This window comes from Alligator mississippiensis, chromosome 4 (genome assembly GCF_030867095.1).
Source record: "Alligator mississippiensis isolate rAllMis1 chromosome 4, rAllMis1, whole genome shotgun sequence".
NCBI lineage: Eukaryota > Metazoa > Chordata > Crocodylia > Alligatoridae > Alligator > Alligator mississippiensis.
The window spans coordinates 138,678,375-138,750,463 of NC_081827.1; the positions used below are offsets into that span (position 1 = coordinate 138,678,375).

The 72,089-nt window shown below is 43.9% G+C and overlaps 1 protein-coding gene across 1 annotated transcript; it reads left to right on the top strand.

Moving 5' to 3' along the window:
• Positions 1-460: 460 nt before the first annotated feature.
• KLHL42 (kelch like family member 42) lies at positions 461-36,486 on the top strand. The gene is made up of 3 exons (XM_006278077.3): positions 461-1,429; positions 10,410-10,603; positions 24,306-36,486. Exons 1-3 carry the CDS (start codon positions 582-584, stop codon positions 24,755-24,757), a joined length of 1,494 nt encoding a protein of 497 aa, XP_006278139.1. The 5' UTR covers positions 461-581; the 3' UTR covers positions 24,758-36,486.
• The last annotated feature ends 35,603 nt before the right edge of the window (positions 36,487-72,089 follow it).

The following is a 72,089-nucleotide window of genomic DNA, read 5'->3' on the forward strand; positions in this document are numbered from 1 at the left end:
AAGCAGCCCCAGAGTCCCTGGGGACCCTCCTGGCCAGAGCCTCCTTCATGGTCAGGTACACGGCCAGCTTGGCCAGGGCCAGGAGGAGGCTGACCGGAGGTCATGAGGGAGACAGGGTGAGATGAACCTAGGGGCTGAGCCAGTCGATGGGAAATCTTCTGTTCTTAGGCTGGCTTTGGACTCACAGGCAAACCACCTCTCTAGAAGAGGAGCTGTGCAGCTTGCACTTGCTGGACTTCACTAGATGTTTTGAACGTGCATGAGAGAGACAGAACGAGTGTGAGAACATGTGCAAGTGAGAGAGAAAGTGTATGTGTGTAAGAGAAATGTGTGATTGCAAGAACATATGAGCGTGAGACAGAAAATGTGCGTGGGAATTCGTGCGCGAGAGAGGCGGTGTGACTGTGAGGCGGGCGGGGTGCGCGCGGAGCCTAGTCCCAGAGCCCCGCCCGGGGCAGAGCGAGGGCGGGCCGCGCGGGGAAGCAGCATTGCCTTTTTCGGGCCTTTCCCGCCGCTCGGGGCGGAGGCCGCCTCCCCGCCCCGCCGCGCCCCGCCTGCAGTGTCGGGGCTCGGGCGCAGCAATGTCGGGCGCGGAGGCGACGGGGTGGCGGGAGGAGGCGGAGGCGGTCGGGGAGGAGACGGTGCGGATCCGGCTGGGCGAGCGGAGCTATGCGGTGTGCAAGAGGAAGCTGGTGGAGCAGAGCGACTACTTCCGCGCGCTGTACCGCTCGGGCATGCGGGAGGCGGCGCCGGGCCGGGCGGAGCAGCAGCTGTGCGGCGGGCTGAGCGCGCGGGGGCTGGAGCTGGTGCTGGACTTCATCAGCACGGCCTGCCTGGCGCGGCTGGAGCAGGAGCAGGAGCGGGAAGGAGAGGGCGGCGGGGGTGAGCCCGGCCCGGTGCTGCAGGAGCTGGTGGAGGCCGCCTGCTACCTGCAGGTGACCCCCCTGCTGCGCTTGCTGCGCTCCCAGGTGCGCCTCGGCAACTGCCTGCAGCTGCACGGCTTGGCCCAGCTCTATGGCCTGCGGGACCTGCAGGAGGCCTGCCTGGACTTCATGGCTGCCCACTACCACCCTGTGCTGTGGCAGGCCCGCCTGGTGCTGCCACCCGCCCTGCGCCAGCATCTGGCCCAGAGGCGTATGCGGGGCGCCGCCACCCTGGTGGCCGTGGGCGACTTGGCGGGGCGGCCCCGGCAAGAGGAAGGGCCGGGCTCCATGCTGCGGTACGATGAGGTGGCTCAGCAGTGGCTGCCCCTGGCCAACAATCTGCCTCCGGACCTGGTGAATGTGCGCGGTTATGGGGCGGCAACACTGGACAACTACCTGTTCATCGTTGGGGGCTACCGTGTCACCAGCCAGGATATCTCGGCCGCCCACTGTTACAATCCATGCTTGAATGAGTGGAGTCAGAGGGCGTCCATGAACCAGAAGAGGTAACCTCCCTCCCCATCCCGCCTCATCCCCTGCAAACATGTACAAGCGGTGCGTTAGCGGCGGTATTGCCAACTCTCATGACTTTGGGCATTGTTCTTCAAGTCTAGGCTTCGGGAATGTGAAAAATCTAGCACTTTCTTTTATATATATTTTAAAGAACTAGGCTTTTTGCATTCTTTAATTGTGGGTGAACTATCCAATGCTTGGTGAATTCTGCTTCACAGTGATAGGAAGCATAGACTTTAAGAACAACGCCAAAAATCACAAGAATTGGCAACGCTAGAGGTAAAAATGCCCTGGAGTCATGGACCCAGTAATAGAGGGACCAGTTTGCCATTACTTTGAGCCTAGTCATTCACATCTCACCTCCTTTTGTGCTGGGGTGAGTGGTGCTCCATGGGGTGCTGAACAATGAGGAATTTACCTGATAGTAGCAGTGCTCAACCTTTTGATCCATGGGCCAGATGAGAATATGGAGCCCATCCATGGTTCAAATGGGACCCTGCCCACCAGGAATGGGGCCTGAGCTGCCTCTACCCAGTCCCATACAAGAGGATTGAGTTCCAGGGGCCCCCACATGATGGAGTTGGGACCAGTGCTGCTCTGCATGCTTACTAGCATTCACAGCCACAGCACGCAGGTCTTCCCACAGATTCTTGGGGAGCCCTATAGGCCAGATGACACGGCATCGGGGGTAGAGCATCCCTGGCCGATAGAATCCAGTAGGCTGTGTGGGACCGAGCTTTTAAACATGATTTTTTTTCTTAAATAGAACTTTGAGGTAGAATAGTGAAGGCAACCCCGGTAACCCTCTGTTCCTGTACTCAGGTTTCCATCTGCACATGGAGAAATCCAGCTGGTGTCAATGAGAGACCATTTGGAGCACAGCAGGCTAGAATTTTGGACAGAACGGTTTTCCACTGGAAATTGCAGTTTCCTTAACTTTGAAATTGGTTTCCCCAACTAGCTTGGTTTTAATGATGGTTTTCCCTGGACAAGCTGGTGCAGTGTTTCCTCATCTTATTCTGATGACTAAAAATTTTGGGGACAAAATGCTTTGGTTTCAGTTTTCACTTTTATTCATTTGTTTTTTGGCTAACACATTTCATATGTTGTCATGTCTCATTATCACAATGAAATATTGGCGTTATCTCATTGAAACAAAGCATTTTGATGTTTCATAGCCAACATTTTCAGACTTTCCAGTCTGTAGAAAATTTCGATATTGCACTCTGATTTGGACCAAAAACTAAAGTGAAACGTGAGAATTTCCCATGGAACTGAAATATCATTTTCTAACCAGTTCTAGTCAAAGTTAAGTCTCGTCTAGTCCAATTATTATGCTCATTGTACATGTAATTGCAGGCTCCAGTCAGATATTGTGCTAGGTTCTGTACACGCATGCATTTCAGTTTCTGATCTAGGGAGTTTGCAGTCAGATTTCTCTGAGAAGGTTGTCTATCCTGAACTTGGTTCCTTCCAACCTTACCGCTTGTTCCTGTTAAGTTATAAAAATGTACTGAAGTAGGGCAGACCATAATTTCATTCTAGTTGTCACTAGAATTAGTCAATAGAATTCAGTATTTTTCAGTTAAGGGAAAGTTCTTTCTTTTTCTTTTAATTCACCTGGTTGAAATTAATATATTTAGTTAAAACATAAATTCCTCTCAATAAGACTATGATCATGTACCAAAGGGTGGAAGAACCAGTGCCTGACATCACTCTGGCAGATAAATCTCTCAGTGTCTTTGACAGCTTTTGTTACTTGGATTCTTCAATCATCAGGAATCTTGACTTTCAGACTAAAGAAACACAATCGGAAAAGCAGCTAAGAATTTCAGGCTATTACAGAAACATGCATAGAATAACAGCAGACTATCAGATAAGGTGAAGATGCAAATCTATTAAATTTGCCTGCTGTCATCCCTGCTTTATGGTTTGGAAACATGGACTACATATTCTAGGTACATCAGGAGCCTGAGCAATTGTGCAAGATCCTGAAAATCATGTGGGAAGACAAAATGGCAAACAGAGGTGATGGACCATGCAGGACTGACACACTTAGAAAACACTGTCCAGAAAAGAAGGTTGTGATGGCTCTGCTGTGTCAGGAGAATGGGAGGAGACCATATTCCCAAGAACATTTTGTACAGTGAGATTTGAGATGGCTCTAGGAAGCAGGGTTGTTCTGTATGGCTGTACATAACGTGTGCAAAAATTATACAAAGTCATTCAACATCAATGTAGAAAGCTGGGAAGAGTGCACAGAATCCCATCCAGTCTGGAGGGAACATCTGGCACTGAGTGCAGCTCAGCATGAAGCAGCTTTGATCCAGAGGATGAAAATAATGCAAGAAAGAAGGAAGCTGTAAATTTGGACTCCCAAGTCGAACAACACGTGGATCTGTAAAACTTGTAACAATCTGCGTCACTCTCAAATTAGGCCTGTCAGCCACAAATGAACTAATCAGGCACCTGACTAGAGTTATACCTACACCATGAATCAGGAGATCGACGGTTACCAATATATACACTTTGAAGAGTTTTAAACCAGGTTTCAGGGGGGAAACCCCCCATCTGGACTCCAGTCTTAATAGTCCAGCATGTAAACAGTCCTCAGTGAGAAATGCTTGAGAACTTGGATTATTTTAGTAGACACACAACTTGCTTTTGTTAGTCATAGGATTTTTTAAAATTCTTAGTTCAATAAGGAATAGATCTAATTAAACATGAATTCTAAACATTTTTTTCATCACTTTTCAGGAAATAATTCCCCAGTGAATTCTGATCTTTGCCATGTAAATAGGATTGAGTAGGCCTTAATCTTGCATTTCCATCCATGGGAGCAGACTCCTGCATATATAGGCAAATTACTGACTTCACTGGAATCTGTGCATGCTCCATCAACACGTGAAGAGATTCAGCACTGAGCAGAACTGCAGGTTTGATGCCTTCAGTTGTAAGATATGCACAGCAGGAAAGATGCCCTTCCACAGGTTGCTTCTGCTGTGCAGTGAGCATGGCTTTTTCATCTGGGCTTCCCCATCCCTGGCCAGCCATCTTTTCTTTTCTTTTCTTTTCTTTTCTTTTCTTTTCTTTTCTTTTCTTTTCTTTTTGATGTATGATCAGTGTATTAGAAAAGTATTAAAATATTTATTATCCATTATTTTTAAATATATATATACACACCTGTGGTACTGTAGAAATTCATTGTAAGCAACTTGATAGTTGGGTTCTCCCCTGAGAAATACCCTTTTGGTAGCAGTGGAGAATTTCACAACTGACGAGAGTAATTCCTACAGTAGTCTCTTATCTTTATTTCTTTTAAGCTAGAAACAGCTACATTGAAGAGTGACTGGCTCTAGAGTGGAGGATGGCAGTAAATGAATGTGTACTACTGAGACCAACAGGGAAAGGGAGTTTTTGCCAAGGGAACTCTGCCAAACCCCTGTTCTATAGAAACATGCCATGGGCTTTTTAATTCTAGCATTGTGTAGATAGCTTTTTTTTTTTTATTAAAGTTCCTTGTAAGATACAGTGCAGCATCCACCATTGCCTTATCGCTTTTTCACATTTTGGGATCAGAATGTGATAAGCTCTGTGTGGTGTTTTCAAATGGAATCTCAGATAGGTAGAAACTGCCTTATGTAAGCAACGCTTCAACCTTGTCCTGAGGTGTTGCAATTTGAACGGTAGCCTCCTGTATTTACTTTGTGAAGCTCTAGTCAGATAAAGAGGATAAGTTGTCCCAACACGTTGCCTGGAATGCGCAGTCGTGTGTTTCTCTGATATACAGAATGAATCCGTAGCAATTGATCTGCCTTGCATATCCTGAAGGAAAGGCAGTAGTCCTCAATGAAGTTGAGGGTTGATTCCAGTTGACTTTCAATGGGATCTGGAGTTTGCTCCGTGTGAAACCATATACATTGTGACGAAAAGAGAAAGTTGAAGAAATAAGATAATTGATTGTGCTGAGTAAGAAAAACATTTCCCTGCACTTAAAATATCTTCTGGAACTTATGATAAATCCTACAGATAATAATTGATACTTCTTGCATTACCACTCCACCTAGAAGTCCCTGTCCAGGTACCAGAACTCCATTGTGCTTGCTAATATGCAAACATAGAAGAAAAAGGCAGCCCTTTCCCCAAACATGTTATGGTTTAAGTTTAAACAAGAAACAGCAGAGAGGTATTGAATATTTGCTAGGGTTTTTTTTTTAGATGGGGGATTGAAAAACAGGGCAGAGTAAAACACCTCCTCAAGGACATATAGGAAACCTGTGGAATTTAACCCCTATTTCTTGACTGCCAGCCCAGTGCTCATTATAAAGGTAGCAAGTATGGTCTAATCCAGAGGTGCTCAACCTCTGGCCTGGGGGCCCAGCCTGGCCCCGGCACCTATGCATCTGGTTTGCTGGACGCCCCACAGGTTCATAGGGAGTCCTGCAGGCTGTGGTCCTTCCATTAGATTAGGTTTACAGGGCAGGCTTGAATACAATCCTGGCATGCAGGGCTGAGGGATGACTCCTAGGGCCCAATTCCAACATGTGGGACTGGGCAGAGGTGGTGTGGGACCCCTGGGGCACAATCCTGGTATGCATGACCTGGTGGAGGTGGCACAGGGTGTGATTTGGCCTGAGGATCAGCCCCACGGCCCTCATTCGGCCCATGGGGCCACAAGGCTGAGCATCACTAGTCTAATCTCATCGTTCAGGAGGAACTCTTTGTACATGAATATCATTTTCACAAAACTAACCTGAATGCTTTAAAGAAATCATTTGGTGTGAAAAGACATTAATTTGATCTTGAGATGGTAAAATAAAGTCCATTCTGTTAAAGGGAGGAAGGCAAAAAGGATGTTTGGAGATTGTGCAGAGCTAAGCAGGGGGTATGGGCACAGGCCACCTTTACACTAGCATAACCAAAGAGTGGCCCTAATGTATGGCTGTATACTGGTTTAATTTACTAGACTCTAATGTAAATTCCCTATGGAAAAAAAAATTGGGAGTAAATGTTCAGGTGTAGGTCTGCTTCTGCTTGGGGTAGCCATTTGTTCAATGCAAAGAGGCTATTGTTAGCTCTGCTGCCACCTCATAGCAAGCTGCTGTGATGGTGCCTACTGCAGCTGCTACCTGGGGAGAGCTGGTCATACCAAGCTGGTATTGAGGTATAACTGTATTAACACATTGTGTGCAGGCCCAGGATCCCTTTTGCTGTTTATTTTAGTTAACCTTGTACTGTCAAATGAAATCTGCTATTTTAAAATCTTTTGCCTCACGAGCCAGGACCCAGGACGTTCCACTTTTATTTTGTTTCCAAGCGTTTGGTGTTCTGGGTCTTTCTTCTAGGAAATAAACATCTCCGCCCTGGCAGGCCCTTGTAAATACCAGCCAGGGAATATGCACATGCACAAAACTAGTCTTATGTAAGCAATCTAGGCATGAGTGGCTGCTACCTGCAGGGCTTCTTCACGAAGACAAGAGGAGCTGTTCCTAGGAAAAGAGCAGTGAATCTAGAGCAACTTCGGACAGAGCTTTTCCACTTTTATTCCTGCTCTCAAGATCCTATGTATCAAGGGGGAAACCGATAATGGCTGCTTCCATTTGGAAAGCTTTTCGACCAGGCTTTCTCTCTCTCTCCCCTGGCCCAAATGAGGAATGCAATTAGACATGACACTGTTGAAGGGCATAGACAAAACCCTCATGTGAGAAACTTAAAATGCTGTTGGCTTTATGCCTGTGATTTAATCAACTGAAGCAAATTTGTTTAACTGTAAAGGTAAGAGGGCAGGTATTAAACTTTGGCATTGAATTGAATCATGGGCTGGGATGGAATTTCAGAGGTCTAGATATCCTTGAGGCATCCACCTGCCCTCTCTGAGGTGATCTCAAGTTTACATAGGCTGCCATAGACCAGGCGTTGTCAACTGGGGGTACTCGTACTCCAGAGGGTACTTGGGAAGGCCCTAGAGAGTATGCACGGACAGACAGGGATGGAGTGCTGCCACCCGCCACCCCATGCCACCGTCTCCCAGGAGCAGGACAAGGGCAGGGCGAGGGCAGTGGTGCCCCTCTGCAGACCGCACAAGCTGATCAGATGTGGGGTGGGGGGAGCTTGCACATGGCCACTGCTGCTGCCATCTACCACCCTGTGCCACCGCTCTGCATCTGGCTGCCTGCCCCTCCCTCCCCCATGCTCTGTGTCTGTCACCTACTCCCTCCTCCCCCCCACTCCGCGTTGGGCCATGTGTCACCCCCAACTCTGTGTCTGGGTGCCAGGGCTACACTTATTAGAAAAGATTGAAAATCCCTGCAATAGACGGTTGGTTGTATAACCTGTTCTTAAAAATCTCCAGATGAGGATTACTCAGTGCCCTTTGGTCCCCTTTTCAGTGCTTAACAATCCTTATGTGCATTTTATAACCCACAGTTCTCATGTCGAATATTTGCCCACTTACTTACTGTCCTGTTCACAGTGGATGTAGAGAAAAATTGATCACCATTTTCTTTAGGGCAGCCTTTTATATCCTTGAAAACTGTAGCCATGTTTCTTCCCTGTCTTGTTTATAAGCTAAACCCATTTTTCAACTTTTTATTGTACTTTTTTCCCTTCTTCTCAACTCCTGACATGCATTAAAACAGAATAAAAAGATATTAAACATTTCCTAAAATTAGTTTTTCATATTAATAATTGATGTAATTAGCATATAATGGCTTGTAATTAGCATAAAGTAGCAAGTGGCAGAAAGAAGTTGTTTAAGTTAATGTATTAAATTTTGAGTCAACCTTTCAGAAAAGTTGTTTGGTGCCTGCCAATTTTGGCTACCTCCGATTAAAACAAATGTTTAGTTAACACCGCTGTTCAATTCTGTATATATGAGGTGTGTCTTCTGAGCAACATGCTAACCAGTGCCAAAAGCTATACTGTTCAAACAGTTTACATGAATCCTAGATTAATTTTTTTTAGAGTAGTAGTAGTAGTTGAAACTTGGATCATGTATCATTCATAGGTTAATTGTCCATGTATGTGCAACAAGGTTTTCAGTGACCCATCAGGTATTTGTGACCTCCATACAGGAAAAGGTGCAGGAGGCTATATTCTTTGATGATCAGTATGGTTAGGGTTAGGTTAGGAGATGTGGCGTTTATTCTCATTCTAACACTCTGTCATCTTGAACAATTATTATTTTTCTCTGTCTTAGCATTTTCCATCTATAAAATGAGGCTTGAAACCCACCTTTCCAAAATACTTCTTGGCCTTTACTTCTTGGCCTTTTCATGAAAGTACAAGTGAGTTCATTTTAAAGGATGAAAGCTCTGCTCTGGCTCCTTGGTAACATACAGACTTACTAACATTTTATCAATTTTAAGGGATGAACTTAAATTTTTAACGTGTAATTTACATTCAAGACCACTGTCTCTTAGACATAGTAATTTCATTAGTTCATATGCATGCATTTTTTCTCTCTCATAACTTTTAAAACAGGTATGTTTCTTTGAAAATCTCAATGTTTTTGCAAGTAATTTCTTTCATTTCATATTCACTGTTGATTGGATCTTTAGTCCAGATTCTTCAAGCTGGAAAACATAATTACTATAAAGTGAAGATGCACAGAGTGACCTAATCATAAATGTCAGCAAAAAACAAATTATAGGCATTTAATTCAATCAGAGACTTATTTTAGTTTCCAAAGCTCTTCAGGATGATGGGAACAAAATGCTTCCATCTGGAACGGAGAGGTTTTTTCCCCAAATATATTTAATACAAAACATTGCAGGACAGTCTGCTGCTAGGCAAGTTCATTCTGTTCAGACACAATCCTGCAAAACTACTTAGGCACAGTTCCACTGACTTGGGACCTCATGCTCACGCTGATGAAATTATTCTCTCTGCAAAGGACCAACACATGGATAATCCACCAGTTGTCTTTCAGGCTTGAATGGAGCATTTCATTGGCTGTGTGCTCATTGCAGCAAAGAAGGTTACATTTTCTCCTGTCAGTCATTAGGAGTGTTAACTAAGTAAAATTGGTGGATTTGAATCAAAAGTAGTTCTCAAGAAGCAGTCTCATTATGAATAGATGCCATTCTGGACCCTCCTTATCATTTTGCCCCTTTTTCTCACTTTTTAAAGCATCTTACTATCTCCCTTTTTTCCCTGGTGTATGGAGAGTTACTCTTGTGCTCTCTTGAAGGCACAAGTCTGCAAAATTACACTGAAATCTTTCATATGTTTCACTTGTGCAGCTTGCTGAATGCACAGAGCACAGTGAAGTAGCGGGAAAGAAAAATAATGTTGGTGCTCTTTGCATCCAGACAGTTACATTGGTCTGCTGAGTTCAGCATCCTAAACATACAGGTAGCCTTGACTGGATGGGCGATGGCTATGGTGATAAAAATTAAGGGAGAAAAATAGACAGGAGATGCTAAGTCTCTGTGTCTTTTGTCAAAATAAATCTTTTATTAAGTAGAGTAGCTGAAGAGGCATGATATTAGAGACTATGGCCAGTACACATGTTAATCTGCTCTTTAATGAAACTGTAGGAGTTATGACTGAAATAAACCTATTAGTGATGGTATTTATGTGCATTTGTGTGCATTTTCCCAGCCACTATCAAGGTCCTTTACAACAGAGTAGACAAATATAAAGTGCTGAAGTACTAGATTGTTATTGGACGCAGTGACTAAGTAAAGTTTGAACTGTAATGAATTGAAATCTAAGTATATAACATATGTAACAGTCACCATAATTATTTATTTCCTGAATGTCATTAGTATGCTGAGCCCTGTACAAATATGAAGCACACAGTCCCTGGCCCAAGCAGCTTACAATGTACTTTGGATATGGACAAAACAGTTCAGACAGTATAATATACGAGGTGATGGAACAGGCTTGAAGTGATGATGGTCTGTTGGAGCCTTGGTGAAAATAATTTTCTTTCCTTTAGTTTTCGGTGCTCTGATCTGTCTCTTCTAGGTCCAATTTTAAGCTTTTGGCTGTAAATGGGAAGCTCTATGCTGTTGGTGGTCAATCCCTTTCCAATGTGGAATGTTACAACCCAGAGCATGACTGGTGGAATTTCGTGGCCTCTATGCCAAACCCTCTTGCAGAATTCTCAGCTTGTGAGTGCAAAGGCAAGATCTACATCATTGGAGGATACACTTCACGAGGTAGGACATACTGTTTTTAAAACCACAGTCAGTTTCTTCACTAATAAATAGGGACCTATGGAATCTCAATTCCGTGATTTTTGTGGAAACTGCAATTTCAGGCAGTCCCCATGATAAAGCACAGGATCCATGCTTTTAGTAGGCTCCTTGAAAAAAGCAAACCACTCACTGAAAATAAAATGCTGCCTCCCTCTGGGGAGCCAACCGTCCTTACGGCTGCTGTGGCCAGGCCACACAGCCTGTCAGGGGGAAAGGAGGGAGAGGGGCTGCCAGCATAACAAGATTCCTGCTGCCCCTGTCCCTCACTGCTGATTGGCTGTGAGGGCTGTCCGTCATATGGCCCCGCCCCCTGCTATATATCGGTGTAAGAGTGGGGCCACATGATGGGCAGCCCTCCTGACCAATCAGCAGCTGGGGCAGAGCTATGTGATGGACAGCCTTCATAGCCAATCTGCAGTGAAGGGCAGGGCCACTGGGCCCCCTTGGCCAATTAGGGGGGAGGGGGGCAGGCGCTATACTCCGCCCTTGAAAATGGTTGCCTGGCCTGTAGTCTGCCTGTGAAATCGGCAGGTGGCCCCCTTGACTTAGACCCCTACTAATAAAGTTTCATTCTTCCTCCAAGTGAAGTGGAAAGCTTTGTAAGAAAACATTAAAAATAACTGAAGGCAAATCACTTGGGTAGCAAAAAATTGACATCCAGAGTTTAAAATCAGTTTTCTGACTTTTAAAGATTAGTCACTTTTAAAGAGTCCAGCTTTGGGTATCACAATTATGCTTGTCAAACTGTACTTTTTAAAACAAAATATTCCCATATTGCTGTACCAACACTTGAATTTAGGGTTTGTTTGTTTTTCTGTAATTACTGATGTCCCCATATCTTTAATTACAACCAAGAGTATAATCCAGTAATTCTCCTTTTTAGATGCTGGTAGTTGCAGGAGAAACACAGGTCTCAGATAAAAACATTGGTTTCCTTTTTTTAATGTATTCTCTTGGTGATTGAAGATTGCAGATAGTTACTGATTTATAATCTAAGTACATTTTGATTCATCTTTTAACTGTAACAAGCCAGCATTTCCTCTGTTGTTTCAAGGAAATAAGAACAATTCTCTTTTAGTGTGATACAGTTAACTAAAAACTCAGTTTTTGCCCTCCCTGCCCCAGCTGCCCAGTGTTGGATTGCCATCCTGTGTCTTGTAATGTCATATGCAGTGCTGCTGATGTCATCACTTGGGATCTATGGGTGAGGGACAGATGCATTTACTACCTAGTCTATTGGAGCTGTGCTGGAAAACATGAACATTCAGCATTTCTCATTGTCTGCATAAGGGTTTTCAGTTGTGCCTTTTGCTGTAGTGTTCCAGTACTTCACAAGTAAATTAAATCTATTTAGAAAGGCCTCTGTCGCAGGGCACCTCGGTGCCCCTGCTCCTAGAGTGGAGAAACCGCCAGGGAGCAAGTGAGCGCGCCCTGGCCTGACATGACGAGTCCAGCTGAGGCTGGCTCAGGTAATGAGCGCAGCTGCGGGTTGGTGGAGCAGCCAAGCAGAGCCAGCTGCCTGTAGGAGGCAGGGCCTGGCCCTTATAAAGCTCAGGGCTGAGGCCAGGCTGGCAGCTCTCTGCCAGCAGCCGGAGAGGCAGGAGCTCCCTTGGCTGAGATATGGGAAGGAGCCTAAGTTGCAAGTGCAGCTCATGATAGCCCTGGAGGCTTGAGCTATGATGATGAGTTATGGGCTTGCGGCTTGCATTTGTGTTACAGCCTAGGGGCTTGTGGTTTTGCGTTGTGTTGTTACACCCGGAGGCTTGGGTGAGGCTGTAGGGGTTGGAGGAGGCCTCAATTACAGGGACCCCCGAGAGTGTGGGGTGCCCTAGCGCCACGAGGGCGCATTATTGTCATAGCGCCAGGGAAGGCGCAGCTCGCACGCCACTGCGCGAGCAACTGGCGGCGAGGAGCGCGGCCAGTGGGTCGCGGGCGCAACCCGTAGGTTGCGACAGGGACCCCAGAGAGTGTGGGGCGCCCTAGCACCAAGAGGGCGCATTATCTGTATAGCGCCAGGGAAGGCGCAGCTCGCACGCCACTGCGCGAGCAGCTGGCGGTGAGGAGCATGGCCAGTGGGTCGCGGGCGCAGCCCGTAGGTTGCGGACGGGGACCGAGACCCCGGATTGCGTGTGGGGGATCATAGCCCCCAGCCCCAGGAAAGGGGCGGTATTACTGAGTAGCCCAGTGGGGGCACGGCGAGCGCCAGAGAAGGGGGGAGCGCCATACTGAGCAGCCCTAGAGAGCGGGGCCATACTGAGTAGCCCAGTGTGGGCGCGGCGAGCCCCAGAGAGGGGGAACGCCATTGTGTATTATTGAGCAGCCCAGTGCGGGCGCGGCGAGCCCCAGAGAGGGGGAACGCCATTGTGCTTTGTTGAGTAGGCGAGCCCCAGAGATGGGGAATGCCATTCTGCTTTGTTGAGTAGCCCAGTGTGGGCGCACGGGCATAGCGAGCCTGGCCGCAGGCTAGTGCGGCAATCCCCCTCAGACCAAGGCAGGGCGCTGCAGTTGCCCCTGAGAAGACAGGGAGTAGCAGCGCGGGGAGCCAGAGTCAGGGAGGGTATCCGTGCGGTTGGCCCATAGGACCGGAGGCCCGCTAGAGAGTCCCGGAGCGGAACCACACCGGCAGGGGAGGCCCAGAGTGGGCCAGACGAGAGTCCCAGCAAGAGGCTGGGCACGAGAGAGGGAGCCCAGAGTGGGCCACATTAGAGAGGAGGCCCGGGAAGCGGGCGTATAGACCGGACAACGTCTATTACATCTGCAAGGCTTGGGGCGTGGTATCAGGGGAGGTAGGAGCCACGCATAGCCCATAAGGCTAGGGCGCTTGGGTAGCGCCCATTGTACGGGGAGACCCACGAGGGGTCCCGGAGCTGACAGGCCCGAGGAAACACAAGGCAGCCTCCCTATTACATATTCGATCAAGACGTGGCAGGCGAGAATGGAGGGTGCCCTCGGGCCGGAGTAGCACGGTGAGAGGGCCTCGAGGAGATCATGGCCCTCCGCGAGGACCCCGCCATGACAGCCTCTAATGGATTTAATGGTATTTTTTTCACTCTTTCTCCTGCTCCCTGCAACAAAGAGGTTGCTTAGCTCAGAGGAATGTGGGTGGGTATTTTTATCACATGACAATAGGGTAGATTGGCATCTTACAGAGTAACTAAATCAGAGATGTATACTATAAGCTTTTGTGAGCCCAAGCTCACTTCATCAGGTGCTGTGAAAGGGCATGCCCAGAGCAGTGTATAAAAAGAAGAGCGATTTGAATTTAAAGACAGGAATGGAGGTGGTGGCGGGGGGAGGAAATGGCAGTGTGGGCAAAGGCAAACAAGCAAGCAATAAACTTTCACCTCTCTTTTTATGTCATTCCATTTATGATGTAAATATTTGTCTAAGAAAAGAGTCTTGTGTCATCTAAGGAAAGGCTGTGGAAGTGCATTCTGTAGTCTCAAATGAGTGACCAGGGACAACTCTGGCTCTAATATGCGTTGTGTTAGGTTTTCTAGCTGTGCTATTCCAAACGAGAGCAGCTGTCTTAATAGGGCATGGATGAAGATGCAGTCACTGATGCCAAATCTATTGATGGCCTGGTTGATCTGTGGAATAACCTACTGACCTTGGATAGTGGCACCCAAGTCTCCCACCACTGTCGTGGCACAGACCCCCTTGGTACACAGGGTAATGGAGTCAGCTTCAGATGGAGGGTAAGCAGCTGGAGTGTAGGTGGCTCTCCATCTATGCTGAAGCTGACCAATTAAAGCATAGATCTCTCGTAAAGGACTGTGGTACGGCAGTAGCAGCAGCAAAGAAGCCATTTTTCTCCACTGTCACTTCATTTGTACAGTGTCATCCAGCAGAACTGTTCCAAGTGGTGAACGGACTGGTTAATCCAGTTTGTCTCTGCCCAGAAATTGAGTCCAGTTCAGTACTCTGTGAGGAATTTGCCACCTATTTTTTAGACAGAATCATAGACTCATAGGAAGGGAGGAATAGAAGGGACCTCTGGAGGTCATCTAGTCCAACCCCCTGCCAGAGCCCAGATCATCCTTATCCAAACCATCCTAAGCAAATGCTTGTCTAACCTACTACTAAAACCACACCTATGTTCTTGTGAGACAGCCACAAAACATAGCACCATAACCTGCCACAGGTAAAGCAGGAGGACAACTGTGGCTGACATCTTGCTGCTATGACAGTTCTTAAAATCTGCTTGAGAGATCTGAGGAAGAGGGCCATGGCCTCCACTATAGAGAAAGGCAAAACCCCCACAGTCCATGCCAATCTGACCGTGGTAAAATTCCTTTTTGGTACTAAATATGGAAATTGGTCAGACCCTGAACAGATGGGCAAGACTCTCTAATCAGGAACCTCCAGGTTTTAGTCTCAGTAAGAGCATTGGCACACCCCAGTCAAAATCCCCAGCATTGGCTGTGGCCAACACCCACTGCTTTTGAACAAGGCCAGAAAAAATCTGACATGAGGTAAAAAAAAAAAAAAAAAAAAAAGTCTGACATAGCAACAGGAGGGAAAAATATTTCTTCTGAGCAATTGGCACACACAGAGCATAGGCACAACTACTCCTAGATCATCTCCGAGCAGTGTTTATCCAATCTCTTTTTGAACACTCCAGTGATGCAAAATCCACATCTTCCCTAGGCAGTCTGTTCCACTGCCTCACTGTTCTAACAATGAAGACGCACTTTCTGATATCCAGTCTTAATCTCCTTTGCTGGAACTTCAAACCATTGGTTTGTATCCTGCTCTCTACATCTAGAGAGGAAAGGCAGCCCTTCTTGGTAGTCCTTCACATATTTGAAGACTGCTATCATATCCTCTCTTAAGCAAGTGTGAGTTGAAGATGCCTATTTCCTTTAACCTCTCATATGGTTTACCTTCTAAGCCCTTGATCATTCTTGTTGCCTGCCTCTGTACCCTCTCTCTCTTCTCCGTGTTCTTTTTAAAATGTGGAGTCCCAGACTGTACACAGTACTGTGAACGAGTCATAACCAGTGCCAAGTAAGAAGGCACTATCACCTTCAGTGTTTTACATCTAATGCTTCTATTGATGGAGCCCAAGACCTCTTTCACCTTTTGTATGGTTGCATCACACTGCAGGCTCATATTGAGTCTGTGATGCACCAAGGCTCCCTGATCCTTCTCTGTAGTGCTGCCATCCAGCCTATTAACACCCATTTTATGTTTGTGTTTTTGATGATTCTTCCTGAGGTGTAGTGCTTTGTATTTGTATTGAACTTCAGACTATTAATTCCAGCACAGCTTTTCATTCTGTCAGGATCCTTCTGAATTGTGCTGCTGTCCTTCAACAAGTTTGCAGTCCTTCACAGTTTCATGTCAGTTGCAGATTTTCTCAAGAAGCTTTTAATTCCAGAATCCAAATCATTAATTAACTTTTGCTGAACAGCACTGGGCCTAGAACAAACCCTTATAGGACTCCACTCTAAACCTTCTGCTATTCTGACATGGATCCATTTATAATTACCCTTTGTTTGTGGCTATTGAGACAGTTTTCTTATCATCTTGTAGTTTTGTTTAGCCCACATTTATCCAAGTTTTTAATGAGAAGGTCCTGCGAGACTTTGTCAAAAGCCTTTCTGAAGTCCAGATACATTGTATGCATGGCGTTCCCTTCAACCATCCAGCTAGCTATTGAAGAAGGCGGTAGTTCATAGTTAGTCCATGCTGCCTGTTCATGGTCAGCCTTTGCTTCCCCAGATTCATGCAAATGAACTTCCTTATAATATATTTCATTAACTTCCCAGGTATTGAGATGAGGCTAACTGGTCAGTAGTTCCCCAGGTCCTCCTCTTTGCCTTTTATGAAGAGGAGCACTACATTGGCTCTATTTCCAGTCCTTTCATACCTTGCCAATCTCCCCTGACTTCATAAATATTATTGCCAAGGCTATGAGATCTTCTTTGCCAGTTTTTTACAGTACCCTGGGATAAAGATGATCAGGCCCTGCTGACTTGATTCATTCAGACCCATCAAAAGCTCTCTGACTGGTCCTTTTTATATCTGCCTGTATCGGGCATGGTTTGGGAACCACCAGTTTTGCTGCAGAGTCAGAATCTGAGGTTGAGGAAGCTCAGTCTTGTCCTGTTTATATGGATTGTTTTAAATTGCTATCACCCACCACTGTGGAGGATATGCTTAGAGGGTTGAGCACAACCACTTGTGAACTAGACCAGTGCCTGTCCTTACTTGTAAACACCAGCTGGGGGAGACTCGGGGCACTACTGGCAGGGGTTGTCACTGCCCTTTGGGAGGCCAGTGTACCAGATGAACTCAATTGATTGGCCCTTTTTCAAGAAGTAATCGCTTGATGTTGATCCCCCATCCAATTATCTCTTTGTATCCAACCTGCCCTTTTTGTGGAAGATCATTTAACAGGTAGTCACCCAACAGCTCCAGATACATCTGGTTTTCTGCACCTCTGTCAGTCTGGCTTTCATCCTGGATATAGCACAGAGACTGCATTTGTGGCTTTGGTTGATGATCGTTGCCTAGAAATCAACAAGAAAAATTGTGTCCTGCTGATCTTACTTGATCTTTCAGTGGTCTTTCATATAGTTGCCCACAAGGTGCTAATAAAATATTTACATGATCTGGTGAAGATTCATAAGACAACTCTAAATTGGCTCCACTCTTTCCTAGCAGGGAGATCCCAGAGGCTGATGCTGGGCAGATGCTTGTCAGCCTCTTGGGACCTCTTCTGTGGGGTCTCCCAGGGCTCCATCTTGCTGCCTGTCCTGCTCAATGTGTATATGAGGTCAGTGAGTGAGGTCATGTGGAGATTTGCAGTGAGATACCATCAGTATACTGATGACACCCAGCTCTACTGACCCTGGCCACATAGTCTCAGTCCTTTCCCAGTGCCTGGCTATAGTTGGGGACTGGATGCAAGTAAATTAAAACTGAATCTAGATGAGAGAGGTGATAATGATGGGCAGGCCACTTGACTTGGGTGGTCCTGGGACATCTATCATTGATGGGATTAAGCCTCCCCTTGTTACTCAGGTTTGCAGCCTTGGGGTACTGCTGGATCCTCTGCTGCATGTGGGTTTTCAGGTGGTAGCTATTGCTAGGAGCACATTTCACCAACTCCATATGGTGAGGAGGTCATTATCATCCATGCCTTTGTAACCTAAAGGCTGGACTACTGCACTTTGTGCACCCTGCCTTTGAAAACTGTCCAGAAACTGACAACCACCTACAAGTCCTATCAGTATGCAGAGTCCTCTCGGTGAAGTCATTTTCAGCAGCAGGTCCTCAGCTCTGCAAGTGCTTGCTTTTTGAGGCCTACCACATCTTTTGGAAGCACTGCAAGATCTTTCTATTTGGACATGCATTTAGCAACCAAACTAAGTCAAGACATTGTCTAGTGGATCTCAGCTTTGTTTAGTTTTGCTTTGTGTTGGTACTTTGTTTTATTTATGCGAGTTGCCCTTTTAGGTTGTTTGGTTACTCTTACTGTAAGCTGTCCTGAGCCTCTGTTGGGAAGGGCTGCAGATAAATCACATAAATATAAGTAATAGATGAGTTCTGACCTCTTGGTAAAGGGGAGATATTGAAGGTTGATGTCTGTGGCTTTGAAGTGTAAGTAGATTGGGAAGGGATGGAGCATAGGGATGACTGGCTCCGGTTGCCAGTTGCATTAGATTGATGGGTAGCTATATTCTACGGAGTTACAAGAATCACGTGGTGTTCTGTTGTCACATAATCAGGGAAGTTTCTCCACAAGGTTGTATACTTATATGGCATTTTAGCTATTTGGAACTAAATACCTGTAAAATGGTGCCATTTTATTGTAGCTGACAACTTAAATGTTCTGTGGTATGGGAGTACAGGCAGCCTACAGCTCTGGTAGATGTTCTGGGAACTTGAAGGGTCTGATCCTGTGCAGCCTGGGAATTCCCACCCCAAATCTGGCCCCTCAAGCCCCTGGAGGTACCTGCCTGGCTTTGCCTGCTTAAAGACATGTCCCACGGAATCTCAGGTGCCCCTCTCTGTAATCACGGAAGGCCCATATGGGTCTTGGCATAGAGGCACAGGACCCAGGGAATCCTCAGTGCTTCACACAGAGGCACAGGAAGCACAGATGGGTGTGGGACCTAGCATAGGTCCCAGCATGGAGGCACAGGGTGCTGAGAATTCCCCAGACCCCATGTCACTTTGCGGCGCCTTGCCAGAACCCACACCAATACATGCTTCACGTAGAGGCATGGGTTGGTGCAGGTCCTGGTGTGGAGCTCCAGGGACTCCCTTTAGTAAGAGGATTGGGCATGAATGCTTCTATGTCAAATTCTTTTATGCACCTACATCAGAGGTGTGGGAATAAGGAGCCTCTAAATCCCAGCCACAAGGACTTAGTTTGCTAAATCACAGTACTTCATTTGAGGAATCAATGTTAAGTGGAGGACAACATTAGAAGAGACATATTTTATTGGCAAGTTGTTAAAAGACAATATTGCAGGCAAACTAAAGTTGACATAAAAGTAAATTTGTCTCTTTCAGTAGAAAATTGATCCCTTTTCTGTTACGGGCTGTGTGGGGGAGAACAACCTTGTTGTTGGTCTGGAAGAGATGACCTGAAAATGGAGTCACATCTTGTCTGCCCTGGCTCACAAGATGGTGTCTGTTGTGTAAGGAACAAAAATATAGGAACTTATTCTGGGTAATCACCAGGGATCCAGGTTTTCCGTTTCCCATGGAAAAATGGAAAAAAAACTGTGGAGTTTCCCGTCTAAGCAAGAAAAACGCAGATTTTTCATTTTAACAGAGTTCCAGCCTGTAAGGGGTTGGGGGGAGCAGGAGGAGGGTGGTCAGGCAGAGGGTGCCATGTGTATGCTCAGAAATGCACGTGGCCACCAGGTAGCTTGGAGAGCAGCTCTGGCAGGCAATTTGTAGGGGAGGGGGAGGGAATTGAGGCCCCCATAGGGAAGGAGGGAGTTGAGCTGGGGCTGCTTCCCAGCCCAGGTGGTATTTGGGGCCTGGAGCCATACGCAGCTGCAAGGCCCTAGCGGGGAGCAGAACAAAGCCATAGGTGGCTCATTGGGGGCTGGCTTCCCGCTGCTATGTGCCCTCCCAAGGGGGCAGGGGGAGGCAGGTGCTCCTCAGATCTGTGTGGGGTCAGGGAGGGGACAGGGGTGGGCTGCCCAATGCAGGCTTGGGCTTCCTTCCCTACTGCTGTCCTCCCTCCAGGGTCTTTGCAGCCCAGCGGGACTTGGCACGGCAAGGCAAAGTGGGGCTGGGTGGGGAAGCACTTCGCTACTGCGAGTCCTGTACCACCCTGGCAAAGCACCCCTTGCCTGCCCGGCAGCAGCGAGGGGCACAACCGTGTGCTGACGCCCCTGCTGCTGCAGGGTGCCACAGGGCTTTTAGCAGCAAGGAGCTTCTTTTTCAGTCCCATTCTGCCTTGTTGCGCCTGGTCCTGTCTGCTGGGCTGTGGAGGCCCTTGGGGGGAGGGCAGCAGGGTGGGGAGCCTGAGCCCACAGTGGACCACCCCGCTTCACCCCCACCTGGACTCCACTCCAGCCATGCTACCAGTAGGGAAAAGGGAACTGGGCCACATGCTCTGCTTTACCGCAGCAGCTGTTGCCTCCCATATGTGGCAGCTGGGGCACAGATGCTGCTGTGGGGGGAAGGAGGCTGCAGACCCAGGTCTCTGGCCCTGTAGCCCTGTGCCCCGTCCGGCGGGTCTGGGGAGAGGGCTGTGGGTGGGGAGTGAGGGGCATCCTGGGGGCAGGGGGAGCTCTGATTTTCCATTATAAAAAATCCAAAATCAAACACCAAAATGTATAGGTACTTCGAATTTATTGTATTATAGTGATTGAGGCACTGGTAGGCTTCGAAATTGCCTTCAAATTGTAAATTATATCAATAAAAAATTGTGTTCAATTGATACACACATATAGCGGTGTTTCATTTTAATCATAAATTTGGGGTTTTTTAATCGGAGAATTTGCAATTTTTAAGCAGAAAAAAACAGAATCCCTGGTAATCACACAGTACCTGAAGAGCTTGAAGTGTAAACTAATGGGAGTACTTAGCTGAGTCTGGGCGTGGGTACTGTGTATAAAGAGAGAGAGTGACAACTCGGGCTACAAGAAAACATTCTGATTTTAGCTTTAAGTGTGTTAGGAAATTACAGGTTGGAATTGATGCAAGCAAATAGTATCTCTCACCTCTTCCGTTTTTCTTGAGTTTTCCTTCCCTGGTAAGTTTTCTGTGTCATTCAGTCCATACTTAAGTCCATTTGTGTTCAGGGCAACATTTAACTTATGCGTGTGCTAAAGTGTTGTGCTGAATAAGGATGCTTTCCTGAACCAGAGTTTAAATGCTGTTTTTATGTTTGCTCTGAGGCAGTCTACTGCCTCAACTATCAAAATTAGCAAGTAGAATTATTGACATTTCGTTGGCAGCCTCATTCCAGTTAATGCTGATGTTGAATAGACTTTATGCAAGCTGACCATGCAAGAGACAGAAACGGGCTTGTGTTTGCTGTTTTGCTAGCTGTCTGTAGAATAAAACAGGTGTTGAGATGGTATGTAATACTTTTATATAATGCTTCTCCGTCATAAATCTTAGAGAAGTTGTGAATACTTGACATGTTTCATTTTTGGATCTGTATACAAGGGGAAATATGCAATTTTTGGAGGAAGATGAAAAATTTTGCTCCTTTCAACACTTCAGAAGGGAACAAAGGACTTCTGAGGTGGCCCTTTTAACAAGAGCAAGTGGAAGAGCTCAGCTTTCCACTTACAAATTATAATGTCTCATATGGGTGTAGACAGCCTCCTCCATATTCTACACCTTCATTTGTGAAACTAGATTAGTTTTCCTATGTATATATTCCAGAAGTCCCACCTCAGGAAGGAAAATGTCTGAGTTTATGTTCACATTTTCTGTGGAAATAAAAGAACTGGAGCTCAAAATAGTACTTGTGGTCTAAATCACAATGGGCTTTCATTTCTGAAGAGGTCTCTCAAATTATAGTGCCCCTCTTGTTTTTGAGAAAATTATTGCTCTGAATCCTTACGGGAAAAGCATTGTTGGGAATTTTGACAAAGGGTGGTGTGTTCTGTATTGTCTGGAATTATGCACACACGACATCCGATCTGCTTTTTCATACAATGTTGTCAAGAGGTGGGGGGAGGGGTTGTTTTCTATATCTGACATTTTTCAAATTGGAGAATTATGAGCTCTAGCTAGTACCAAGCATAGCGCAAGCTAACACTGCTATGGCAGCTTTCTCTTGTGTCGCACTGCTAATTCCTTTCAGTCTTGGCATACTGAAAGTGCCTATTGCTGTCTAGGCCTGTGCCCCCTATTGACCAGAGAGGGCATATCTAAATCAACGGATTAATGTTTATAATTAGAGTGAAGCCCTTGATCAGTACTGCAACCTTGCCTGGGAAAGGGGTGGCTGTGAACAGAATTATCTTTTCTGTTGGCCCAAGCTGACTGAGCTCTCCAGAACCAGCTAGAGGCCTGGCTTGGTTTGATGGTTAAATAATTTACTTGCACAGAAAGTTATAAACCCATCTGGTTATTATTATTAAACATTAACAATTACAACATTATGTACAGATATTTACAGAGAGGTGGGGAAAGAAAGGGGAACAAACTGATGAGAGAGGGTGATACTTTATCAGACGTTTTGTCAGAGCAGTTAAGATCTCTGTCAGAGTAGTCCCTTCCAGGCTACCAAAGTGACAATTCAGGCTCTCCCACTCGCACACAGTTACTAACTCTCTTACTGCCACAAAATCTAGACATGTCTACAACAAGCGCTGACAGGACAAAAAGAAACAAAAATATGAACACCGCAAGCATCCAAACACCAAGACTAACTGGTATACACACATACATATGAACCAAACAAGGACCACTCAGAAATCCAGAAACAAAAGCTTAAAAAGAAAAAGAGCCTCCTTGCTTGGTTTAGAGAATGTTTTCGCTCAATCTTTCCTCAGTGACACGTCAACACAATTCCCACAGGACCAGCACCAAGCACTTCACAAAAACATCTACAGATCCCCCCAGAGCACTGGTCCAGTTCCCTTTTGAGCTTGACCAGTCACCCCACTCACTCTGACCAATCGGAATTCTTTCACACTTCTCATCAATCATCTTGTCAGTCATTTAATCAATACATTCTTTTTGTATCATCCTGTCAGCATGCATATCACCTCGCAGGGTGAGAAACACCTTTTCCCACCAAACACTCACTTCTGGCAAGCTCACTACATTCTCACTTCAGTGAGCATGTATGTAGCCAGCAGGCTGAGAACTTAAAACTTATTACACCCTTGAAGATTGAAAAGTTCATCCCTTCTCGAAGATTCTTAAGTTCAAACAACTGCGTATGCTTCATCACTCAAATTCAGCTGTGCATGTGTAACTAACAACAACAACAAACCATAATGAAAACCAAAGTTCACCCCATATAACTTTGTCTGTTTTTACAGTACCATCTCCTGCTTCAGTTCTGGACACATTCTGGGTACGGATGGTCCATATTTTGGTGCACCATATTTATCAAAGTTTTATTAAAAGTCTAAGCTGAAGTCATCAAGCACTTCATCACTGACCTGAACTTGGATATCAGTCTAGGTCTCTGAAAACTAATTTATTAACAAACTTATATGCTACTTATTCTATATTACCTTAAAAAGGCCTTGGTACAGAACAGTTATGGTGTCATCTACACCATAAATTAGAGTTGTGTTATAACTAGGTTCAAGTATAACTGTATTGTGACCGGATGTCTTGACTCAGTTATAATTGAAGTGTAGGAAAAGCCTCAGTTTCTCAACCTTCCCTTAGTTGCCGTATTCCTGGTTGAAACGCTGAGTTCCTGGTTCTTAAATGGTTTTGACAACACATGTAATTCAGTCACTGTGAGGAATTGAAAATTTGCCTTTAGGTTATTCACATCACTTGTTGAAATGTAACATGTTTTATGAATGGTATTACTTAAAAATTTGATTTGCAGAGTGAAATGCAATGTGCTAAGGTTACGGTTGGGTAATAAATAATCACCTGACAACTATTAATGAAACACACTGTTTTTATGATAATTTGATTCATCTGTGATCACTGGCAGAGACCTGAAAACTGCTCCACTTCCCCCTTCATAAGTATGAACTATCAGCCAAGTATCAGTTAAGTATCAGTCAGTGACCAAAATTAAAAACACAAGCTAACAAGTAGGAATTATTCAGCTTAAACCTCCATGGCTTGACCATTTGGATCATGCAGTCAGAATGCCAGAAGCGGTTTAATCTCTTTCTCTACACAAGAAGACACAGATCAGGTATATTACTTAAATGTATGTCACACTAAATGAATAGCACTACCTTATTTACTCAAATCTAAGATGTCCCCCTAATTATATTCCAAATATGGTAAAATGTATACATTTGTCATAATTTTACAGGAGTAGAATCTAAGTATCAAATAGCTGTCTTGAATTCAACCCCTCCTCCCCTGCCATACTGTTTTAGCAGGGAAAGCAGTGGCTTGGGGGTTAGACACCAGCCTTCCCACCCCCCACCCCCGCCACTTTGTATGCAGATCTAAGATGAGAGGCTTTCTGCCTCTGGATACATTTTGATTTTTTTTAAATGCCTGTCCTTTCTTTCAGATAGGAATATGAACATTCTGCAGTACTGTCCCATCTCGGACTCGTGGACCAACTTTGAAGTGTGCGAAGTCCATGTTCGCAAACAACAGATGCTCTCTGTTGAGGAAACCATATACTTGGTAGGAGGTTGTATTCATGACCTGGGACCAAATCAAAAATCCAGCCAAAGTGAAGACATGTTAACGGTGCAGTCTTACAACATTGCCTCCAGAGAATGGCTCTGCCTCAAGGAGAACACATCAAAATCAGGTCTTAACTTGACTTGTACTCTCCATAATGATGGGATCTACATCATGAGCAGAGACATTACTTTCTCCACAAGCTTGGAGCACCGGGTTTTTCTTAAGTATAATATATTTACAGACAGTTGGGAGTCACTTAGACGCTTTCCAGCCTTTGGGCAAAATATGTTGATCTGCTCCATGTATTTGCCCAATGTGATAGAAGTGTAATTACATCAAGATTGTGTCAGTTTTTCAGGGGGAAGAGTTTGATTCCTTACCCATTTGTGGAACAACTATTGCTCTAAATCATTACCATTTACAAATGAAACATGGTTGCATAGCCTGGGCATAAAATACTGGTTGTATTTAGTGCAAAAGCCAGCACTGATGGAAAGGCTTCCAAGGTCTTGCAGGATTTCAGTTTAAAAGAATTTTAAAATGTAAAGAGTTTGACAGTGTTTGGCATCTGAACACATAGATTCATGGTAGATCTTCTAGTCCAACCCCCTGCCATGGGCAGGAGAGAAAACTGGGCTCAAATGACCCCAGCCAGGTAAACGTTGAGCCTCCTCTTGAAGACCCCCAGGGTAGGAGCCATCAACACTTCCCTTGGAAGTTGGTTCCAGATCCTAGCCGCCCTGGCTGTGAAGTAGTGCCTCCTGATGTCTAGTCTAAACCTACTCTCTAGCAACTTATGGCTGTTATTCCTTGTTACTCCACGAGGCGCTCGGGGGAACAAGGTCTCTTCCAAAGCCTGCTGGTCCCCCTTAGTAAATTTATAGACAGCCACCAGGTCCCCCTCAGCCTTCTCTTGTGAAGGCTGAACTGGTTAAGGTCCCGTAGCCTCTCCTCATGGGGTCTGCCCTGCTGTCCCCGGGTCATGCAAGTGGCTCTCCTTTGGACCTTCTCAATACTGTCCACATCCCTCCTGAAGTGCAGGCCCTAGAACTGGATGCAGTACTCCTGCTGCGGCCTGACAAGTGTTGCATAGAGGGGGAAGATCATCTCCTTGGCCCTGCTTGTGATGCATCTGTGGGTGCAGGACAAGGTACGGTTATCCCTACTGACCGTGTTCTCGCATTGTCGGCCTATGTTCATCTTGGAGTCAACAATGACTCCAAGATCTTTCTGCCACTGTGCTTTTGAGAAGGGAGTTCTCCAGCCTTTAGGTATCCTGCTGGTTCCTACTGCCCAGGTGCAGTACCCTGCACTTGTCAGTATTGGATCCCATCCTATTTTCATTTGCCCACCCCTGTAACCTGTCCAGGTCCTGCTGTAATCTGTCCTTCCCTTCTAGCGTGCCCACCTCACCCCAAATCTTGGTGTCATATGTGAATTTAAACAGGCTGCTCTTCAGTCTGTCGTCCAAGTCGCTAATAAAGAAATTGAACAGTGTGGGCCCAAGGACCGAGCCCTGGGGGACCCCACTGCCCACTTCCCTCCAGGTCGAAAATGACCCATCCACCACCACTCTGAGTGCGACCCCTCAGCCAATTTGCAATCCATCTGACTGTAGGCATCAATACTGCAGTCACCTAGCTTTTTAATGAGAATGGGGTGGGAGACGGTGTCAAAGGCCTTCCTGAAGTCCAGAAAGGCTACGTCCACTGCGACACCTGCGTCCAGTGATTTTGTGACCTAATCATAGAAGGCAATCGAGTTCGTCTGACAGGATCTGCCCCTAATGAAACCATGCTGATTGCCCTTGAGCATCATCCCCGCTGCTGGTCCATCATAGATGTGCTCCTTGATAAAGAGCTTCCCAGGATTGAAGTAAGACTAGTGGGCCTATAGTTGTCTGGGTCCTCCCTCTTTCCTTTTTTAAGATGGGGACCACATTGGCCCTCTTCCAGGCATCCGGCACCTGGCCAGATCACCACAAGTGCTCGTAAAGCCATGCCAGGAGTCCGTCTTGAATCTCGGTAGGGGAGTCCCGGTCCCTGCCCAGGAAAATAGACTAGAAAACACAAAGGCATTGCATTGGTATGACAGTATAAGAACCCCAATGTGAAAGTTCATTGGTCTAGTTTTATACCCTCTTTCACTGAAATTCTTAGGGTAAACAAGCTGCACGTGGTCAAAATGAAGTTAGGTTTAAGATTATTTCTTTTAATAATCTGAAAGGCATCAAAGGTAGGGAATTCTTTTTAAATGCAGCTTTTATTCTGCAATGCCCTGTGACATGCACAAATCATTTGTCCTCTAGCATTATTATCTCTTGTATAATTGTGGGAGAGGGGATTTTTGAGGTTCCAAATGACAGCAGGGCACCAAGTGTAAATTTGAAAATCTTGTTCATTGTTTCTAATGAAACACTTTTGCAGGAGCTGGGAGGATTTGTGTGAAGATTTAAGACTGCTGCCTGGATATCGTTAACAGTTTACATTAAAGGAACATACTTTTTCACTTGGCATTTAAAAACAATGTTGCTAGAGGCAACAGTAAATTCCAAACGGGAGGAGCCTGTTAATTGGTTGAAGGGTTTTTAAAAATATATGTTTTATTTTTTTAGTTTTCTTTTCTAATATTCAGATGATTTAAGGTTACATTAGAGATATTGGAGACCGAATCTTGGTGGCAGGCTTCCTGGCAGTGAAGCGCACAGAAATCCTCCTCGGTAAAGCATTCATGTTTTCTGTTAAGCCATCTACTCCTGGGGAGGTCCAGGGCAGTTTGAGTGGAGGAATGTAAATGAACATTCAGAGCAGTTTTGCCTGGATCTTAGTCCTTTTTTCTCCCACCAGTTGGGGTACTATGGGTTACTCCAGCCTGTGGCCTATAATAAGCCATTTACTTACTCAGAGAAAAGGGGCAGGCAGGACTGAGACATTTCATGTCTGTTAGTGAGGACTGGTGCACAGCAAATCTCTTCCTTTCTTCCCAAATCTCCCTAACTGCTGGAGATAATCTTTAGTATGAAGGGCCTCTCATTCCTCTATAGATAATGAATCCATAAGAGTCTGCTTACTGTATCTCTCTGGGAGAGTCTGACATACTTTACTGAAAAAGGGTTGAGTAGTCTTGAATCTGACACCACTGCTTGTAGGGAAGACCCAGCTTACTTCAAGAGCTTTGTAGGCAAGTACAGAACTCAGGCCACAACCTTCTTCCATGCCACAGGTACTGGTTCCATATTCAAGTGTGTAGAAGGGCATTCTACTTACTTGTAGAAGTGTGTAGAGAAGATGGAGTTTAAGATTTTTTCCTTGCAGTGAATCAATATAAGCCTGTTTTTGGTGTGGAGAATATTTGCCTGCAAGTCTTAAGCCCCGCCAAAAATTAAGGGACAAATTTGTAAGTACTCATTCTAGTGCCTGTTGCCTACTTGTGTGTACACACATTGTGAGTACAGTTGTGTCCAGTTGCATCCATTTATGCTGTGGAAAATATGCCCTATTAAGCAGCTGCCTTGAATATGAGCATCAGACTACGTTACATTGACTGCCACATAGAAACCAGTTGATTTTCACATAATTTCTATCATACTTTTAAAATGCCTAGTTTCAGGAGTGTTTTAGGATACATATAAACATTAGGCCATTATCGTATGATAAATTTTTGCCTAGTCATATGGGTATTATTTTGTTACTTGTTTTCTTTCTTTTCAACACTAGATCCACTAGATCCAGCTTCATTTTAATGGCACCCCAGGTCACAAACAGAGCAATATATGTAGACATCTCTTCACAGTTGAGTGATAAATCTACTTGCTGTCACTTGGTGACATATGCACTGAATTAACCGCAAAGATCTACCCATTGCCCAAAGTCATAATTCTGAATGACATTTTCCATATCTGGTGATCCTTAATCATCAGTGACTGCAACCCAAGCTGAGATTTTTAGAGCTATGCTCTGCATGTTTTTGTTTTTTTGGAGTGTGGGTGGGGCAGTACTTTGTTCTTTTCAGTATAGCTTATCTTATATTAAAGACAGTGTTAATGTATGCTGTCTTTATTAAATGAAAAAAACTCTCTCCTTAGGACCTAGTTTCAGCTTTCTATGATCAAATTACTGTGTGTGTAGGTCTAGACCAGTGATGCTCATAATTTTGGCTCCAGAGGTCTTGCACCACCCTGGCTTGGCCACCAGGGGCCAGGATCAGGCCCCGCTTCACTTTGCATACTAGGGCTGTGTGAAACAGAAGTGTTCCATTTTGACCAGTGTTTCATCAGAACAGTGTTTCGTTTCGGCTTTTGTTTTGAGTTGAAACAGCTGTTTTGTTTCATTCCGTTGAAATGTTTTGCTGTTTCGGCCCTGTTTCGCCCATAGAATATAATGGGGGAGGTTGAAACAGGCTACAACTTTGTCATTTCTAGCCAAATCTGGATGAAACCTGCAGGAATGGTAGCCCCTTCTTGAAACTTGGCACACTTCACGCCCTCAGAAGATAGGTGCAGGGGAGTTCAGAGAAACTGCACCCCAAAGTCTGAGAAAAAACTCATGTCACCTGTATGTGTTAAGCCACAGCGGGGTCAAAACTGCAGGGTTGGTTTCTGAGGTGCAGTTTCTCCGAACCCCATGCACCTATCTCCTTGAAACTTGGCATGCTTTATGCCCTCAGAAAGGACTACCATTCCTACAAGTTCCATCCAAATCTGGCCAGAAAATGACAAAGTTATAGGGTGTTTCAACCTTCCCCATTATAGCCTATGGGCGAAACGTCAAAACAGTGTTGAACCAGCAAAAGGTTTTGACTTGCCTTGTTTTGTTTCAAGGCTGTGTCAGTCATATCTGTTTCATTTTGATTTTGCTGTTTCGACCTTGAAACAGGTCAAAACAGCGTCAAAACAAAACTGGTGGCAAAATTTCGCACAGCCCTATTGCATACCCAATCTAATGTGCAGGGCCACAGCCTGTAGAGCTCCACACACATCTGTGCGGAGCCCCAGGGGCCAGATCTGTCCCATGGACCAGTTGAGCACCCTGGTCTAGAACAGTGGTTCTTAACTTTTTTTAAAATCAAGGCCCATCTCCATAACTTCTATGCATAACACTCTGCAGATGTGGGCAGAGCGAGCCACTTCTTTTTTTTTTTTTATCTGCAGTAGTGGTGTTGCTGGACTGGGCTTTCAGGCCCCTTCCATCAGACTGAGCTGCAATGGAGTACCCGCACCTGTTGCAGCTTCTTCCTAGTACAACCCTGCATAGCATCTCCCAGAAACAGGCACAGCAAGGCAGTTTCAGGCAGCAGGAGGACCTGTGCTTAAAAGGATCTCGCGACACCCTGGTTGAGAAACAGTGGCCTTGAAGGCCAGCTGTACTGGTTTAGAAGGTAATACTAGTTTGGACAATGGACACAAAATTGGGGGACGGTGGCAATGTTGTCATCTAGATCTGGGACAGAAGTGCAATAAACCAATTTAGCCTAAATCAGTTAAGTCTGATACTACATCCATCCCGGTTTATCTTACTGGTTTTGGCCATTTTTAAAGCAATTTATGTGCACTGAACTTTTGTTGTGTTACAGATTTGAACCAGTTTCTGATCACTTACACCAGTTTAAGTGTAATTTCTGTCATAGTTTCATAGTTGGTAGGGTCAGAAGGGACCTGAGTAGATCTTGAAGTCCGACCCCCTGCCATGGGCAGGAAAGAATGCTGGGGTCAAACGACCCTGGCAAGGTGTCTGTCTAGCCTCCTTTTGAAGACCCCCCAGGGTAGGAGCGAGCACCACTTCCCTTGCAAGTTGGTTCCAGCTCCTAGCTGCCTTGACTGTGAAGTAGTGCCTCCAGATATCTAGCCTGAATCTACTCTCAGTCACTTATGCCATTATTCCTAGTTACTCCAGGTAGTGCTCGGGGGAACAGGGACTCTCCCGTTCCCCATTGGTCCCCCCTGGTAAGTTTATAGATGGCCACCGGATCCCCTCTCAGCCCTCTCTTGTGGAGGCTGAACAGGTTCAAGTCCCATAGCCTCTCTTCGTAGGGCCTGCCCTGCTTCTCCTGATCATGCAAGTGGCCCTCCTTTGGACCCTCTCAATGCTGTCCACATCCCTCCTGAAGTGCAGCGCCTAGAACTGGACGCAGTACTCCAGCTGTGGCCTGACGAGTGTCGCATAGAGGGGGAGGATCACCCCCTTGGACCTGCTCGTGATGCATCTGTGGATACATGACAAGGTGCGGTTGGACTTCCTGACCGCGACCCCACATTGTCGGCCCATGTTCATCTTGGAATCAATAGTGACTCCAAGATCCTTTTCTACCTCTGTGCTGATGAGAAGAGAGTTCCCCAGCCTGTAGGTATGCTGCTGGTTCTTTCTCCCTAGGTGCAGTACCTTGCACTTGTCAGTATTGAATCCCATCTTATTCTCATCTGCCCACCCCTGTAACCTGTCCAGATCTAGTTGTAGCCTGTCTCTCCCGTCTAGCGTGCCCACCTCTCCCCACATCTTAGTGTCATGTGCGAACTTGAACAAGGTGCTTTTCACCCCCTTGTCCAAGTTGCTGATGAAGATGTTAAACAGTGTGGGCCCGAGGACCGATCCCTGGGGGACCCCACTGCCCATGTCCCTCCAGGTCGAAAATGACCAGTCCACCACCACTCTCTGGGTGCAGCCCTCTAGCCAATTTGTGACCCATCTGACTGTCTAGGCATCAATGCTACAGTCACCTAATTTTTTATTGAGAATAGGGTGAGAGACGGTGTTGAAGGCCTTCCTAAAGTCCAGAAAGACTATGTCCACCATGACACCTGCATCCAAGGATTTTGTGACCTGGTTGTAGAAGGCAACCCTAGCCCTATAGTTGAAATCCTGCTACAGGCTATTGTTAAATTAAGGGCAATGCTGTTATGTAATAATGCTATGTAGGATGGTATTGAAAAAGGATGAAATAACCATAGCCCAAGCCATTTTTTTCAGTAAGACACTCATAGTGGGTGACCCTCCATACCTTGGAGGAAAAACATCTTAATGATTGCCTTATTTCCATCTTATTTTCTTAACACAGCTTTAATATTGCACCTAAGGCACCATTTTGCAGATACTGCCCATTTAGGTAAAGCAGACTGGCAAAAGGTCTCTTTTAAAACTAAGTAACAAACATGCTTCTAAATAAGCCCATGGAAATGTTGAATGATACAAAACACACAGTTACCTCTCTTGGAGGGTGAACCAGATTTAATTAAAGGGACAATTGAACTTTCACCAAGTGACAGCAATATATACCTATTAAAATGAGAGGCCTTGTGGTCCAACTGATTGAGCACCAGACTGGGAATTCCTGAATCTTTAACCTGGTTCTGCTCTTGACTTACCGTGTGGGCTTGGAGAGGCTATGTGGCCTCTCTGTCTGCTTTCTGAAATGCAAAATATGGATAGTAATAGCAGGAGATTGTGGTGAGAGGGCCTAATTAATTTATTAATGTTTCTGAAGCACTTTGTAAATATAAAAAAATTTGATTAGTTATCAATGATACAATTATTTAATTGATTATTAAAACTGTCTCAGGAGCTATTGGAACAGCTATCTTGGCCAACATTTATTGTCTTTAACAGGTTTCCCAGGCTCCTTCGTGTCTCTTAAGTGATTTATCCTTTCCTTTGTCCATTTTTCCTCTGTTTACGGACTAGTTCGTTTCTTCACATAATCATCTTGGCAGCTTGACCCATTGTTTTTTACCTCTTTGTGCTCCCTGGTCACCATTCGTGTTCAGGATTGCTTCTTTCCCCTTGAATCTGAGTTGTGTAGATGGTAGCCATCTGTATTACATACCTAGATACAAATCTTTCATGTTCCTTTGTGAGCACTGTCATTGCCTCATGGACTAGTTCGGTAATAGACTATAATGACTGAATGAGTAAAAACTGACAGCTCAACAGAGGATAATTCTAAGTAGCTGAAATTGATGGAGCAATGGTGGACAAGTCCTGAAGGAGGGGTAAATGGAAAACTCTGGGAACTTTTAGCCCCTTTCCATATCATGGAAATGTTTTTTAAAAGTTCACTGAGGCATGGCAAAAGGTAAAGAGAGAGCAGATTGTTTATCTTTTTCTGGGCACAGGCTATGGTAAAATAGAAGATGGGTCATAGTAAATCTTGTGATTCTCCCTGGTCAGTTTCCATGGGTATCCATTTCTGTCTTACCACTTTATGTTCTTTGGGCTGAATGTCTCTTTTCCCATTTTTGAGTGCTTAATTGCCTTGTTAGATCATTGTCTAGCCTGCTTTGCTTTTTCTCATTTCCTTACCATCCCCTTTTTATCCTGTCTCATGTTTAGCAATAGCCAAGATGAAACAAGGAACAATTGGGAGAAGGTTGTTATTTCTGTTACTCTACTTCCAAGGAAAAAAATGGGTCGTATAAGAGTGAATGTTAATTTTCTTTAAACCTCAATCTAGTAAGAAATGGTATTGGTGGTATTCAGGTATTATGAGGAAACTGGTCTGTGTTGGTGTTGCGAGAAAGAAAGAAAGGCAGAGATAACAGAACTTGGAACACTGTAAAAAGGAAGATTAATCATCCCTGTCTCCTGAGGGAGGTAGTTTTACCTAATAAATGGTGTTAGTCCCAGGGCAGAACTTGAAGAGTTTTTATTGACATTAGCAAAGTTCATGAATTGCTCTCAAGAATCCCTTTCTAAAGGTAACAACCTAGTAGATTTTATTGATTTTGCACTTACAGAGATGACCAAAGGGTGGCTCCCAACACCCACTGTAAATTTTAACAGCAAGAACAAAAGCCCTAAGGCGGCAAGAGATATTAACATTCTCTACAGACTGAATGTTTTTTGTCTATTACATAGGTACCTGTGCAATTTTTGCTACCTTTCCAAAAAAGGAGAGAGAAGATTGAAAAAGAACCTTGGCCTTTGTGAGCCGAGGTGGATTGTTCTTTTGTGTCTTTAAAATTTGTATCCTAACTGCATATGATATGTGTGTTTTGCTTTTTCTAGTAGACTTAGCACTACCAATAAGACAGTGTTAAATATGCTATCAGAATTACAAACTTTTCTTTGTACACTTTAATTTGCTTATAGCAGTCAGGAGTACAGACACACTTTCTTGCATGTGAACTCTGCCTGTGAGAAAAATTGAAGTCACTGCAACTCCTGCATTCCTTTCTCTTGTTGCAGACAGACCAGGCACTATGTTGTTCTGAAAGGGCTAATTCTGCAAGGTGGTGAGCACCTATAACTTCCATATGCTTCACTGGGAGAAATGATGCTTTGTTTTTTATACAGCATTGAAGCCCTAAATACTTCCCATTTGCCAATGCTCTTAAACTTCTCCAAGGTGCAGTAGTGTACGGACACGTAATCTTTCCTATATTTTCTATTTCAGTCCTGTTCTATGACTTTTTGTTTTAATCTCTTGTTGACTTCCTGCTGACTGACATTTTATGATATTTTTTTTAAATGCTTGTGCCCAGTGATGATAGGCATGTTCTAGAAAGCAGTATTTTTTTTCAATAAATAAAGTGGACTATTCTCCACCAGTATTAGAACTTGAAGGGAGCTTGTACACTGATCATAGATCCTTTCTACCCACCTGTGATTCTGACTGATCACAGTTAACCACCGACCATGTAACAACTTTTGATCACACTGAACAGGTTGGTGAGATCCTGCTGTGGCACTTCAGCTCCCATCATCATAATGCTCAAGGGTTGGGCACTTTTCTCCCTTCACTTCCCAAATCCCTGCTAATGTCAGGTTTTCAATGCAGGGTTTATCCTCCTGGCACCTGCCTGCTTCCTTTCACACAGTATTTATTTCAGTTGTCAGCTCTTCCTGCTGAAACAGATCTGTGTATGTTGTTCCCCTTGTTCCAGCCCTTTTACCTAAGTGCTAGTCATATGAAAAAACATTATTGCAGAGATCTGATAGGGTCTCAGTGGCTTAAGTTGAAATGAGCTTACCATTATAGTGTGGATCTTTCCCTTTCCTTTTCATTCTCTATCAGCTATCTCTCCCAGCTTCTACAAAGTTATAATTTGCATGTCATGTCTTAGCCCCAAATCACAATTTATCTGGGGGCTTCAGTAGAATTTAGAGAAATTGAGTTTTAAAATGTTCTTATTAAAAATGACCAACAATTTTTCTACCTTTTAAATCTTCACATTTTTAAAATGATGAGGATGTTGAATTGCACGTTGGCTTTATTTGCTTGGTCACAAAGTGTCATTGAGAGCTGAGTCCTGCCACCTTTACTGAGGTTGAGGTAATCCTTACTCCAGGTGTAGCTATACTGAAGTCCATACATGTGATACTACTCTGTGTCAAGGTAACTGTATCAGTTCCGTAGCATTTGGATGGGTGAGGAGCTGTGTGGGGAAGATGAAGTGTAAAGAGTCACATTACTTAATGTGCTTTGGCACTGCAATCATTTCAGAATCTGTGCTGCACATTTCAACGGCAGAAAGGTAACAGCTGAAATGTAAATTAGGGGGAGGAGTTGAAGGGATCTCACTTTCCAGGCAGCTGTTCCTTTTTAATAATGTCTTTTGCTTAAGAATATTAAGTTCATGTTTCATGATGTGTGATACTGTGTTGCAGTTCCAGTAGGCATGGAGGGAAATTCTGTCCTGCACAGGTAGGGCTTTGACTGACTGCATTTACTCTACAGGCCAGAGCTGCGTCACAGATGAGAGTGTGTATTTTGTGGTTGTAAATTCAGTCTATGATAACCACTGTGAAGCCCACAGAACCTAGGTTTTGGGAGGTAAGGGGTCAGAAGGGAGTCAGAAAACAGATGCTAAACCACAGCAATTCTCCACCCTGTAGGCATAAACTGCATTCAAATGCAGCCACAGAATCTGGTATACAAATCCCTGCAATTCATGGATTGACATTAGTTTCTTTAATGTTATATGTATAAGTATTGCCTTCCAATGGCATGTGCATCTATGATGAATGAGATAGGAGGAAGAGCTGCAAAAACCCTGTTGTATCCATGATGACAAAAACGCTAAGGTATGTCGGGAGATTTTTTGGATTGGATTCATACTTTACAAGTTCTGATATTCATAGGACCTGACCCAGAGCTCTTTGATATCAATGAAAAGGCTACCACTGTCTTCCATCAGCTATGAATATTGCCCATACTACAGTAAATTTAGAATCTAAAGCAATGCCTTCAGGGGAGGCACAGACTCTAAAGTCTTTTGTTGCCATGTTGTTTTTGTAGTTTCTCTGTGTTAATTTCAAGCAAAAATGTCCCAGTCTGGCCCACTGCCACAACCATGGCTTCTCCCCACTGCCTAGCCGCAGTTCAGGATAACCTCACCACTGCCCAGCTGCTCTGAAGTGTTCACAAAGCCTCCTCACCACCCAGCCATGCCCTGTGCAAAAGCCCCCAGCTCCATGGACCAGATTCAGTGGCTCTGTGAGCTACACTTTGCTGACCGCTGACATAAAAAATACTTAACCTTGTTTATACCATAACTAGGCAAATAGGTGGCGGGGAGAGGTTTCAGTTTTGCTCTTGAATTAAAACATTGAAAAAGTTTCTGTTCTGCCTGAATGAATAGCTATAAAATAGCTATTCATTAGTTATTAGCTATTCAATAGCTATTACATGAAAAGTGGAACAGCTTTAACTCACTGAGAGCTCCCCACTCCAGAATACTTGTAGCTGGATGGCCAGGGCAAATTCCAACTTGTGGGTTCAGATCTTCTTAGGCAGAGGAGGGAACTAATTATGGGTCTCCCAGGCCTTGGAGGGGAATGGAGGGGGGTAGCATGGCCACCAATACCACCTCTAGGTCATCCTCAGTTTTGTGCACCTATCCGTGACTTTTTTTTTTTCAAGCCAAAGATGTTTGGACAAACAAAACAGCAGCCTTGAGCAAGCAAACTATTTTTGTGTTTTGAGAAATAAAGTAAAAACCTAGGCAGAAGGGTAGCAAATTAGCATTTTATAGCTTAAGTTTCTTACATTGTAGTTTTTTAATATTTTTTCTGAATCTCTCCCCTGTCTGAATCTAAACCATTCAAATTAATAAATTCTTGATAATGCATCGTTCTCTCTGCTATTTTTAATGAAGTCCATGAAATAAAAGTCTCTCTCTGTCTCAGCCCAGTATATTCCCATGTGCCCGTGAGAATTGGGATATCAGCTTTATTGGCCTCTTGATTTCAAGACTACTTGTAAAATATGATTAGGAGTTTGAAAAGTATGTAGTTTGACCAGCTTAGCTGCACGCTATGGGGAGCCCTCCTTCTTCCCCATTTCACCCTCCACGCACAGGGTACAGTGTGGTCATGCCTCTTTTCCCTCATAATCTTTTAACTCATCTGTCCACTCTCCAGCACCTTCCAGTTGAAGTGATCTACAGCACCAGTTAGGTGACATAAAAGATTCAAAAACTTGGCAGGCTTCTCGTTGCTCTTGAGAAGAGTTCTGAAAAAGCTAACTCCTCTATCTCAAGCCTAAGTTACGTTGGCAGTCAGACAAGATATATATCTTTTCTCTGGCCCATCTCTCCGTGGGATGGCTTTGATAGGGAACTGTCCCTAGCCAGCCACCAGCTGAGCAAAGCTCCTCCCTTCAAGCACTTCCCTTAAGCTTGACACTTGTGTTGGGTATCATGGAATAGGGTGGCTTAGCAGCCCATTATCTCTGCCCTAAATTGTATGTATTTTATAATAGGGGATTTCACTTTAGCTTCAGTAGAAGCAGAGGTAAGAACTGAGTGCTTCAAAAATTCACCCCGTACATAAGCCATTAGCACAATGGTAGTAGCATTTGCAATTTACAGTTATACCCAGGATCAAAGGTAGGTCATAATTATGACTCATAACTATGAGTTACCGTTGATCATAGGTATAACTGTAAATTGTATCCGACTGGTAGGTTTCGTGGCAATGTAGTATGGCTACTCATGGCATGTTAGCTCCAATAAAATACCACTATGTTGCAAACTCCACAGTTAGGAGACTCTAAGGCTCCTCAAAACCCTACCGTCCACTGCCTTGTGAGTACTCCTTAGTTGGAGAGAGGCTAAGGGACATCACCCTGACAGAAACATGCTGCCACTGAGCCATTAGGCAGGCAGCAGCAGTTTTAATCTGTTCCTCTCTGGCAAAAGCTACAACCACCAAGGTACTGAACATTTGGACTTGGTCTGGCCTTTGGACTCTGTCTTGATTGTCTAAAGCGGGGGATGGTAGGTCTAGGGCAGCCTCCACTCCTTCATACTCTTGCCTAAGTGTACGTGCTGAAGGTCTTGGTGTGATGGTCACACAAACTTAGCGCATACACCATGATCCAGAGGACCGATGGTTGCCAAGAAGTAGCATTTGGGCTTGGGGAAAGGAGTAGCTTTATTTCTAGGAGAAAGTACTACACACTTTCTGTCTCAAAAAAATAATCTGGGAGCAATATAAGAAGCTATATTTAGGTCGATAAGCAATTGTACAAGGCATTGCGTCAGTCACAAAATGTATAGATTCTTGCGTGGTATAATGTGGGGTAAAATATGCATATGTAGCATTAAAAATGAGGGCCACAGTTCTCCAATTGGATTTGGAGTGCCTTAGTTTTGGGGTACCCAATTGTGCAAAGGCTATGTGCTCAGTACTTCTGAAAGTTACAGCCTTTGAAGGTCTCACTCACTAAGTGAGCACATAAAAACAGGCTCCAAAATGTGTTGTTTTCGGTAGGTAGGCTTCTCCCAAAAACATTACCTCATGGGAAGTACTGAGGCAGAAACCTTCTGAAATGTCAAAGTACAGTTTTACCATCTGTGGAATTCACAGATTTTATATAATATATCTTAGATAAGGGTTTAAAAAATGTCTTGTGTAATTCCCATTACACACTCTTGAATGGGTAACAGTAAATATATTATCTGACATAGGGAAATCTCCCAAAATTGATTTAGTTTAGTATTAAATGGAACAATAAAGAGTGACGGCAGAGCATGTGCAACAGGGAAATGCAGACAGAGAAATAGAAATAGCTGGAAATGAAGAGATCTTATCTATGCAAAAAAGCAAACAACCTTTGTTTCAGCTGGCTATTTTCAAATTTCTCTTACCATCAATTTCTTTATCCATCCTGCTGTATCTTTATGAGCTATGAGGGTCTACTTTATTAAATTGTGAGGTTTTTTTTCTCTTTCCAACTTCCTTGAGCATTCTGGGGGAAGCCACTGGCATTCTTTCTCTTGCTAGTGGTAATTTTTGGAATAAAAAATGCAGGGTCAGAGCCCTGTGTTCTTTCCATTTTCCACTTCCCTGTCTTACAGAAAGCCATTCTGTGGGCATTAAGACTTTAGAACACCTCATCACATTTCCTGGCATTATTTCATTTAAACTGCTAGTTGGAAATGCAACCTACACCTGTGTTGGAAGGAACAATCTATATTCTTTTGACCAAAATGTTCAGTTTTTATTGACCACTCTACACATTAGTCATCCTGTCCAGAGCATGCAGTTGTCCTTCTGTATTGATGCTTGCATACCTAGATCCTTGCATGGGAAAAATAAAATTGTAGTTACACAATTGTGGAATTCCCTGTTTTCAGCTACTGGGATTTCAAGAAAACCTGCATGTTGTTAAAAAAAAAAACAAACCCCAAAATGCAAGAACTAAGGGTGCTGACAAAAGTGATGTTTTGTTGCGTGATCAGCCACTGAAAGCACTCTACAGTCATGCACTGACAGAAGTGCACAGCTGCAGAGCGCTTTTAAAAGTGCCCGGCCGTGCAACAGATTAACTCCTGTTACAGGAGGGTTCAGATAAAGGTGCTCCAAAGTGGAGGACCTTCATTAACATCTGTCAGTGTGTGTTGGGAGCAGGGCTGGGCTGATATATCCCATCCCCAGTGTTGTCTTTAGGATCGGAGGGGGGAAAAGGAAGGGGAGGGATTTCTGTTTAGGGGTTGCTCAGCCTGCGCTGGAGGATGGGGCGGGTGGATTGCTGGCCTCTTGAGGTGTGGGGCTCCAATCCATCTAACCCCCTGCCATCCAGCACAGCCTGAGCAAACCCCAAAAGGGAGCTCCCTCCCTTGCCTTTTTCCCCCCTTACATCCTGAGGCAGCATTGGAGCTGGGAGAGGGGGTGGGTCAGGGCTAGGGGAAGAGGCTGCACACACACAGCCTCTCCTGCCTGATCAGCTCCAAAGTGGAGCTCCATCCTCCACTGTCTTCATCCAACAGTGAACATTTGTTGGGTCAAGAGGCTTTGCAGAAAGTGCCATGAGTTAGACTGAGAAGCTGCAGGTCTGTCAGTACCCTAACAGTAATGCAGTGTTAAGAATGCAGGATCAAACACTCCGAACATTTGCATGGTGATTTTGTGCATGCAGACAGTTAGTTAGTCTTCTGGATCAATTAAAAAAGTCATGGTTGCCATGAGAAATAGAATGGTTTCAGGTAGATTCTGGCTCAGCTACATTCTGGAGCCAGTATTAAGGATTGGATTTGGGGCAAGGTAGTGGAAATTATTCCTTTGTCATAGAGCAATCGCTGCCTGCTCTGATTCAAGCCCAGAATTTCACCTTTTCTGGGATGAAGTATTTGCTTTGTCATTCTGCCCTGGGAGGCTGATGGAACCTGAGTTTCCAAGCAGCTTTAAAGACGAAGACTCAGTTAACAGATCGCTATCAGTATGACTGTACAGGAATATTTCTTTTGCTACCACTGCAGTGACCTCTGAGCATCCTCTTCACTGGATTTGCCCTCACAATTCACCAGGATGTATAACTGAGGTGGCTGGGCATGCCTAGATCAGAAGTCTTGCACTGAATCTGATGGCTTTGCAGCATACAATATTTTTAAACTTGTAAAAAGTGGCTATGAGGCTGGTAAAGAGATGCTTTCTCTTCTCCAGTTTGTTTAAGTGTCACACAGTGGGCCTGTTTCAGATGGTTGACAGCTTAATGAGTCCCTGCTGTCTCAAGTGGCTTACATAGAGTTGAGGTTGTCTGGTGTATTAAGAATTTTCATGTTCCTCTGAAGAAAAGGGAGAAAAAGCAGAGGGGTAGCCCTCTATGTCAGGGAGCAGTACATCTCTTTGGAAGCTGACATTGGCTCCAAAGATAAGCACCTTGAAACCCTCCGAGTCAAGCTTTGGGTGTAGGCAGAGGGGCGGGAGGGGTGGGGGTGGGAGGGGGCGAGGTGAAAGAGACCTCACTCTGGGCATTTACTACAGGCCACCAAACCAAGGGGAAGAGCTTGATCTGGAGTTCTCTTAACTGACAGAGGCTGCGCATGCAAGGGACTTGGTTTTCATGGGCAACTTCAATTACCCGGTCATAGATTGGGAGGAACACTCGGCTAAGTCATGTAGCTTCTTAACTATAATCGAGGAGCTGTTTTTGACCCGGGAAGTGCAAGAATCAACCAGAGGTACTGCTCTCCTAGACTTGGTCTTGGCCAGAGGAGATGATCTGGTGTGCGACCTTGAACTCATCAGGTTCACTGTCCACCGCAAGGTTGACATATCAGCCAGCAAGATTGAAGTCCTGGACTTCAGAAATGCTGACTTCAACAGGCTCAGGGCATTAGTAGGGGAGGTGATGTGGGACCAGGGACAGAAGGCAAATGGGGTGCACAAAGAGTGGTCATTCCTCAAGGACACAATCCTTGAAGTACAAAAGAAAACTATTCCCATGAAGAGGAAAGGTAGCAGAAGGGCTGGCAAGCCCTCCTGGCTCAATAGGGACATTGCTGTCCTCTTGAAAAAGAAAAAAGAAGTGTACACACAGTGGAAGCTAGGGACAGTCCTCAAGGAGGACTATACAACAGTGGTCTGCACTTGTAGGGAAATGGTTAGGAAAGCTAAGGCAGCAACTGAGTTTAAGTTAGCCAAGGGAGTCGAGGATAAGTCCTTCTTTAGGTATGTAGGGAGCAGAAGGAAAACAAATGGAAGCGTGGGGCCCCTGCTTAACACAGCTGGTAACGGACACTTGGGGAAAAAACTGAACTCCTGAATGCCCACTTTTGCTTCGGTATTTTACTGGACCAAGGGAAAAGACAAGCGAGATAAGGATTGCAGGGGACATGGGGGGAATGATAGCCTTCCCACTGTGGATGTTGAGCTGGTGCAAAACCAACTAGAAAAGCTAGACATTTGTAAGTCAGCAGGACTAGATGGACTTCACCCAAGAGTGTTGATGGAGTTGAGTGAGGTCGTTGCGGAACCTCCGGCAAAACTCTTTCAGAAATCGTGGCACACAGGGGAGACCCCTGAGGATTGGAAGAGGGCCAACATTGTGCCCATCTTCAAGAAAGGGAAGGAGGAGGACCTGGGCAACTATAGGCCAGTCGGCCTAACCTCAATCCCAGGGAAAATCCTGGAAAAACTCATTAAAGAATATATATGCGATACTCTCATTGAGGGTAAGATTCTGAATGACAGCCAGCATGACTTCATCGTGGGTAGGTCTTGTCTTACCAATCTCATCTCCTTCTATGAACAGGTCTCTCACCACCTGGACACAGGAGAGAAGGCCGACATTATATACCTAGACTTTCAGAAGGCTTTTGAAAGCCTTGTGGAAAAATTGGAAGATTGTGGGCTTAACTGCTCAACAGTTCAATGGATGGGAAACTGGCTGCATGGTAGGACCAAGAGAGTTCTCATTAACGGACCTGTGTTGTCCTGGCGAGAAGTGGCCAGTGGTGTCCCTCAGGGGTCCGTGCTTGGACCAGTGCTTTTCAACATCTTTATCAATGATTTGGATGTGGAGGTGAAAGCTCACTGGCCACGTGTGAGGATAACACCAAGTTATGGGGGAGTGTGGCCATGCCAGAAGATAGGTTGCAGATACAGGTGGACCTGGACAGGCTGGAGAGGTGGGCAGACCAGAACCAGATGAAGTTCAACACTCAGAAGTGTAAGGTGCTCCATCTGGGGGCAAACAATCCCCAACATACCTACAGACTTGGTGGCAACAATTTGACTTGCACCACGGCCAGAAGGGACCTAGGGGTAGTGATCAACCATTGCATGAACATCAGCCGACAGTGTGAGTTGCATCTCATGCAAAACTAAGGAAGTGATACTCCCACTGTACTCCGCACTGGTGAGACTGTAGCTGGAGTACTGCATCCAGTTCTGAGCACTACACTTTAACAAGGATGTGGAAAAACTTGAGAGGGTCCAGAGGGGTTCCAACCATAGGAACAGGGACTTTCAAGACAAGCCATACAAGGAGAGGCTGCGGGACTTGGGCCTCTTCGGCCTACAGAAGAGAAGGCTGGGAGGGGACTTAGTAGCGGCTTACTGCTACATCAGGGGAGTACATCAAGAACTCGGTGAACAGCTGTTCACCAGGGCACTCCTGGGGAAGACCAGGAGCAATGGCTACAAACTCCTGGAAGGTTGCTTCAGGCTCAATTCCAGGAAAAACTCCTTCACAGTCAGGGTGTCCAGACTGGAATAAACTCCCTCCAGTGATGGTGCAGTCACCTACCCTAGAAATCTTCAAAAGGAAACTGGACAGTCACCTCACTCTTTTCCTGCCTAGCCCAGGGGGACTGGACCCAATGATCTACAAGATCCCTTCCAGCCCCTAACAATCTATGAATCTATGAAGGCTCAGATGGGGACTGACCTGTCCCTTAATGGAAACAGAACAGTGGCCTGAGGAATGCTAATTTGTTTTCTTTCTGAGTTTCTGTTGGATTTGCTTGCTGTACTGGTGTCTTTTGTCATGCTCTGTGAACTGGATTCAGGTCTCTTCAGGCTGGTGAAAGGTCTTCAGGAAAGCAGTGGTTCCATTGTTGGTTGAAATTGTATGTGTGCGTGTAGACGAGGTACTATAGAGATGTTCTCTGCAAAAATGCACAAAGTTTGCAAACCCTTAACTGTAAATAAAGTTTAGTCTAAAAGTTAAAAAGTAATAGAGCGCACACATGGAAGTATAACAGCTAGTTCCCAAATCCTTTTAATCCCTGTTTGTTTACCCTTGTTATGGCTGACTTAGAATGGCTGGTGGCTAACTCAGCCCTTTGCCCCTTCCCATGTAAAAAAGAAAAAACTTTCTACACATGGAATGATTAAGATACCTTTTTCTTAGAATTCTAAGAATACTACTCTAGGTTAGATAGAATTAGCTACTAATTCTATCTAACCTAAAGTTAGATAGAATTACTAGCTAATTAGTAGCTAAACAATACATACACACTGGGTGCATCTACACTTGCAATTAAGGCAAAGTGATAAACTCTGGAGCACTTTGAGCCAGAGTACACTGCTTCTATGCACAGTGTCTACACATGCAACTGAGACAGCAGCACTTAAGCCAGGGCAGAGCAGGCCTAGATTGGCAGCAGGCTTAGAGGGTCAGCCCTGACTTTTAGGTGGTGGCATTGGGTGGAGGAGGAGCTGGCTGGGGCACCAGAGTTGAAAGTGTGGAGCCGTGTAGCTAGGCAACAGCTAGGAGTCTGTCCTCCGCCCAGTCACTGTCTACACATGCATTTCAAAGCAGTAAATTTTCCCACCAACAATACTACCTTACAGCAGAGTTAGTTAGTTTACTGCGCCTTAATACTGGCACACTGTAGATGGTGACGTTTTACTACAGAGCTAAGTAGTCAACTCTGCAGTAAAGCACATGTGTATATGAACCCATTGTGTACTATGCAAGTGTTTACACTGCCAAACTCCATTTCTGATGCAGATTCTCATGTATTTCAAATACCATTCAGATGCCATAATGTCTAATGAGACATCAGTAAGTCTATTTATATAGTATTAGTATTGCATTCTAGTAACTCATCTGTAATAAAATCATAGAAATATTCCAGAATTTTAACTAACTGCTTTCACACTGCAAGGCATGCATTTCATAGATAGACAGATATGTTTCCCACAGTAAATGTGGAAATAATTACCTTAGATACTGCAGCACAGGTTCTTTTAATAACCTAGGTATTGCCACCATTACACATCCGACTTTTGCAATAATGGTGCCTCAGTGGAAAGAGCTCATTATCTAGAATAAATATAGGTATTTTTGCACTTCTCTTTAAAATATAAGACTTAAATAAACAGACAGAAATAGGTTTATGTTTATTTTTTGTACATTCACCATCTTCTCCTCCCCCCCACCCCCCCCCCAACATGGCGGAGGCATCCTTTCCCATCTAGACCAGTGTTTCTCAACCTTTTAAGTAACAAGTACCTCCTAACTTCTGAAAATTCTAGTAAGTACCCCAACACTCAATTTTCCAGGGGATTTTATATTTACAGACTAACGTGTACCATATGTTGGAAGAAGGGCTCTGCATATAAGGCTGTGATATGACAGATGTCTGATCTGGTGTGGATAGAGTTGCCACCTTTTACACCAGGGATGCACAACTCAAGTATGTACCTGGGCTAGAGATGATGTTGGCCAAAGCTAGGAGGGCTGAACCCAGTGCCACGCAAAGTGCAGCATGCCAAATTATTACTGCGGATTTTAAAGTGCTGCGCACCAAATTTTTTCCCACAGCTTTGAGAGGAGGAAAGGGCGAGAGAGAGAGGAAAAGAGGGTGTGAGAGCGTGTTGGGGTACCCGCGTACCCCCTGCCTGTGTCTTTCGTACCCCCAGGGGTACGTGTACCACAGGTTGATAAACTATGATCTAGACTATTCAGTAATATAGATAAATATCCTTTCCCACATAAGGAAGGCTGGTCAAATTTGTCTGGACACATATCCAAGCAGTTTCCATTTATGTCAATAGAATTGTACAGGATGTTAGAGTCTGGTATCTCTATCTCTTCGCTGTGACGCATTGCCAAACTGGTGTATATGAAAATTGCCAAATTGGTACTACCCATGTTTTGTCTATACCCTGGAGAAACCAGTGGATCTTGCTCCTCCCTCCCCATTTTTTATTTTATTTTAAAGTAAGAATTCTGATTTGCTCTGTAATACAACAGTATCAAATAAAATGCATCTTATTTTTTTCTGTTTAGTTTTTTATGGATTTTACAATCTTCTGAGGGACTTCAGAGAAGGTCACTCTTTGTCAACAAGCAGGGACCAACTCTGTTCTTTCCCCTAGTCAAAATACTGCAGTGAGATTAGAGACTACTGAAAAGAATATGCTGCACTTCCCTGTGTCTTTATCAAGGGGCCATTGCAGTCCTGTGACAAAAGCAATTCATAAGACAAAATAACAACACACAAATGTTACCCACAGCTCCACTTTAAGTTTATTCTCACTCCTGCCTCTGCCCCCAACACCTCTTGCATCTGATGCCATATGCTTCAAAGCAATCCCGAGGGAGCAGGGGCAGAGCCGTGGGCTCTGGCATGTCTGGCTCTCCACAGTCGTTCACTTGCATGTTGGTGAAGACTCTTTAATGTTAATCAAATTCACACAGCCTGTTTATGCCAAAAAAGCAAACATGAAATAATAAACATTAGCAGTTCTTTTCAATAATCAAGCTATCCCAGAATTGAGACTCTGTCATAAGAGGGTTTTTTTTAAGAAAGAAGTTTAATGTGTACCACCTGAAAGCAACCTTTTCCTACTTCAGAGATTTAAAAATGAGCACAAGGGTCTTTCAGGCATTGAAAGGGTTGGGGTGGGAGGTTGTAATTTTTTTTAATTAAGTTTTTAAAATACCACAGACTAAGATAAAACCTTTCATAGATTTGAAGAGGAGAGAAGAATACCACCATTTAGACCAGTGAATCACAATTTTTGGTACTACAAAAATAGAAGAAGAATAAAGTTATGTATTTATGTCAAGCTTTTAGAAAAAGAAAATTATCCCATTTTCCTCCCAGGTTTTTAATAAATTTGATCTGTGCTCATGCAGTCACGTAAGCATACTTAGAAAGTGCTAGGATACTGCAGTGATGGACAGGATATAAGATTTGAGACAGATGTAGAATACAAAAGATTTACTTTGATTTCCACTGTACACCTTTAGACAGTTAAAAGGATTTCTCAAACTCCCTACAACACTGTATCATATTTTAAAATAATTTGTGAATTGCAGAGCAGAATGTGATCACTGCTATGTAGCCTGGATCAGGACAAGTCATGTTCATGATGTCACTTTAATCAGTTCATCACAATTACAAATTCAAAATTTAAAAAAGTCTACTTCAGGGAGTTCTTTAAATGAATGGCTTTGGATTAAATTCTGCACTAAGTACCACTCCACTGCTACCACTACATTTTTGATGTTGCAAAGGTTTGGGGCAAAATCTGGCATTCAATCTAGGAGTAAAAAAACACCAATAGCATATTCAACAGAATAAACTAAGAAAGGACAGAGAGTATTTGGCTGGGGGATTGTTATGATTTGGCTGGAGTTTGAATTAAATAAACATTCAGCAACTCACCAAAAGTACTGAACTTTTTCCTACTGATTGGGACGCACAAGTGGTTCATGAGGGTTCTGTTAAGCTGTGGACCTGAGGCTGTACTTTATTTCTTTGGAAACACAGCATCCTTTTGGTTTTACTAGTCTTGTATCGCTTGGACAATAAGACATACAGCACAGGATTGACGCATGGGTGAAGATACTGAAGTATATTACAGACGAAATAGAAAGTGTCCCAAACGTAGCCATGATGGAAGAGTCTTAAGTAGATGCATAACTCCAGGATATACAGTGGAAGCCAGCATGCTGAGAAGGTAGCAGCTGCACAAAAGATCATTATTGAGGCTTTTCGAGTGTTTCTGGAACTCACCAAAGACATCATGGGACTTTTGTGCAAGAAGAGAGCAAGCCAGATATAGTTAAATGCAATTATCAAGATTGGGATCAAATAATATAAAATAAACTGGCTAAGAACAATCCAGTAGTGCTGCTGGTGGGGAGCTGGCAGGCAAAATGTGACATTTGTTCCAACTCTTGTTTCCGCTGTGGCATGGATTCGCAATGGCAGACTGATGATAACACTCAATGCCCAAACCGTAGTCAGCATAAATATTGTGGTAGTCTGCTTGGGAGCTCTGTAAGGACTCAAGATGATTCTAGCTCTAGTGACAGAGACAGCACACAAAGAATATATGCTAGCAGCTAAGGAGAAAGCCAGACCAAACTGGAAAACCTTGCAGAATGTGTCTCCCAAAAACCAAGTGTACCAGACAACAGAAGCAAGAATGAAGGGCATCAGTATAAGGGTAAGCAGATCTGCAACAGCCATGCTCAGGAGAAGAATGTCCAATTGGCTTTTCTGCATTGAACGGTGTGTAGCAAAGAGTAAGAAAACCAATGCATTGGCACAAAATCCAATGGCCAAGATCAGTGCAAATGTGCAGGAAAATACTAAAACATAATTTATATACATTTTATAAATGCAGTTGGAAGTTTCTCCTTTGAAAAAACAGGAAAAAAGTCCATAGTGTGCCCTGTACAATCCACAGGGAAAACTCCTTGATAATTCTTCCTTGATCTTTGCTCTTCACTACCTTTTCTTCTTTCTGTCTCCAGTGAGCTTTATAGGCAGTTTGTAGAATTCCACTCGCTCTGGAGTTCAAGAAAAAAAGTAATGTTAAAAAATATCAACTGCTATCAAGGCAAGTTGCCAGAATTAGCCTTTAAAAGTTGTTTTTGGTACAGTTTTGCCTCTTAAGAGTCCAGATATCAATATTGCTCATTGCTTCTGCCCTTTCTGATTAATACTTCTATATAATACTTAACCTTATTTAAAAAAGAAGAGAAAAGAAAACGATATGCTGACTTTCCCTCAGATAATGCTTCCCTGAACAAACAGGGAAAGAAAGAAACCAAAGTCCAGCTTCTGGTAACAGGATGATGCTCTGATCCATGAGCTATATGTAATCATTATGCACTTTATGCATGAATACTTCTTTCAATTCAGCAGCCCGTAATGGACATTTAAAGCAAATCCTTTCTGGTAAAGTGCCCTTGAGGGAAATTCGTCTGCCAATATTAAATAGCATGTACATGCAGTAAATATTATTAAGTCAAAGGTTAGGTCTGAAGGAAGATGGATAGGTGGCTAGTGCACCGAAGTCAAACTGGCAAGCATTGAGCAAGAAAGGTGAAAATGAAAATAGTCTAGTAGATCTCTGTGGAAATTACCTGAAGATGGGAAAGATTATGGGCAAAAATGGAGTAGCAGAGATCAGTTTCATATCACTGGTTGAGTTTGCTTTAAAACAGCTTGTTGTTTGTATGGTCATAGGGCGCCTATGGTACTTACTGTGCTCCAGTGGACTCCAGCCTCATGTGTATCAGCATCCCTGCACTGAAAAATGGCAGTTGATTGAATGAGCTTTAGTTAAAGTGCCCCCACTGCCGTTTTTCAGTGCGGGGATGCTGATACACATGAGGCTCTGGGCACTTTAATTAGAGCAGCTCTCGGGGCCACTCTAATAAAGCACCCCCTCCCCGCCCCTCAACACTGAGCATGTGTATAAACACCCATAGTGCCTAGAGTCCCCCTGCAGAATATTGGCTTCAGTTAAAAACTGTACAGTCAGCCCCAAAACACTGACAATCTAGATTAAGGCAAAGTGTGCATGAAATGAAAGGTTTGGAGAAAGCAAGGCTGGGTAAGAGTAGTACCCAGTAGTAGTTGTTTCATTTGTCAACATTTCCAGCATTAACCAGTCAGAAAAGTTTAGCTTCAAATGATGTCATTTGAATCTTCCTTGCCTTACTACCCATTTGATTCTGATGTTATTCAAAAGTTATCTCTAGTCTTTGATTACTGCCTAGTTACTTTTGGAACCTACAGCCCCATCTTTCCTGACACTGTTATCAAGAGGGAACAAATGATAAGGCTGCTAAAATCATCTGCAGAATTAGAATTAGAAATGTAGGAAGGAGGGGAGAAACAATAGTAATCAGAATGATGTGATCCAAAAGTCAAATATTATGTGACTTAAAATGTCATAAGTGGTTTTCTTGCATGTACACTGAGTACCGTAGATTTCTAACAGCATGTGGCATTTGTTTCTAGAACTGATGCTGCCCATCCATTAATATGGCCCCTAGTCCCTCTGGTTAGCAAGGCTTTTTAGGCACTCATGGCCTGATGGTGCAGGGGCAGAATTTTTTCTGTGTATTTTTCTGCTTTTACTGAACAGAATACCCTGCCCTGAGGATTTTGAAAAGGAGAGGGTGGTTATATCTTAATGCTTGATATGTGCAAAGATGAGCCATAAAAAGTTACCTTTTCATTAGTTATAGTCCAAAATAAAGTCACCCTTTCATTCCTCTCCCCAAACTGCACCACTGTTTGAAATTACATCCTGATTCTCCAGCCTGCCGCCTGTGCCGTTGTCCTGGTATGACTCTCTGGGTGCAGGGGAGCTTCTAGCCTCACACCAATATGATAAGAGATCCTTTCCTTCCCTTCCACAAACCTGTCATGTGGAAGAAGAGTGTCCTGCCATTTCAATTATCCTATATCTTTGTATGAAGTGCTCAGATTCCTGTTCTCTCTGATGTACTCAGGGGAGACCTTAAAGACCCTTGCACTGGGACTTCTACATGTGGAACCAGTTTGGAGTGGCAAGTAGAGTCCTCCATTTTGTCAGACACTCATTTTCAAATCAGAGATTAAATTTATCACTGGCCTCCAGAGGCAGAGCTTGGTGTTTTTGGCAAGGAGCCTGTCTTGCTCCCCTTGACTGTAGTGATGCAATTGAGGGCCTTAAGCTGCTATGCCACCCACCATCTTGGCTTAATTAAACAGGATTATCCAAATGGCCTGGCTCAGAGTTTCTGTCATTTTCCACCTCCAATTTTATGATTGCTCTTAAGGCAGTGCTGCCATCCACCCCACACATTTTCAGGTTTATTCCTGGTTGCAGTTGGTCTCACCAAGTAGGAAAGTATGAATTTGCAACCTTGTGGTTATTTTTATATAAGAATGTCTTAATACATGGTGGATGTTTGAGTCTAGCTTTCTATGTTTTTCAAATGGTGTCTGTATTTTGATTTTTAATTTGCTTCTGAGCAAGACTGTCTACAAACACTGGCCAAATCTAGCTATAAAGGACTCTCGGATCTGGAAGGGGTCCCTTGAGAAAGCACTTCAAGTCATTTATTCAGCATTGGCTGGTTTCACATTTGGCTTGAAGTCTGACAACTTTCCACCAGACCTGCAGCATAGTAAAGCACATCCTCTCTATGACAGCAGCAGAGCCAAGGAACTAGCAGGTTGCAGGAGTGAATGCTATAAAGCAGATGTTATTAGTGGGCTTCTCCAAGGGTGGGAGGTTGAGTACAGTAGCCTTATTACAGTCTCAGAGGTGGGCTATGAGATTGCCGTCTTATGAGCAAGCTGTGCCTACAGTATTTGGCTCAGCACAGCATCCTGAAAATTCCAGTGCTGAGCAGCACTTTTGCGCGATGTGTAAACTCTATGCTAGATTTGAAAGGAAAGATTTTGATTAAAATCAGCATTTTAGAGCCTTCTCTTGGCAGCCATCATGGTGTTAAGGATGGACATAGTTGGAGACTCCTGGAGTAAAGAGGCCCAATGTGTGAATGTTTAAACCAGGTTCTATCCAGTTGTGATGGTGGTTTTTAAAGGGAAAAAAATACTGCTGTATATTTACATATAACGCCTGATTTTGCTCCTATTAAACCAATGGCAAAGCTCCCGATGACTTCCATGGGTGCCTGCCTCAAAATGTTTGAACAGTAAATATATTCTTCTGGGTGGGAAACCAGGATAGAAATCTCTGACAGCTTGCTCTCCGTATTGCATATGTCAAGATTTTTCAGCGCTAGGCTCAGAAATGTTAATTCAACTTTAAAACCCTTTTTAATTTCAAACACAGTAGATGGCCAAACCTCACTACTGTCACTCAGTGTAAGACAACAGCATATACATAGGGCCCAGATTTACCTCAGGCCACTGCTTGTGTGCGTACGTGTGTATATATAGTTTTACACAACTATACATTTGTAAAAAAAAAAATAGCCCCACATAGATGCATACATTACACACATACACACACATATCAGAGATGTTGAGTACTGTGATAATAAATAATAGCTTTTGCTCCTAGAGGACCATTTAACAAAACACCTCAGCATTTTTATGCTTTACTTACTTTGACACTACAGGAAGTAATGTTTGAGTGCTAAATTGAAGTCAAGGGTGTTAACCAGTAGTTAGAATTTCAAAGAGGAATAGAAAGTTTGTTCTTTTTTGGGGCAATCACGTTCTGAGTTAGGATGATGTTTAACCCAGGACACTTTAATACCATGGCATGTAAAACAAGTAGAGGACTCAGTCAAAAGAGTAGTTTTAAAGGCTGATGAACACCTTAGAATGATGTTTATGGTCTATAATACCTACAACTTAAAAACAGGAAATCAGATTTTTAAAAAGTAAAAATATACAGGCTTTACTAGCATTTGTTGGCTGACCCTTCGTTAGGTAAAGCTATCTCTCCCACTTTTTCCTAAAAATCTGAGACAAAAGCCTTTTCTCAACAATTGTCTCTGAAAGACACTTCAACCAAGAGAGTTCACATATAAAATGTGGACTTTTTTTCTGAGACAGAGGTAAGGTGACCATACATTTCTTGGTCCAAAATAATACCTAATGCTTTCTTGTTATCTGAGCTTTACACTGCATTCTTTAATTTGTATCCACAGAGTAAAGTTTTAATAACTTTTTAATTCCATTAGCATTGAATTACATGATCTTATAAAACAGTATATTTGTTCTCTAAAATACTAGGTTTGTTGGTGCTCTATGTTCTCTTTCAGTCATTTGAAGGGGTCTCTTGTGTCTCAAAGGCTGGGACATCCACTGCAGGTTGGTTCTACCAGGTTTCCTACTTCCAGGTAATGAAACTATCTTCTCTATAAAACTCTTATCCAGTACAACCCTTGGTCTCACAGTGTTTTGTTTCTCTTGAATTTTTTGCCTAGAATCAAGGGGGATATTTGCTCAGAGAACACAATTAGCTCACCTGGCTTATTTTGGCTCTTGAGGAAGACGGGGAAAAAGGAAGATAACATATGCTCTCTGATCATCATGTTAGAACGAGGAAGCATAAGATGCAACCTTTGCTCAGCAAATATCCTGTGTCCTCTTGTATAATTTTCAGTCCCATTGATCCAGATAGTAATCCCTTGTGAAGCTAAGCAAGGTTTCGGTGCTTTAGGTGGAATACTGTAACTCCTGGAGACAGCTTGGAAAAAGCTAAGTGTCTTTGCTGAGTCTTCCAGAAAATTGACAAAGCCTTGCAACTATGAAGCCTATCTTGGGTGGTATAAGTCTGTTCTATGGAGGCAGAAGTAGTGGAGCAGCTGCCTCTGTGGAAGGCAAAGTTTATCCAGGATTAGTGGGTGCGTGTAGACATGTGGGGAGGCTGCTCCAACATGCTGTAATTACAACATATCAGAGCATGGATAATTAGCATGCTTCCAGCAGCCTCTACATCTTTTGGATCGGTATCCTCACACTTCAAAATGGTGGCAGGAGTGCTTTAACTAAAGCTCATTTGACAAGCTTTCGTTAGAGTGCCCACACCACCATTTTGAAGCATGGGGACACGGACACATGAGACACTGTGGGCTTTTTAATTAGAGTGGCTTCTGAAGCACATGTAAAAACACCTAGTGATATTAGCACTCAGTTGAATTTAGCTCATAGGTCTTTTGTCTTGCAAACATTCTCCTAAAACAGCAGTTGCTAGTGATGCAAAGGGATGCAGACACATATTTTTGTATTGGTTTGTTGGTTCTGAGTTAGGGGGAGCCTAAATCACTGGTCCCTGGTTCCAGATCCAATGGGGAAAGGCTTCTTTTCTGTAAGGGCCTTTCTTGTTCTTGCTGTCTTTGTTCAAAGGAATGACCCCCAATAAAGTCAGTCTCCAATTGCTTTCTAGACATAGAATGCAAAAAGAGCATAGATACAGGCTATTACACTGATATTTTTATTTTAAAAGATAAAGGGGAACGTAAAAGTGTATAAGCCTATTAAATATATGCCTCATAATAAGATTGGTTCCTAGATAATCTAAAACAATCTTATTAGTCAATGATTTTTGTGGGTGATATCTTTTATTGGACCAACTGAATGGTTGGGATAGACTTAGATGAGCTTTCAAGTTGGTCCAATACAAAAATCACCCCCCAAATCCTTGCTTATTACCTATTCCTGGACCACTGAAACACTGAGTGGCTACAGCATCATTCAAACACACTCAGAACTTGGTCAGAAATTTTTGAGTCTCTCCATCCACCTGAAATAAATAAACTGGGTGCATCTTATGGTGAATGGCACTTTCAAACAAGCTTAGAAACCCAGGTTATCTCTGCTCTATGTGTGCAGTTGATCCATTGACAAGGTATTAGAATGAGAAATGGCAGCATGGGATGCTCCTTTGTGTTTTATTGCTGGCTGGCTTTGAGAGAGTTGCCGTACCTTGGAGTCTCCTCATGTGACAGGGATAATGAATCACCCCTCCATTACCAGTAAAATGCTCTGGGATCTAATGAGAAAAAGTGCGGCATTCAGCAAGGGTAAACATTTGTGTGATCTGTCGTCCTCTGTCATGGTATGAAGAGCCAGGATTTCAGTTCATTGTTTTTAGCTAAATTCTCCCTGCTTCTGTCAACTGCAGAGCATTTTTAAATGACGTCTCATTAATACTTTCTTTATACTTGATTTGTTTTTGACTTTCATTATCTACATTTGACTAATATTAATAAAACAATTTGCGGATCTTTGGGGATAAAATATGCAATGTGTTGCTGAAGTATTATGTTGCTATTTTGTTATGTTTTAAAATTGACCAGTCTTCCAGGCATTTTGTTCTGATTGTTGAAAACTGGATATTGTTAAAAGAGTCATGTAGAGTTATAAGAGCCATGTGAATAACTGATTTTTCAGATTGCTGGCTAGGTCAAAAGATTGAAAAGGGAATTTTGTTTTGGGTCATGATTTGCTTCTGTTTCTTTAATGACTTTTTATTAAGTTTTGGTAACATTCTAATATTATAAAAGCCTAAGCCTGTCATCTGTCTGTCCATATCGCTTTATTCGCACTCTGATTGGCTGATGGAAACAGCCAATCAGAGTGCTCCAAGTGTGGGGGAGTGCTGCCATGATTCTGAAGCCACGCCAAGGACTGGACAGAGGGTGGGAGAGCCGTTCCCCCACCCTGCTCCCTGCAAGAGGCAGAACAGCAGCAGCATGGGGTGTTAGATGGTGGCACTCCATCCCAGCTCCCTCCCCTCCCCTCCCTGCCCCCTCCTTGTCTTTCTTGATGGGCAGTCGGCTAATTTGAAATAAAAACAGTGTTTCAAAATGAAAAAAAAAGAAGTCAAGACTTTCTGAAGGAAGCCTTTTTATGAGTTGTTTCAACTTTTTAAAAAAAAATTAATTTTTCAGGACAAGATATCCATCAGAATCTCTCTGAATTGGTGAATAGTTTTAGTGAATAGTTGCAATTTTTGCTTCCTTACTCCCCACCCTCCCCAAAGTACCCTGTCTCTCTTACAAGCAATTTTATTTTGTTTTTTTAAAGGTGTTAGTGATGGCTCTGAGATTTTGGTAGCTGGGATAACGTGCACAGTCTCTATGCTTCTGTATATGTACAGAGGTTTAAGATTTACATTGCAAAGCCCTCACTGCTTCCATGAACTCTTTCCAGCATGTAACTTTCTTGACAGTATCCACAAAATGGTAACAACGCTCCAAGCTCATCAGGGAGCAGTAAAGAACCTCCTGGGTAAATGCAATTGGATTAAAGTTTTGGATTATAATATATTTGCACTTGACAGATTTTCTAGTATCTTTTTTCACACTGGTGTTGATAACATAGTTTTTAGTGGCTTTTATAACCACATATGCAGCATGGAGCACAGTAAATAGATCATTAATTCCTTAAAAGTACAATTTAATGCACTGCTTCAATGACAGGAAGTGAGTAGCGCAGTAAAACCTTTACTGTTTGAAACCACACTTAATATTTTTATGGCACATTTGGCTTGACAAAATACTCTTTGTGACTCACCACTTCAAAGCAAAATCCTGGAGACCCATTAAAATTGTGGCTGCAACCCCTGTGTATAACTGCATACAGTCTTGAGGTATTTTTAAATCTCTCTTTTAAGTAAGAAGAGTTCCATGCAGATTAATTAGAGAGACATTCTCTGTAAAACTTTGTTTAATATGCCCATGTGTGAACAAACCCTGGGGGAATGGGAGACTGATTTTATTTTTTGTCTTGATGTACCATGATTTGCACTATATAAATAGTTCATGGTCTTCCCTCTATCTTCCAAAAATGGTATCTCATGCAGACAGCCACAAAAGGGAGCCCTTCATGTATCTTGACTATTGTAAGTTTAAGCCTGAGAAACATGTCACAGTGCTAATTTATGAAGGAGCTAGAAGCATGTTACTATTTTCTCCTTAATACTTTGAAAATATTTCCTCTGAACCCCCAGATTATAATTAATAGGACAATATGACCTAGAACAGTGGTTCTCTATCGATTTAGATTCAAGGAACCCCTTGTTAAATTCAGAGCACCTCAGAAAATGCCAGCTCTTAGCTTTCATTCATTTTTTGACTACGGAAAAATAATAGATCAATTCTTCTGTTGTAAAGAGCTCAGAAAGAGTGCAATGGGTCAAAATGTCTTTGATGCTATGGATTTCTGTTTGAAACCTCTGGGTGTGTCCAGATGAGCGTGCATGTGCAGTTTGTACCTCAAACCTGTTTGTGGCATCTCAAACCACATGCAGCTCATGTGCAACCATTTGCCATGCTACAGACTTGCAGTGCAGTACCAAAATTTGATTTTGGAACTCCCGGTATCAAAAAAACTGCAGCAAAAAAGTGGCATGGTGCAGCTCCAGGAGCATGTTCTGACACAACTGGAGGCTGAGTCCTTCAGGAAAGCAGCAGTTGTCCCAAAGCAGGGCATTTTGCCCTGCACCAAACACCATGTGCAGGGGGCATGCAGTGGCAAAAAGCAGCAGTACAAATTTGTGCTGCTGCCATTTTTGTCTCAACAAATGCATGGTCCTGCATGTCGGGATGCGCCCCCGGGTTAATCTTGTGAATCATGTGTAGTTGTTTGCACACCAAAGTGCACCCTTAAAATATTGCTGCAGCACCCTGCTTGAGAATTACTGGTCTAGAATAATAAAAAACAGGCTCGGGAATTGAAAATACCCAAGTTCTAATTTCATCACTGTCTTTGGTACATTGTGTAACTTTAGGGAGGACATCTAACATCTCTTTGGCTATTTCCCACTTCTCTAAATGGAATTAAATTGATCTAGCACACTGAGGAGTTATGATTAGTTAGCTAATATTCAGAGTTCTTGAAGTTTCTCATCTCCTGGCCCAGATTGGGCTCCCCTGCTGCCCTTCCCGGCACCACAGATCCCTGCTCCCCTTCCAACCCTCCCTCCATGCTTACTTGTGGCTGCCTGCGCTGTCTGTCCTAGAGGGCAGGCCTGAAAGAGTTAACTTGTGTCTGGCCACCAGTTTCTGGGCCAAAAGAGCAGCAGCAGCAGCTGAGTAGGCAGTTTAACCCTTCCCTGCATGCTCCCTTGGGACGGACAGCGCAGACAACCTGGGGGTGGGGGGAAAGTGGGAAGCAAGAGGCCCCTTCGGGATCACCCCTGCAGGGCAGGAGCCATGGGGGGCAGGGAAGAAGACTGGAAGGGGGGGGGGGGGAGGAGATTCTTATCTTTCAGTCCTGCAGGCCCCTGCTGGCCTGAACATGTGACTGCTCCAAATTCAAGCTACCACTAACACCCATTAACATGTGTGTGGCTCACAACGTAACATGTAACAAGGCCCTTAGAAAGAGGTTCAGTTAACATGGATTTCTGCAAGTTTTCCAGCAGAGATCAGATGTTAATGATACAGTGACTTTCTCTTCTTAAGACAGCACCTAGAGGCCCCATATGCTTGTCATCCTGCCAAACACATACTAAGAGATAGTCCTTACCTTATCAAATACATATAAATAGACCAGACAAGCCAAGAGTTGATGGGAAAAGAACCAAGAGTTCGGGCAAGAGCCGAAGTCTTAGTTCCCAATATGGTGTCCTATCTTACAGTCCACCCCATCAACTTCATACATTACTGTAGAGATGTGTTCCTTAGGAAGCAAGTACCCACTCCTTTGCGAAAGAATTAAGGTTGAACCTGTCTTTCAGTGGTGTTCAGATGAATTCTTCAAACAATATTACTTTACCAACATCCCACATTTTCAGGAGAAAAAATGTAAATCTTAAAATGTCTGGAAATAAAGAGTTTCAAGATCCAGCCGCATAATCCTTCATTACTCACTGTCACTACTTCAGCTTTCCTTAGGAATTCCATGTGCTTTGACTGAACATTGAAAGCTTAAGTCAGGTTGGCATGTAAGGTTGGCAGAAACTGAATTCTGTTTTAACAGATCTTATGAGAGCCATGAATGCAGGGTTCCCTACCTCGTGTATAAGAAGTATGTATGTGGCTGGGGGAATTGTACATGTGTGGTATGTAGTGGCAAAAGAAAAGATTGAATCTACATGGAAATCCCACAGATAAACTTTTTCATTTAGAAAACTTCGCTTTTTTAAATTTGGGGTTTTTTTGTGACAAAAGCTTTCACTTTTTCTGTTACTCTTCCTATTTTCCTGGACCATCAATGTCCCTCCTATAGTTTTATCCCCCCTTATTAGGAATGCTGAGTGTCTTCTTTTTGGATCTGAATCTTGCTATGTTTGGTGTTTGATTAGCAATGGGGCCCAAGCCAAGCTTCTGGGTTCAAGCCATGGAGCAGTTCAAACCAAGATTCAAATTTTGGGGCTCTACTCCATCCTGGTTTTTATTAAATGACTTGGATTCAGAATAGAGGGAAAGGGAGAAATGGGTAGAAATAGGCAAAGCCAGATCTCTGTTGCCCTACTTTTCCCTCCCCTAACATTGATGCTGTATCAGGCAGAGTTTATTCCTCCTTCTCCCATCCCCCTATCTCCCAAGTGGGAAAGAGGATCTATAAAAACTAATAGAAATGAAAAAAGAAGAGTCTTGATCTTTAGACTTTGAGTTTGACTGAGAGCCAACGGTTCTACACAGCAGGCCTTTCATAACAGGGAAAACTAGCACTAGATCTGTTGGGTATGCAAGGCGACCACATAATACTCAGCACATGTCAACATAACTGATAACCAAATTGTACCCCTCAACCTCCCATACAGCGCAACATTGGCCAGCAGCCAGCCTCTAAATCCTAATTAACACGCTGCCACACTATGACTGGAAGGTTAAAGCCACAATTTTATTTACTGCACAATTAACGGATAAACATGACTTAATCATACCTTAAACATTCAGCATTTACGAGAAACTTTCAACATCTTTCTAGCAGCCCTTTTGACCTCACCCATCCAAGCAGACCTCCTGTAATGTGGAGTAACCACTCATTCCACCAAGGGACACCGATGTTCTTAGCAATGCTGTATACTTCTATCCCTGAAAAAGAAAATAGAAACAAGAGGTGTCTTAATAGGTGTTCTCCTGTGTGTCAGAAGATAAGAGTGTTCAGAGTCCCATCCCTCTGTCTGACAGTCTTTGGCAAGATCCCTTGGCAGCTGGTATGGCATGGCATTGCTCCACTGCAGTCAGTAAGACTCCGTTTTACTTTCTCCTAGTAGCAAGAAAGATCTGTTTCTTGACAGGAGTCCCTGCCAGTTGTGCTCAAAATGCAATAGCATAGGTTCCAGTCTTGCAGAGGCATAGTAATATGCTTAATTTAATGCACTGGGAGCACACTAGTCTACCTCGAAGGGCTTACAATGCATCAGGTCTGGTGCAGTTTTTCCAGGTTCAGCACTTTAAATTATAACTTGGTCATTATTGCAAGTACAAATAAAGAAAGACTGATATCAAGTATTTTCAATCAGGGCAGGTTTCTTTTTTCTTAGGAGAACCAGCATTTCAATGACAAATGTGTCTCTTCCAGTCACAAGGCAATGTGAAGAGTTGCAAATTCACATTTGTACTGGCTTCTCTCTTGTCTCCTGCTCAAGTAGACACATTATCCTACTACATAGATGAGATACTAGATATTCATGCAAACACCCACTGAGTGAGTGCAGAAAAATACAGATCCCTAGAAGAGGGGTTGGAGGGTGCTGGGAACAAACAAACTTCCCTGTTTCAGAGTTAAAAATGCATTCAACAAAGAGTGTTGTTTATTAATGTATTTTTCTATTTTCTATTAATATGATACCCGTCCTGACAGGGTACATCATAGAGAAAACCATTAGACAATTTATAGAAAACTGTCCATGATAAACAACATTAAACCTTCTCCCAGTTAAGCACTCATCCGTCAAGAAAGAAGTAGGAAAAGAAAGAACAAAGTGGTTCCCCCTTTCCTTTTTGCCTCTATTATTTGTCAGCTTTATGTAGCTAATGGCTTAAGTAAAGACATCACAGTAACTGCTCAGCTAGCAACTTTAACTGTATCCCTCACAGAGAAGGAAGAAAAGAAACAAGCTGTTCCTATCAGAAAAGGTCTCTACAATGTGCCTGTTAGTATATAGATAGATTGATTTCATAACCAGTACTTTGTAATAGGGAGTAAAGCTGATCAAAAAATGGGAACTTGACCTTCTAATTGAAAAAAAAAATCAATATCCACCTCTAATGGGGTTAACATTATTGCTTACAGTGATTTGTTTTTACAACCTGTCTTACATATTTCTCTGATGTGTCTAGATGCTACAGGATACATATTTCACAACATGTAAAACTCCTTATAAGAATATGTATGAAGAGAACCAGGTATTTGTGGGACTGCTTTTTCTGATGCATAGAGAAGCAGGTGGAAAGAGGATAGCATTTTTTCCATTGCAAAATGTACTGAAATACTAATATGGATATATTGATGGATATTCAGCTTGTTGGACACACACAGCTAGGGATTAGGAGTTTAAGATTCTGTTCCCAGTTCTGCCAGTGACATACCTGTGACCATGGCAGGCAATTCTAATTGTATTGTGCCTCTGTTTCTCCATCTGTAGTATAGTTAATACCAACAAAATATGTGTGCTGTGAAGCTTTCTTAATGTTCAGGAAAAAAAGCTTTGGTTTCCTTGGATAAAGATGAAAGCTCCATTAAAAGTGCCATGTAGTGGTATTGTTACAGTAAAATGGTGGGCTTACATATATGTGTGTGTGTGCGTGTGCGTCTGTGAGACTAAATACTGTATTTACTCGCATATAAATGAGATTTTTTTCCCCCCAATCAGCATGGGGAGAAAAGCCCTTCATCTTATAATTGCATACAAGAAAATCTCATTAAATACATCATCTATCATTAAACTGCTGCCAGAAGCAGCAGGTGCTCAGTAATAAAAACCAACTACGAAGTTAATTAAATGTAGCCAACACTGAGCATGCCTGTAAAACACATGACCCATATTGGACAAATATACTGATTTTTTTCTTGCAAAAATATTTATATATAATACACACACACACCTCTTCCAATCTGTCTTGTGATTGATATTGTTCACTTGAGAGTCCAAACTCACCATTACAGTTACACTATTCTCATTCCTGTTACAATAACCACACTGCACTCCTGGACACCCATGGTCTGTCACCTTTAACCATCACAACCATGCAAAGGACCACCTCAGAACTCCCCTTTCCTCCCCACTCCCAATTCCCCACCTGTTTCCCCAATCCTTTCATTCTTCATTGTAGCCATTATCTTCACTGTTATCATCTCTGTCATCATCATTGTCGTTCTCTCCGGTGGTGCTCCTGCCTCTGAACGATCTGTGCTAGTCCTTTCTCTTCCATATGATCTCTGCCATCTCCTCCTTGTCATCTTCAACTGTCTTTCTGTAGTACCCCTGCATCTCAGTCCCATTTTAACATAGTCCTTGACTGAGAGGTTTGCGTGTCTGTTTATGAGCAGATTCCTGGTCTTCTGCAGGGCATTCCTGAAGCAGGAGATGAACTAGTCAAAGCGGGCTGTTGGGGTCCCTTGCTGTTTGGTCAAATGACTGATCAGCACTGCCTCTCTGGTTAGGGTCTTGACCCCTGTCACCATCAGGATGAGTATGATTATTCTCCTCCACATCTCCTTGGCATCTGAGCAGAACCAGAGCAGGTGGTTGATTGTTTTCACTTTCCACCAGAGGTTTGCCTGGGGCAGTTTGGTGGGCCTCTCTGCCCCTCTGTTTTTCTATGCCCTCAAGAGGGGTGCCTGGTGGGCTACCTGCCAGTTCAAATACCTGTGCTCCTTCAGCAGGTCTTTCTGGAAGATTCACTCCCATGCAGCCTGGCAGCTGTCATCAGGTAGTAAGTCCATGGTTGACTAACTGTCTCTTGCCCTTACCACCTCCTGCATCTTTCAGTGGTTCATCAGGGTCTCTGGAGTCTCGTTTTGTAGATTGTATTTATTCCAGAAGTGTCTCAGGACCTCATAGAACCATGGTGGCTCCATGGCCCATGGGCTTGAGTTGAGCGGAGTGTACACAGGATCACAGCAGATGCCCTGCAAAGTATCTTATCAAGGAAGATGTTTTGGTTTCCACCCCAGTTGCCAGTTTGCAGATCTGGCCTGTGTATACTTGGGCCAGAGGAACAGCAGGATGACATTTCTCTACCCTGAGTCTGTTTCATCTTATACAATGTCGTCCTTGCAACCTTCTCCCATGTGGAGCCCCAGAAGACACGTATGACTCTCTGGATTCTATGGGTGACTTACTGTGAGGGAGGAAGACAAGTACAGCGTACAGAAGCACTGGTAGCAACCTTACCTTCATGAGTGCCATGTACCCCTTCCCATTGACAGGTGCTGCATGTTCCACAGTCCTAGTCTCTGTTTGACTTTGGCTTCAGTCTTTTCCTATGCCCTCTGTCCAGTCAATTCTAGGTCAAACTCCACCCCAAGGATTTTCACTCCCTCACAGGGGATGGAGACGCCCAGGGCTGACAGGTCCCCAAAGTCTGGGCAAACAAATCAGCCAAATCAATTCCAAATCAGTGAGTCATTCAAGAACCATATGTTGCCCTGCTTTACTGGCAGACATCCTCCACCCCCACCTAGGGATTCAGATGTTTCCAAATCCTTTGGTGGGTATCCTACACGCAGGCCCAAGCCCAGAGGCTTAGGGTTCAGATGCCCCTGAGTTTCACTTGCCCTCAGGCATATGGCTGCAGAAGCAAACTAGGGAGAAGTCTCCCATTTCCATAAAGTAGGCATATAGCTGAGATCTTCCCACTGGAAGTGAAAGTGGGAGGCTAACTATGCATATCTCCCATCCTGCCTTGCCAAAATCTTTGCTAACTTGCTCTGGGTACCACCCCCTGCCACATTCATGGTTTTCCCCTGTGAGTAGAAAAAACACCCTGGTGGTCATGGTATTTCCCCTGCCACATAGGTCTGGGCAAACATACTGATGGGAACCTAAACCTACCACAAGAATAAGTTAGTGCAGCCCATTTGAATAAGATACAGTGCCCACTGCCCTCAGCACCAGCTGTTTTTTCATGTCATGGTGAACCACTACACTGAATACATTTCAACTTCCTCTTCACTCACAGCTGAGCTGAACCTTTCTTTCCCATTTCCAATGATTCCTGTTTCTTCACCAGCCTGAAATATCTGGCAAACATCATCAAATATCCATGTAAGTGAGAGGCTCTGTCTTTTTCTCATCCTGTCACAAGTGATAAGGTAGACCTGGACCAAGCAGTCCTGTACCTCATCTGCATATGAAACTTTGGAGGATCCCAGGATGCATGGCAAGAGCATCCAGTTCCAGTCATGAGTGGGGAAGTTAATTAGCACATGGATCCTTTGTGGGGGATATCTGGTGTGCACATGCATACTGAGCACTGGTGTCATTATAGCTTAAAGTGCTGTTGACTCTGCTGAGGCCCAGCCTAATGATAAATCATGAACCTTTTGGCTTCGGACTAATATCATGCATAGTTTGTACTATATAGAAGTGGGCATGCCTACACAAGAAGCTGACTAATTAGCTCCATAGTAAATGTCTCAGAATTTACATATGCACTCCTACTAGAGCACAGGAAACTAATAAACTTCACAGCAGGATATTACTTGTAAACAGGAATGTGCGAAATGGGCCGTATTCAATTCAGATTCAGATTCGATCCAAATCGGGGACAGCGATTCAATTCATTAATTTGGATCACTTTCCCCAATTTGATTCAGCCGAATCCATATCTGAAGATTTGATGCTGATTTGGAAAATCAACGATTCAGCCATAGACACAGCTTTACATGTTTTTTCTACATACCTTGAGATACCAGGCACTGCTCGTGAATGCTGCAATGCTGGGGCGGATGGAGCATCCCACAGGAGTACGGGGGGGCCCTCCTGCGTGCTCAGTGGCAAACCCACAAGTGGACCAGAAGTACTTCCAGTCCACTTCCAGGTCCGCCACCAAGCACTCTGGGGGCCTCCCCCGTGCCCTCCCCATGGCTTGGTGACTGGTTGTGGGGTGCCCCCCAGGCCCAGAAGGCAACAGTCACGGAGCCGGGGGTGGGAGGAGCGCGCTCTCTGGCGGACGTGGAAGTGGACCAGAAGTGCTCCATCTGCCCCAGCATCTCAACATTCATGAACCACTTGGTACCTAGAGGCATGTAGAAAAAAACATTTAAAGCTGTTTCTTTGTCCGAATCATCAAATCTTTCCGAATCTCTCCAATTCGATTCGGAGAGATTAAAGGGTCTCCTGATTCAGATTCAGAGATTCAGCCACCGAATCAGGCTGAATATCCACCAGATCGAATCAGGGACTGAAGCTTCACACAGCCCTACTTGTTAATACAAGTACTACCCTGCTGCAGAGTTTTTTTCATACACAGCAGCACACATGTAAATGCTGACCTGGCTAGCTGGATCACAAGGGTGCTTCAGTGTGGGGGCTGCCTGCTGGCTTGCCCTGTACTAAAGCATCCTTGTTCCCCAGTCAGCCTCTCTGCAGCATGTTGAGTTGGGTTGGAGCAGCCCCAGGCTGACAGGCAGACCCCCAGGGCTGTTCTAACTGAGCTCCATGTGTCATGTCTGTATAAACTCTGGAGCTGATTGCTCTGGAATTAATTGCTCCAGGGCGCATATTCAAACAACACACCTGGGAGCAAAGAAAACTCTGAAGCAATCAGCTCTGGAGTTTATTCATGTGCACTAACTGCATGTGTAGATGTGCCCAGTAGGTACAAAAGTGCTGCTTAAAAGTGTCTTTATTGAGCACCTGTGATAAAATGTGCAGTGGTTTGCAAAAAAGGTAAAATGCATGAATTCTAAATGAACTAAGTCTGTGGGTACCTGTAATAATTTGCCTATATGCAAAGTACTACAGATATGTCTATTTCAAAGTTTTCAGATTTGTCCCTCTCTGCCATGTGCTCAGGGAGAGCAGCATCTAACAGTAAAGGGGGACAAGGAGGCGCAGAGGGAAAAACTTTGGGGGAAAGAATGCAAGGTGGCTACCTGACCCCCCCTAAATTAACTTTCACATTCAAGGCAAATCTCCAATAATTAGATTCTATACATGGAAAATTATAACAAATTCATACATTTTCTGTACTATATATAGAATCTAATTATGGGGGGGTTATCTTATGTTTGAGTAAATATGGCATATGTGCGTATGTATGTGTGTGTGTATATACACACACACATACATACACATATACATAGATATTTACATTCATACATACAGGCATATGCACACAGAGCACTTGGCTTCAGGAATAAAGATTTGCACACACAGGATTTCATGTGCCAGTGTATAGTATATTGTTTGTATATACTGTTTACAGGCTGCATATAGTGTATGACGTTGGCAGGTTGAGATGTTATCCCTGTGACAACATATATATTTGTAACTCTGTGTGTGTGTGTGTGTGTGTGTGTGTGTGTGTGTGTGTGAGCTTTTGAGCCTGAGGGGAGTCTGTGGCTCAGACTGTCTGCCTATTTCCTTTTTTTTTCTTAAGGCAGCAAGATCTGCCTACAGATTTTTTTTACAGGACCTTTTTATGTTTCATGTTAATGCACTTCCCTCACAGAAAACCTTGCCAAACATCTTTTACTTACAAGTACCATAAAAACAGGTTGTCCAGACAGCTCCACTCTCCTACCCAGTGAGGACTTTGGAAGAGCAGAAGAGATGAACTGTAATGAGACTCCTAGTTAAAAAAGAAGAGTGTGCCAGCTTGATCCAAAGGGCTGAGCACAGTGGCTGTGATGTAGCAAGGCAGTCAAACATATTGTTGACCTCAGTGTGGGGAATACTCAAGCACTTGGTGCCAGCAGTGTAACCAAGCGGGGCACCAGGGCAGGAGCAAAAGGCAACACTTTTGTTGGGGTGGTGCAAAAATAGCCATAATTTATATGGCCTTTTTTCTGTAGTCATTGGAAGGGGTTGTAATAAACACTTCACAAATGTGTTACATACACACTTCTTAGTAACATAAACAGCATTATCTGTATCTATATTAACCATGCTTATGATACAAATAATTATTAGTGAATAAGAGAGATGTTTCCACCTTGAAATGGGGACCTAATTGAGCTGGCTTGACTTAATTGTCTATCTGCACTACGTATTGCACATAACCCATAGGTGTAGTAGTATAACCAGGGTTGGCCAACTAGGGAACGAGCTCCAAGTGCTTGATTACAGCAGTGGTGAGGGAGTGCTGGAATGGAGGGAGGGGAGTGTTGGAGTGGTGACAGGGATCTGGGTTCACACAGGCTCACCCCCGGCTGTTTAGAGGCAGGGATCCCCTCGTTAGCTTTGCTCACCCTCCCCATGCTGTTCATACAAAAGCTACTGCCAAATTAAAACGTATGTTCACATCTTACATACATGTCAGTGGCATCTGAGAGGGCTAACCTGGTACTTGTTGCAGCAGGAGCAGGGTGGGATGGAAAGTGAGGCTGATGAGGGGACTCCACTTCTACTCGCCAGTGGGGTGAGCCTGTGCTGTAGCAGGTAAGCCTCTGCCCACTCCTCCACTTCCATTTGCCTGTGCTCAGGACAACCCCCTCCCAACCTTGCTCTGTCCAAGATGCAAAAATAGCTTGTTACACCAGCACAGGACTCAGAAATAGCTAGCTACACCAACTGCACAGCTGGTATCTCCCATACTGCCTTGCCAAAATCTTTGCTAGATTATGTCTTCTAGGGTTTCAGTTCAGAAAGAGAGTTAACTATATGCTTAACTCTAAGGATGCCAGTAGTCCCGTTGATTTACTTACATGGTTAGCAAATGGGACAATCAATCATGCACCTCACTACTGCTGAATTGAGACTTTTGTTCCCCTCCTATCTCTAAAGTCTTCCCAAGTGTCTCATTTTTTTGCCCTCTTCCAGGCAGCCACTGAAGCTCCTAACAACCTCTCAGTTATTCTACGCATGGGAACTCACTTAGTATTTCAAATGCATTTGGCTAGAGGAGTCACATTGAACTCAATGTACATTGACTTTGCACAAGCTTTTAGGGGGTGAGTTCTTAGGACTTCATATGCAAAGAACCTGTTCGTGACAAAGATGGGACAGTTAAAAAATATTCTGCTTCGACCTATATCTTCTCCTCCTGAGGTCAATGGCTCCCATGAAATCAGAGTTAAGCCAATATTGAACACCCATCTTAAATATTCATCACTTCTTAAAATTACATCTTGAAAGTAAATATGCTCTTAAATTACACCTTGACAATGAATTTCAAAGTTTTAAAACCTTTTGAATTCTTAGTCTCCTGAGTTGACTTAAGCTTTTGATTTCAATGAAACTGTCTATACTTGACAAGTATAATTTGGAAATGTCTTTTTTTTGGTTGGTTTTGAGTTCATTGAGCAGAAAATGGCCAATCAGGACATACACGGAAATTTTTGTGCGGCTATCTTGTTTTTACTGCTAATATAAATAAATGGTTTAACAGATTTTGTTTAAACTTTCCAAAAAATCTTAAGCATGGAAAATTTCAGGCCAAAATGGAATTTACTTGAAAATTACAAGCAACTGAAAAATAGGGGTTGAATAGAAATTTGAACTCCTCATTAACCAGAGTTCAGTGCCAACTGCCAGGTTTTTTAATGCTAATATTTGGTTTAAAGTTACACACAGGTTTGGAAGTAGTCAGCTCTCTGTAAACCCCTTTATTTATGTCACTGGTTTAATTTTGTTTTGTTTTAAAGTCATAGCATGGTTCAGGATTCAGTAGTTGTCCTTACTTAAGCAGGAGGTATATTTTCTAATATTTTTCATATAACTGTTAGTTTCCATTTGCCTCTGTGGCCATACAGGGAGGAGACAGGAGGATCACTGACCAATCAAATATAAGGTTTAGGAAAGAGGATGGAAAGGCAGCAGGCAAGGAATAAGGGCCAGTGAGCAAGAAACAATGAAGTGTTGTGTTTTGCATCACTGACTAGGATACAAACCTAGCATAATTGGCACACTAAAAATGTAGCTAGTAGCAGTTTGAACACATCCGTTTGAAAAAGGTGGGTGGCCAGGAAACAGATGAGTTTTATTCTTGATCTGACTAAATACAAGGACTGTTATGGTCTTGAGGACAAGATCTGAGTCTAGTGTCCTACTGAGCAACATTCTGTTCCTGGTGTCACAAACTGCTTACACAACCTTTGGCAACACAGTTCAGCTTCCTAGTCTGTGATTTCTTCCTCAGGAAAGTGAACCTGTGTGCATTCCTCTTAATTTAAGGAAGCATGTTCTTTGAGTATTTGAAGAGGAGTCATTATAGCAGATTCTGAAGATGATTTCTAGAAAGGTAACTATAATGCCAGCTTGAGCTTGACAATGAAAATTGTATCCATTGCTGAGTTTTCTTTCTCTTCCAGCTTAAATGGCATAATTATTGAATTTTCAAATAATGTACATTTCTTATTAATTGCCTCATTTCTACCTTTAAAACTGTCTTTTGCATGATCACTATCAAGGGGCACATCTACATGAGACGTTACTGTGCAGTCGTTACTACACATCTATTTAGTATTTGTATTAGCAAGTACTAAATAAATGCACAGTAACCAAAGTTACTGCACAGTAGCGCCAGCAAACATCTTTTAGGTGACACTTCTACACAGTAGCCTAATAATACTGCACAGTAGTGTATGATCACTGACCATGCTGTGACATGCTGCTGTGCAGTATTTTTCAGCTACTGCACAGTCAGTGTCTCATGTAGACATGCCCACTATGCATCTTGCTTCACACCTTGTAACTTCATGCATCTTTGGACAGAAAGGGGAGGGACCAAATACACTTTTAAAAAAGAATCATAGTGGCCACATCTAATCAAGACACCAACTACACAGTAGTTACTGTGTAGTCATTTAGTACTTGTTTATACTTGTATACTTATACTTGTGTAACTTATAAGTTCAAGGAGCACTTACCTTCCAAGTATCCAGTGTCCGGTTCTGCCTGAATGCTTGAGGGTGATTGTCCCAACAGGAACACCATACTTGTAGTTCAGTATTATCCATAGCAGGGGATGCAAGTTTCAAAAAGCAGTTAGGGAGGCTGGGAAAATTCCAGCCCAGGGATTGACTGGGCAGCTCCCCAGCCGAAGGGTGGAAACAGTTGGGAAGAGCCTGCAGCGTGGTCCCACCCTGCGGTTACCTGCTGGACCCTTCGTGAGTGGGGCAGAGGCCAGTGTCTCCCACCAGAGGGTCAAGCAGCACAGAGCAGACACCTAGAACGAGCACAAGGAGTTTGTGAGTGAGCGTAACAAATTTCTTAGGGTGGAGAGACAGCCTTGGGAAGTCCCTAGAGAGCGGGAAGGTGATTACCCACTGGGCTTGGAGACTTGGGGGCTTGGTAAGAGCGTAACAAATTACAACCAAATTACAACCCCTGGGGATATCCAGGGGTCTAATTTTCTCCCCACACTGCAAACTTGCAGCATGGGGAATATTTTTTTGCTCCTGCAAGTGCCTGTTGCCCCGCCTCAAAGGGGTTTGAGGCAGGGCAAGAGGCAAGTGTGTGCTCATGTGGACGCGCCCTATGAGTTTGTGTAAACAGCCCTGTGGGCTCGGGGAGGCCTTGCCCAAGCAGAGAAGCATGCATGGAGGAACATGTGGAAGAATTTGTGTTTTGCAGGGGTTTGGAGTGAAAAGAGCCTCTGCAGACTGAGATTCCTGGGCCTGCATGGGAGACCCTGAGACTGCTGAGCCCGCAAAATGTGGGATGAGAGGAGTGAGGAACTGCCCCACCCTTCATACTTTGGGCAGTAGTCAGAGTGACTGGCTATTAGTTGTAAATAATTAATTGGGGGATTAGTACAATGAGTATTTAACATAGTGCATATGTTATTGGTTTTGTATTCATTATCCTGATCACCCCTTAAGTGTAAATAGTTATCAACTGTTATTTTTGTATAAGCCCATCCTTGTGTATTGTAAGTAGAGTATTGCAAACTTTTGATAGTATTTAATATTCACTTGCATATAGCAATTATTTTCTGCATATAATTGAATTCTGTAAATAGTTACTCCTGAGTCTGTAAGGTCTCTCCATTGTAAAAGGGAACCTCTCCTCTCAGGGAGCTAAGTGAGATGAGCAGGGGTCAAGCTACCTGGACACGGCTGCAGGTAGTGTCGCACACCAAGGGTTACCTTTTATAAACAAGTACTAAATGATTGCGCAGTAACCAGAGTTACTGCACACAGCCACACCAATGAATGGCTTTTTCGTAACACTGACTGCACAGTAGCACATGACTACTGCGCAGTAGCGTTGTGTCACGCTTCCTGACACATGATGCTACTGTGCAGTCAGCATCTCATGTAGACGCAGCCAATAATGGTGCAGAGTCACTTGGAAGAACTGGATGCCTTTAAGTCGGCAGGCCCGGATGAGCTCCATCCGGGGTGCTGAAGGCACTGGCCGACATCATTGCAGAGCCACTGGTGGGAATATTCGAACGCTCGTGGCGCACGGGCCGAGTCCCGGAGGACTGGAAAAGGGCCAACGTGGTCCCCATTTTCAAAAAGGGGAGGAAGGAGGACCCAGGCAACTATAGGCCAGTCAGTCTCACCTCCATCCTTGGCAAAGTCTTTGAAAAAATTATCAAGGCTCACATTTGTGAGAGCCCAGCAGGACAAATTATGCTGAGGGGAAACCAGCACGGGTTCGTGGCAGGCAGATCGTGCCTGACCAATCTAGTCTCTTTTTATGACCAGGTTACGAAACGCCTGGACACAGGAGGAGGGGTGGATGTCGTATACTTAGACTTCAGGAAGGCCTTCGATACGGTATCCCACCCCATACTGGTGAACAAGTTAAGAGGCTGTGACTTGGATGACTACACAGTCCAGTGGGTGGCGAATTGGCTAGAGGGTCGCACCCAGAGAGTTGTGGTAGATGGCTCGGTTTCGACCTGGAAGGGTGTGGGCAGTGAGGTCCCGCAGGGCTCGGTCCTTGGACCGATACTCTTTAATGTCTTCATCAGTGACTTGGATGAGGGAGTGAAATGTACTCTGTCCAAGTTTGCAGATGACACAAAGCTATGGGGAGAAGTGGACATGCCGGAGGGCAGGGAGCAGCTGCAAGCAGATCTGGACAGGTTGGACAAGTGGGCAGAAAACAACAGGATGCAGTTCAACAAGGAGAAATGCAAAGTGCTGCACCTAGGGAGGAAGAATGTCCAGCACACCTACAGCCTAGGGAATGACCTGCTGGGTGGCACAGAGGTAGAAAGGGATCTTGGAGTCCTAGTGGACTCCAAGATGAACATGAGTCGGCAGTGTGACGAAGCCATCAAAAAAGCCAATGGCACTTTATCATGCATCAGCAGATGCATGACGAATAGGTCCAAGGAGGTGATACTTCCCCTCTATCGGGCGCTGGTCAGACTGCAGTTGGAGTACTGCGTGCAATTCTGGGCGCCACACTTCAAGAAGGATGCGGATAACCTGGAGAGGGTCCAGAGAAGGGCCACCCGTATGGTTAAGGGCCTGCAGACCAAGCCCTATGAGGAGAGACTAGAGAAACTGGACCTTTTCAGCCTCCACAAGAGAAGGTTGAGAGGTGACCTTGTGGCTGCCGATAAGTTCATCATGGGGACACAGAAGGGAATTGGTGAGTATTTATTCACCAAGGCGCCCCCGGGGGTTACAAGAAACAATGGCCACAAGCTAGCAGATAGCAGATTTAGATTGGACATTAGGAAGAACTTCTTCACAGTTAGTGGCCAAGGTCTGGAACGGGCTCCCAAGGGAGGTGGTGCTCTCCCCTACCCTGGGGGTCTTCAAGAGGAGGTTAGATGAGCATCTAGCTGGGGTCATCTAGACCCAGCACTCTTTCCTGCTTATGCAGGGGGTCGGACTCGATGATCTATTGAGGTCCCTTCCAACCCTAACATCTATGAATCTATGAATAAGTCCTTAAATTTTAAACAGCTCATAACACATTGCAAAGGTTCAGAACACATTCTAGTCGATGATGCTCTACAATGAAAGCATGTGAACAAGGTTTTCCTCTTGTTGTAACTCTGAAGAAGCAAACCACCTCTCTTTAATAACGCAACTAGAAATTGAACTCTGGTCCTACAGTTCAAAAACACCAGCCTTGGTTAGCTAAAAGAAGGCTTGCCACACTGCATGACTGCTTTTTCCAGGTTACACAAAACATGTGTGCACAAAATAGATAGCAACATGCCCCTGCAGTAG

Coding starts and splice junctions, on each gene's coding strand:
- KLHL42 (XM_006278077.3), top strand. CDS start 582: ATGTCGGGCGCGGAGGCGACGGGGTGGCGGGAGGAGGCGGAGGCGGTC. Junction 1,430..10,409: donor GCGTCCATGAACCAGAAGAG/GTAACCTCCCTC, acceptor TGTCTCTTCTAG/GTCCAATTTTAAGCTTTTGG. Junction 10,604..24,305: donor TGGAGGATACACTTCACGAG/GTAGGACATACT, acceptor CCTTTCTTTCAG/ATAGGAATATGAACATTCTG.